The sequence below is a fragment of the Hemiscyllium ocellatum genome, chromosome 8 (assembly GCF_020745735.1).
Source record: "Hemiscyllium ocellatum isolate sHemOce1 chromosome 8, sHemOce1.pat.X.cur, whole genome shotgun sequence".
In the NCBI taxonomy this organism is placed as follows: Eukaryota; Metazoa; Chordata; class Chondrichthyes; order Orectolobiformes; family Hemiscylliidae; genus Hemiscyllium; species Hemiscyllium ocellatum.
The window spans coordinates 29,174,354-29,235,301 of record NC_083408.1 but is presented as its reverse complement, the minus strand read 5'-3'; the positions used below and the strand labels follow the sequence as shown (position 1 = coordinate 29,235,301).

The following is a 60,948-nucleotide window of genomic DNA, read 5'->3' as shown; positions in this document are numbered from 1 at the left end:
CTTCCGCCCTTTGCATACGCACTTCTTTTTGGGTGTCCAACTTTAAGTAAATCCAGCTTGAGTTTCCAAAGGATAATCCTTCTTATAGAGGTTTATAAAATCATAAGGGGCGCGGATAAAATGAATAGCCAAGGTCTTTTCCCCAGGGTAGGGGAGTTCAAAACTAGAGGGTTTATGTTTTCGCTGAAGAGGCGAAAGATTTAAAAGGGACCCGAGGAGCAACGTTTTCACCCAGAGAGTGGTTTGTATGTGGAATGAACTGCCAGAGGAAGTGGATGCAGCTACACTTACAAGATTTAAAAGACATTTGAACAGGTCCATGAATAGGAAAATTTTTCGAGGAATATCAGGCGAGTTTAGTTCGGGGAAACTTGGTAGGCATGGAGAAATTGGAGAGATGGGTCAGTTTTCACGCTGTATGACTCTGCCTTAGAGTTCTCCAGCAAAGATTTTCCTTCCATCACCAACACATTCTTCACAAACTGTAGTTTCAGTGGATAGTTCACTGGAATATTGATTGGAACCTCCTTAATTCAAATAGTTTAGATGCAGCAGTTTTTGTCTGATGTGTCCAGAAGGAATTCCTGATGCAATATACAGATAGGTCAACTAGAGGGGAGGCCATATTGGATTTGGTGCTTGGCAACAAACCATGCCTGATGTCAGATCTCTTGGTGAGAGAGCATTTTGGTGTTAATGATCATAACTTCCTGTCATTTGCTACACTCGTGGAGAGGGATAGGAGCAGACATTATGACAAAGTATCTAATCGGGGGATAAGGAACTACAATGCTATTAGGCAGGAACTGGGAACCTAACTATTCTCAGGGAAACGCACGACAGAAGTGTGGAGGTTGTTTAGGAAGCATTTGCTGATAGTGCTGGACAGGTTTGTCCCACTGAGGCAAGGAAGAGGTGATAGGCTGAAAGAATCTTGGATGACATGGAATGTGGAACATCTAGTCAAGAGGGAAAGGAAGCTTACTTCAGGTTGAGGAGGCAAGGATCAGACAGGGCTTTGGAGGGTTACAAGGTAGCCAGGAATGAACTGAAGAATAGATTTAGGAGAGCTGGAAGGGGGCATGAGAAAGCTTTAGTGAGTAGAATTAAGGAAAACCCTAAGGCATTCTACACTTGTGTGAGGAACAAGAGTGAGGATAGGGCCAATCAGGGACAGTGGAGAGAACTTGCACCTAGAGTCAGAGGAAGTAGGGGAGGTCCTTAATAAATGCTTTGCTTCAGTTTCTCTACTGATAGGGACCTTGAACAGGTTGATGTCAGGAAGGAGGATGTGCTTAAAACTTTGAAAAAAACATAAGGATAGGTAACTCCCCTAGGCCAGACAAGATGCACCCAAGGTTACTGCAACAAGTGAAGGAAGAGATTGCTGCACCTTGCGTCCTCAATGTCCAATGGAGTTGTGTCAGATGATTGAATGGTGGCAAATGTTATTCCCTTGTTCCAGAAAGGGAATAGGGATAATCCTGGGGATTACAGACCAATCAGTGCTACGTCAGTGGTGGGCAAAGTATTAGAGAGGATTCCAAGAGACAGGACTTATGCTTACTTGGAAATCCATAGTTTGATTAGAGATAATCAGCATGGCTTTGTGAGGGGTAGGTCATGCCTCACAACCCTTATTGAATTCTTTTGAGAATGTGACAAATCACATTGATGAAGGTAGAGCAGTGGATGTGCTATACAGCAAGGCATTTGGTAAGGTTCCCTATGGTGGACTCATTGAGAAAGTAGAGTCTAGATTAGAGTGGTGCTGGAAAAGCACCGCAGGTCAGGCAGCATCCGAGGAGCAGGAAAATTGATGTTTCAGGCAAAAACCCTTCATCAGGAATAGTTATTCCTGAAGGGCTTTTGCCCAAAACATCAATTTTCCTGCTCCTTGGATGCTGCCTGACCTGCTGTGCTTTTCCAGCACCACTCTAATCTAGACTCTGGTTTCCAGCATCTGCAGTCCTTGTTTTTACCTCATTCAGAAAATGTCACTGGGATATTTGGCCGCAGGGATACAGAATTGGCTAGCCCATAGATGACAGAGGGTTGTGGTAGACGGAAGGTATTCAGCCTGGAGCTTGGTGACCAGCAGTGTTCTGCAGGAATCAGTTCTGGGACCTCTGCTGTTTGTGAGTTTTATAAATAACACGGATGAGGAAGTGGGAGGGTGGGTTAGTAAGTTTGTCGACAACACGAAGGTAGGCACAGTTGTGGATAGTGTTGTAGGTTGCAACGGGGCATTAACAGGATGCAGAGATGGGCTGAGAAGTGGCAGATGGAGTTCCACCTGGAAAAGTGTGAAGCCATTTGCAAGTTGAATTTGAATGCAGATACAGGGTTAAAGGCAGTGTGGAGGAGCAGAGGGATCTTGGGGTCCATGTCCATAGATTGCTCAAATTTGCCACCCAGGTTTATAGGGTTGTTAAGAAGGCATATGGTGTGTTGGCTTTCATTAGCAGGAGTATTGAGTTTCAGTGCTGCAAGATTATGCTGCAGCGCTATAGAGTCCTGGTTAGACCACACATGGAATGTTGTGTTCAGTTCTAGTCACCTCATTATAGGTTAGCTGTGTAAGCTTTCGAGAGAGTGTAGAGATTTAACAGGATGCTGCCTGGACTGGAGGGCATGTCTTATGAAGAAAAGTTGAGGGCGCTGGTCTTTTCTCATTGGAGTGAAGAAGGATGAGAGGTGACTTGATAGACATGTACAAGATGTTGAGAGCCATAGCTAGAGTGGATAGCCAAAGGCTTTCTCCCTTGATAGAAATGTCTATCATAAAGGAGTATAATTTTAAAGTAATTGGAAGATGGTTTAGGGGCAATGTCAGAGGCAGGTTCTTTACACAGAGTGGTGCGTGTGTGGAATGGACTGCCAGCAGTGGTACAGCCAGATGGCATTTAAGCGACTCTTTAGTAGGCGCATGGAAGATAGTACAATGAAGGGTATGTATAGTAGTCTAATCTTAGAGCAGGATAAAAGGCCGGCACTGCATGGAGGGCCAAAGGGCCTGTACTGTTCTGTACTGTACTATATTCAATGTTTTATGTGGCTCAGATTGATTCCAGCAGCGGAGGGGTCACTCTGTCGATCTCTGTAACCTACAGTCAGAGCCAAACCGTGGCCGTGGAACTAACTGTCTTGGGGCAGAAAACTGTAGAGAACCCAGTATAACTCACAACACACCAAATGAAAAGACTGTGCATATAGCTGTAGCGCAACTGCTAAATAGTTGAACTCTGGTCGTCTCGAAAACAATCGCTTACATTCCAATAATTCTTCAAGGAACAAAAATCCTAATATCTATATGTCAGCCTGATGACACATGTGCTCAGACTGACAGCGCTTTTGGAGGTCTCCAGTACTTCTCGCTTTTCATCATTGGTGACGGCTGCTGGAGCTGAGTTTGTTTCAGTAGCCGCATTGTGGCTGAATTAATGGAAATATGTGCGTTATTCAGACGGGATTACTGGCCTGTGAGTTGATAGGAGCGGCTTCCGCTCGGGCCTCTTGCTGTGAATTTACACCATGTGAGGAATTGCTGATCTCAATCAGTCCCGCGGATCGTGTGTGTAACCATAGCTGAGCTGTCAATGGTTTGGTTAATGATCACTGCACACAGTGGGGATTCCCAGACAAGACCCCGCAGGGTGAATCTCTGGGAGTAGAAAGCGCAGGCAGGGATGCATTTGCGGTTGACTGCCCCTACAAAGCAGAAGAGTTGCTCTCCTAAGGCGGCTGCCTCATAATTCTTATTTAAAAGCCGCGTTCTTTTGGAAATAGCTTTGGAAATCCGTGCGCAGGCTCTGTTTTGCTGCAGCGCCTTCTTTGAAACGTAAAGTGCAACAGAGCGAGCTCAAAACCATCAGCACCTTCCTTTGGAACCAGGAAGAATGAGGCTACAAGTAGTCATTCTGTTCATTTTGACTCGACAAGGTCAAAACTCACGCGATACCAGGGTTCATATGTAAACTCTAGCTTTCGGAGCGCTGCCCCTTCATCGGGTTAGTGAGGTGCTGGGGTGGACAAAGTTTAAAAAAAAGGCACACAACACCAGGTTATAGTCCAACAGGTTCATTTGGAACCACTAGCTTTCAGACCGCTGCTCCCTCATCAAGGTAACGAGTGGGGCAGGATCATAAGACACAGAATTTACTGCAGATCACAGTGTCATGTAATTAAAACCATATATTGAACAAACCTAGATTGTCTTTCATCTTTTAGAATGGGTTGCACGTTTCAGTTCATTAATATGTAAATCCCAGAACTTCTTTTAAGTCACATTCTCCAAATAACTCATGGTTTTATATAAATAAGTGACGTCTCATTTTGTAAAAAAAAATGACCCATGTACACACACTCTCAGAGTGTGTATACTCACGCACTCACTCTACCAAGCAGGCAGACATGCAAGCACACACTTTCTCACGCAAAGTCACACTCACACGCACACACACTTACACAACTCTCTCCCTCCATCACATACACAGACACACAAAGACACATGTACATATAAGTCTATGGGGTGAATTTGCATTTGCAGAATTGTATTTGCAGATACATTCTATTTTGCTCAAAAAGCACACAACCTGCAGGCAGTCAATCCATATCACATTTTATAAATTCCTACTTTGGAAGTAGAACCAGTCTGACTCAAGATTGGGATACAGACAGACTCTAACCTCACACCTTTAATGCATTGTTTGAGCTAAGATGTCTCCTTTCTTTAATAAAACTTTAAGTTATTTCAAGAATGTGACTTAAAAGAAATTCTGGGATTTACATATTAATGAACCGAAACTTGTAACCCTCCCTTAAAAATGAAAGACTAAACAGCAATCTAGGTTTGTTCGATACATCATTTTAATTGCATGTCACTGTGATCTATTGCTACAAATTCTGTGTCTTATGATCCTGCCTCATTAGTTACCTGATGAGAGAGCAGCGTGCTGAAAGCTAGTACTGTACTTCCAAATAAACCTGTTGGACAACAACCTGGTGTTATGTCATTTTTAACTTTATCCTTCATCAGGTTTTAGTGAGAGAGGAAGACCTAAGACACAGAATTTATAAGGGATTTTGTTAAAAATCACAGAACACCAGGTTATAGTCCAATGGTTTTTAGATCAGACTGGTGCTGGAAAAGCGCAGCAGGTCAGGCAGCATCCGAGGAGCAGGAAAATTGATGTTTCAGGCAAAAGCCCTTCATCAGGAATAGAGCAGGAAGCCTCCAGAGTTGAGAGATAAATGGAGGAGGGGGGGAAGGAGGGGTGCTGAGGAGAAGGCAGCCAAGAGTACAATAGGTGAATGGAGGTGGGGATGGAGGTGATAGATCAGAGCGGAGGGAGGAGCAGATAGGAGAAAGAGGTGGGAAAGGAGATTGGCAGGTAGGACAGGTCATGAGGACAGCGCTGAGTTGGAAGGTTGGAACTGGGGTAAGGTAGGGGGAGGGGAAATGAGGAAACTGGTGAAGTCCACATTGATGTCCTGGGGTTGAAGTGTTCCAAGGTGGAAGATGAGGCTTTCTTCCTCCAGGCATTGGGTGGTGAGGGAGAGGCAATGGAGGAGGCCCAGGACCTGCATGTCCTCGGTTGAGTGGGAGGAGGAGTTGAAATGTTGGATCACGGGGCGGTGGGGTTGATTGGTGCAGGTGTCCCAGAGATGTTCCCTAAAGTACTCTGCTAGGAGGCGTCCAGACTCCCCAAAGTAGAGGAGACCGCATCGGGAGCAACGGATACAATAAATGGCATTGTTGGATGTGCATGTGAAACTTTGATGGATGTGGAAGTCTCCTCTGGGGCCTTGGATGGAGGTGAGGGAGGAGATATGGGTGCAGGCTTTGCAATTCCTGCGGTGGCATGGGAGGGTGCCAGCACGGGAGGATGGTTTGTTGGGGGGCATGGACCTGACCAGATAGTCACGGAGGGAATAGTCTTTGCGGAAAGCAGAAAGGGGTGGGGAGGGAAATATATCTCTGGTGGTGGGGTCTGTTTGGAGGTGGCGGAAATGTCGGCGGATGATGCAGTTAATGCGAAGGTTGGTCGGGTGGAAGGTGAGGACTGGGGGGTTCTGTCCATGTTACAGTTGGAGGGGTGGGGTTTGAGGGCGGAGGTGCTGGATGTGGATGAGATGTTTTGGAGGGCATCTTTAACCACGTGGGAAGGAAAATTGCAATCTCTAAAGAAGGAGGCCACCTGGTGTGTTCTGTGGTGGAACTGGTCATCCTGGGAGCAGATACGGTGGTGGCAGAGGAATTGGGAATACGGGATGGCATTTTTGCAGTATCAGAGTGGTGCTGGAAAAGCACAGCAGTTCAGGCAGGTCCAACAGGTTTATTTGGAAGCACTAGCTTTCAGAGCGCTGCTCCTTCATCAGGTGGTTGTGGAGTATAAGATCGTAAGACACAGAATTTATAGCAAAAGTTTACAGTGCGATGTAACTGAAAATATATTTTGAAAAAGACCTGGATTGTTTGTTAAGTCTCTCGTCTTTTAGAATGACCATGTTGGTTTCAGTTCTTTCATATGTTTATGCGTGTGTGTGTGTGTGTGTGTGTGTGTGTCTGTGTGTGTGTCTGTGTATAGTGCAATAGGGTCACCTGTAATGTGACATAAATTCAAGGTCCCGGTTGAGGCCATCCCTATGGGTATCAAACTTGGCTATCAGCCTCTACTCAGCCACTTTGCATTGTTGCCTGTCCCAAAGTCCATCTTGGAGGACGGTCACCCGAAGGTCTGAGGTCGAATGTGCCAGACCACTGACGTGTTCTCTGACTGGGAGGGAACATGCCGCCTGTTAATTGTTGTGCAGTGTCCATTGATCCATTGTTGTAGCCTCTGCTTGGTCTCACCAATGTACCAGCCTCAGGGCATCCTTGCCTGCAGCATATGAGATAGACAGCATTGGCTGAGTTGCATAAGTATCTGCCATGTACATGGTGGGAGGTGTCCCCAAGTGTAATGGTGGTATCCGTGTCAACACTCTGACTTCGCCAAGACCTTACCCACACCTTCACTTCTCGCCTTTAAACAACCACCAAATATTAAACAGGTCATTGTCTGTAGCAAACTGCCTGGCTTTCAGGACAACACCACACAACCTTGTCACGGTAGACGCTGCAAGACATGTCAGAGTGTCAGAGTGTCGACCTATTCCACCCCGCCCCCACCCCCCATTCCCCCACACACATACCACCCACGCACACACATACATATAAGTTTATGGGTGAATTTGTACTTGCAGAATTACATTTTATTTTGCTCAAAAACTGCATGAATCCATGTAAGATTCTGTAAATCTATTTTTTAGATTAGAATCAGTCAGGCCATTGTGGCATAGACAGTCTCACCACAGGGAAGCTCACATCTTAAATGCATTATCTGGGCCGACATGACACCAATTGTTAGAGTTCACCTGAGAATGTAACTTTTTAACAAGTTCTGTGATTAACATATGAAAGAACTGAAACCAACATGTTCATTCTAAAAGATGAGAGACTTAACAAACAATCCAGGTCTTTTTCAATATGTGATTCCAGTTACAACACACTTTAACCTTTGCTATAAATTCTGTCTTACAATCTTATACTCCACAACCACCTGATGAAGGAGCAGTGCTTGGACTATAACCTGGTGGTTCTGTGATTTTTAACTTTGTACACCCCAGTCCAACACCAGCATCTCCACATCATAATGAATTCTGCACTCAACATGCGACATGCAGCTCAGAAGAACATCAAATCGATGGGTGAAAGGAGAATCACCTTAAACCCGGGTTCAATTCCCGCCTCAGGTGACTGACTGTGTGGAGTTTGCACGTTCTCCCCGTGTCTGCGTGGGTTTCCTCCGGGTGCTCCGGTTTCCTCCCACATTCCAAAGATGTGCGGAGTCAGGTAAATTGGCCATGCTAAATTGTCCACAGTGTTAGGTTGGGGGTAAATGTAGCAGTATGGGTGGGTTACGCTTCGTCGGGTCGGTGTGGATTTGTTGGGCCGAAGGGCCTGTTTCCACACTGTAAGTAATCTAATCTAATCTAATTTAATGCAGAAGAAAATGATTATTTTGAGCTTCCTATTGCTGTATAAACTAGGTTGCAAACATATCTGCATGTAATACTACTCTTTTCTAACGTCAGTAAAACCAATTTGTGGGAAAAAAAGTAAAACCTTAATCTGATCATCGGATTACTTTAATGAGTAGCGTGAGTACTGTTTATATTTGCCTCTTCTTGCATTTTCGGATATTAATCTCTGAACATACCACCGGTTCCCTTGCTATTTTCAAGCCCTTTCACTTCATTTGCCAGTGAGAAGTGAGGGCGAGAAAGTAAGATAAATATCACTTCATGTGAAATCATCCTGCTGAATTAGAGAAATTGTGAACCGGGTTAATGCAGTGGTTATTGTAAGTGAATATGTACTGGCTGATATCAATTAACTTTCCACCAAAACATTGCTGCAGAAAAAAAGAAATTTCAGGGAAAGCTCAGCATGTCTGGCAGCATCTATGGAGAGAAATCAGAGTCAATATTTTGGATGCAGTGACCCTTCCTCAGAACCTTCCGTCCCACTGTCCGCAGTTCTTTCTGTTTTATTGTTGCTGAAAACCAAGGCGATCCATAATGTAATGGTACTTCAGCGTCCACATCAATCTGAAGGGAACATAATGGAATTAAAAAGGTCATTTAGCCCATATTTATTCACTCATACCGATAGTCTGTACATTAACTCAGTTTGCTTGTGTTTACATCATGCCCTTTGATCCCCAAGCATCTAAAAACTGTCCATTTCACTCGAGAGAATCTGAATTCACCCATCGCCTACATTAATATGAGGAGTCCCAGATATCCACCATTATTTAAGTGAAGCTTCAACAAAGCCAAGGTATGCACGCCTCTGTTCTTAATAAAGCCTGAAGCGTCTAGCAACTCCTCAAAATATCTCCCGCTCTACATCCCGAGAGTCACTTCATCCCATTCAATAAGGCAAGGGCCTCTGTCACAGTAACAGGTACACGCATCAATAAGACACAATGAATGGGAGAGGACGACGAGCTGAGAAGCTCTATAAAAGAGGGTGCAGAGAAGGTTAGTGAGGATGCTGCCTGGTATGGAAGGTGCTAGCTATGAAGAGAAGTTGAGTGGGTTAGGATTGTTTTCATTAGAAAAAAGGAGATTGAGGGGGTCCTGTTTGAGGTCTACAAACTCATAAAGGGTATAAACAGGGTAGATAGAGATAAGCTTTTTCCCAAGGTGAGGGATTCAATAAGGAGAGGTCACACTTTCAAGGTGAGAGGTGAAAAGTTTAAGGGGATACACATGGCAAGTTCTTTACACAGAAGGTGGTAAGTGCCAGAAACGTGTTGCCAGCAGAGGTAGTAGAGACAGGCACGGTAGATTCATTTATATACGTCTGGACAGATGCAGGAGTAGATGGGCAGCAGATGTTTAGGAATTGGGCGACAGGTTTAGACAGAGAATTTGATTGGCTCAGGCTTGGAGGGGTGAAGGGCCTGTCCTGGGCTGTAAACTTTCTTTGTTCTTTCTTTGTTCTAAAAGCCTAAGCTCTCTTATAATATATATTAACATCAAAATATAGATATTAACAAGGCTGGTTAAAACAATTGGTCAGATATGAGCTTTATCGAGGTTTATCAGGGGACAGAGATGAAGAAATCTTCACAGGCAAGTTCATGACCCTCATCCCCGATGATACTCCCTCCAGTAGTCGTCAGTAAGACTGGAAGATGCGCAAAGTACCAGAGTCAAATAAACTCAAATGATGTTTGTCTCATGTCTCCACAGAGGCTGTTCGACCTGCTGAAAATTTCAAGCATTTGCTTGGTATTTTTTCAGATCTCCAACATCTCCTCAGTGTTCTGCTTTTATCTTGGGACAGTCAAGTCTGAAGGTGATAAGACAGGGCTGGTGATTCAGCTTGGGTGGACTGAGGCAGTGATGAAGATCAATACCACTGTGGAAATGGAAGATGGTGTTCTCTGCACATTTTGTAGACATTGACTCGGTGTGAAATAGAACAGCTCGGCTGCTAACAGTGGGTTTCAACTTGAAACTGTGTCCAAGAAGAATGTAGAAGTGGCTACAGGACTATAAGCCTTGTGTCAGAGACTGAAGACGGTCTATTCAGGCTATCATTATGATCAACAGCATTGCCACAGGGATCAGTATTGGTTCATTGGTGTTTATCGTTATGCGTAAACATTATAAATGAGTGTGTGTGTGTGTGTGTGTGTGTGTGTGCGCTCGCGTGTGCTGGGGACAGTGACGATAAATAATTTTGCAGATGACACAAAGTTTGGTGAGGTGGTTAAGAGTGAAGAAGAAGGTTTAGGTGACAGGACGATATAGACAAATGAGCAGATCAGTGGCAGATGGAATGTCACCCTGAAAAATGTGAGATGATGCACTTTGGTGGAAGTGGGCTATCAGAGAAAGTGGTTGAGGCAGGTGCAATAGCAATATTTTTAAAAAGTCATTTGGATCAGTATATGGATGGGAAGGGTTTAGAGAACTATGCAGGCAATTGGAACCAGCTGAGTGGGCATCATGGTCAGCATGGACCAGTTTACATGGAAAGGGCCTGCATCCATTCTCTATGACACTTTAAGTGATGAGCCAAAGGGAATTCAATGAGTGTCAAGACACTAAGAAGCTCAGAGGAACGGAGTGATCTTGGGATGCTTGCCCACAGATTTATGAAGGCAGCAGGACAGGTAAACAGGGCAGTTAAGAAGGCGTATGAGACACTTGGCTTTAGCAGTCATGATATAGATTTTAAGAGCAGCAGATTCTGTTGGAGCTGCACATGACATTAGTTAATCCATAGATAGAGTACTTTATGCAGTTCTGGTCACCACACTATAGAAAGGATGCCATTGCACAGGAGAGAGGTGCAGGGATTCACCAAAATATTGCATAGGCTGGAAGACTTTAGCTATGCAGTGAGGCTAGGTAGTCTCAGATTGTTTTCTTCACAGCAGAGAAGGCCAAGGGGGTGTTGACTGAGGTGTATACAATTATCCAATTACGAAGAACATGGGCAAAGTAGATATGAATCATGAGTTGAAAAATCAATTACAAGGGGGTGCATAATTTCAAATTGAAGGGTAGGATGTTTCAAGGGGTTATGAGGAATTTTTCACCCAGAGGGTGGTGGAAATCTGGAGTGCACTGCCTGGGAAGGTAATTGAGGCTGCAAACCACACAATTTTTAAAACAAAGTACATGGGTAAGCATTGAAATGTTATAACATTCAAAGTTATGGGCCAAGTTTTAGAAATTGGGACTAATATAGATTAGGTCAGTGCAGACTTGGTGGGCTGAAGAGATGGATCATGTGGTGCATGGTTCCTTGCTGCTGTCCAAGTTATTGATTGACCAAAACATGCTTTAAATCATGAATTGAAGGTTTGGCATGAATTTACCAGGGAAGATTCCCTACTTTAAAATCTATAAATAATTTGCGAGCAACAATCAATTGGCACAATATCTTTACTTTGCAATCAGTTGCTTGCATTTTGCTTTGAGTTGCAGTTCCAAGATCTATTATAAGCTAGATTTACGATAAATTCTGTGTCCTATGATCCTGCCCCACTAGCCAACTAATGAAGGAGCAGGTCTCTGAAAGCTTGTACTTCAAAATAAACCTATTGGACTCTAACCTGTTGCTGTGTCATGTTTAACCCAGTTTCGAGATTGACGGACTTCTTACAAATCTGTTTCCAATAGCTAACTAACACACCATGAATGCACATCATGCTGGCATATTGAAACCCAGACAAGTACCCATTCTTTGCCTTGTGTCTGCTCCTTTTTTACCAACTCTTGTATATGGGGTGGGGGCTTCATTTCTACAATGTAGCTCTGTGTCACTGGTGGCTTCTGCATGCCATTGTCATTCATTGGAAATAAATAATTCACTCCACAACCAGCTTGAAGGTACATTAAAGATCCTTCACGCCTCCACCTAAGGAAATAAACAATCACCAAGCTGTTTCATTCAGCATCGACATTGTGCTGAACTGATTTTTTCTCATTTTTCAATGTTGAAACTAATTTCACTGCCACAGAAAATTGCATGTTTTAATTCAGTGTAAGATGTAGTAGATGAAACATTTCCCTTGCCTTTCCTGATCTGATCACTTTTACAATGGACAATTGATCTTACAATGTGGTTCATTTGTCAGTGATGGAAGATAAATGTATTCATGCCCACGACCCTATTCTTTGCAAAAAGAAAGCACATGCACTGTGCGTGTTTCAACTAAACCGAATAGATGATAGCCATTCACTGGTTCACATCTCAAGGCAATGCTTTGACTAATCATTGGAAACTTCCTTGGGTTAAAATTAAAGCAAAACCTGGCAGTTGATTCTCAGTCATCATTGGCAGATTCATTATCAGTGGCAGCTCCTCTACCAATCAGAATCAACTTGCCAACAAGTCATTTGTCTCATAGTGTGTAAATGTTGGTTGTCCCTGACACTGGCATGTTTACCAATTGCCCTGATGAGTGCAACAGAAATAGTTTCGACAAACTGTATCATTTTTCAGCAATGTTCATATCTTTCTAATCTGTTGGAACACGTGACCAGATGCACCTTTTGCAGCCCTCCTCAGCTTGCAAGGGACAAGCATCCTTGCATGGTGAGCCTCCTGTAATGATTTATTGTGCTACTTTGTGCTAACTGAAACATCTTTATGTTGCTTACAGTAGCCTGACAAACACTACCTAAAATTGCATCAGGCATTATTATCTTACGTAAGTACATTAATATCCATCTACCCTAAATGAGCAAGGTGCTTTGCCATCAACTATTCTCGCCAAAACTGGTGGTCAATGTGCCATAGAGTAACAATGGGGTTGCCAAACTAACACCGAGTAGAATGGTCAATAAAGTCAATAAAGCATTTGCTTCACTTTAGTGACTGCATCACAATTGCAACTGCTCAGAAGAAACTTATAAAATTAAATCTTGCTTTAACATTTGGAACTAGTTTAATTTGTTTTGAGTTTCAGTTATAGGAAGACAGATTGGATGGATTAGGGTCATTTTCCTTGGAGCAAAGGAGACTGACGTGGGACATGATTGAAATGTATCAAATTATGAGAGTGCAGATTGAGTAGATAGGAAGAAACATTTCCCCTTGATGGAGGGATCAATGACTGGGGCATAGATTTAAGGCAGAAGGATTAGAGGAGATGTGAGGAAAAATGTTTTCTCTCAGAAGGTGGTGGGAATCCGGTTTTTATTATCTGTAAGTGTGTTACAGACAGGAACCCTCATAACATTGAAGTGGTATTTATATGTGCATGTAATTCCTTACATTCCATCCCACCAATCTCCAAATCCAACACATTATCTTCCACCATTTTCAACACCTGAAGTCTGACCTCACCACCAAAAATATATTTCGTTCCCCACCTCTATCTGCTTTCTGTCGGGACTGTTCCCTCCGTGACTCCCTTGTTAGGTCCACGCATCAACACTTGACACCTTGTGGCCGCTGAAGGTGCAAAACTTGCCACTACACCTCCCTCCCACATTCATCCAAAGCCCCAAAGAATCTTTCCCAGTCCAGCAGAGATTTACCTGCATTCCCTCTAATCTGATTTACTGCATTCTTTGCTCCCGATGTGGTCTTCTCTACATCGGAGCAACCAAGCAAACTGTAGGGATCAGGTTTTTTTTAGATTAGATTACTTACAGTGTGGAAACAGGCCCTTCGGCCCAACAAGTCCACACCGACCCGCCGAAGCGCAACCCACCCATACCCCTACATATACCCCTTACCTAACACTACGGGCAATTTAGCATGGCCAATTCACCTGACCCGCACATCTTTGGACTGTGGGAGGAAACCGGAGCACCCGGAGGAAACCCACGCAGACACGGGGAGAACGTGCAAACTCCACACAGTCAGTCGCCTGAGTCGGGATCATGATCCCGAGTGGGTTCATGATCCACAAGCCCCAATCAACCTCATCTCCTGGTTGCCAGCCATTTCAACTCCCCTTCTCACTCCCCCAATGACATGTCCATCTTTGGCCTCCTCCACCATCAAAATAAGGCCACACATAAACTGAAGGAAGAACACCTCATCTGCCGCCTCAGCAGCTTACAACCTCATGGCCTCAACATAGAATTCACCAGCTTCCAAATCTCCCCAAACCCACCTCATCTGAGATCTGCCCTCCCTCTCCACCCACCCCTTGGCCTGAACTAACCTGTCAATCATCCTCCCCACTGACCTATTCCATTCACCTTCTACCTGCATCCATCTATCGTTATCCCACCTATCTTTCCCCAGCTCCACCCCTTCCCTCTACTTATTTCTCAGCTCCCTTCTCCCTCCCCAGTCCTGACAAAGCATTCTACCTGAAATGTTGATCCTCCCAACCCTCTGATACTGCTTGACCTGCTGTGTTTTTTTCCACATTTTAACAACACGAGGCGACAAGTCAAGGACTGGAAAATGGCATTGGAATTGGTAGGTGTTTTTATTTACTGGCACAGATGCAATGGGCCCAATGGCCTTTTCCTGTGCTGTAGATCAGGCCCAATAGCAGCAGAGATGTGGAGAAACAGATTGGGAAACAGATTTTGGAAAGGTGCAGAAGCCACAGGGTCGTAGTCATGGGTGACTTCAACTTCCCAAATATTGATTGGAAGCTCTTTAGATCAAGTAGATTGGATGGGGCGGTGTTTGTGCAGTGTGTCCAGGAAGCTTTTCTAACTCAGTATGTAGATTGTCCAACCAGAGGGGAGGCCATATTGGATTTGGTACTCTGTAATGAACCGGGACAAGTGATGGGCTTGTTAGTGGGTGAACATTTTGGTGATGGTGACCACAATTCTGTGACTTTCACCTTGGTTATGGAGAGAGATAGGTGCGCACAACAGGGTAGATTTTACAATTGGGGGAAGGGAAATTACGATGCTGTAAGACAGGATTTGAGGAGCATAAGTTGGGAGCATAGGCTGTCAGGGAAGGATGTGGTGGAAATGTGGAACTTTTTCAAGGAACAGATACGACATGTCCTTGATATGTATGTACCTATCAGGCAGGAAAGAAATGGTCGTGTGAGGGAGCCTTAGTTGACGAGGGAGGTTGAATGTCTAGTAAAGAGGAAGAAGGAGGCTTACATAAGGTTGAGGAAACAGGGTTCAGACAGAGCAGTGGAGGGATACAGGATAGCCAGAAGGGACCTGAAGAAAGGGATTAGGAGAGCTAAGAGAGGGCATGAAAAATCCTTGGCGGATAGGATCAAGGATAACCCCAAGGCATTTTATGCGTATGTGAGAAACATGAGAATGACGAGAACGAGGGTAGGTCCGATCAAGGACAGTAGTGGGAGATTGCGTATTGAGTCGGAAGAGATAGGAGAGGTCTTGAACGAGTACTTTTCTTCAGTATTTACGAATGAGAGGGACCATATTGTTGAAGAGGAGAGTATGAAACGGATTGGTAAGCTAGAAGAGATACTTGTTAGGAAGGAAGATGTGTTGGACATTTTGAACAACTTGAGGATAGACAAGTCCCCCGGGCCAGACGGGATATATCCTAGGATTATGTGGGAAGCAAGAGAGGAAATTGCAGTACCGTTGGCAATGATCTTTTCGTCTTCACTGTCAATGGGGGTGGCACCAGAGGGCTGGAGAGTAGCGAATGTTGTGCCCCTGTTCCAAAAAGGGAATAGGGATAACCCCGGGAATTACAGGTCAGTTAGTCTTACTTCTGTGGTAGGCAAAGTAATGGAAAGGGTACTGAGGGATAGGATTTATGAGTATCTGGAAAGACACTGCTTGATTAGGGACAGCCAGCACGGATTTGTGAAGGGTAGGTCTTGCCTTACAAGTCTTATTGAATTCTTTGAGGAGGTGACCAAGCATGTGGATGAGGGTAAAGCAGTGGATGTAGTGTACATGGATTTTAGTAAGGCATTTGATAAGGTTCCCCATGGTAGGCTTATGCGGAAAGTCAGGAGGCATGGGATAGTGGGAAATTTGGCCAATTGGATAGAAAACTGGCTAACCGGTCGAAGTCAGAGAGTGGTGGTAGATGGTAAATATTCAGCCTGGAGCCCAATTACAAGTGGAGTTCCGCAGGGATCAGTTCGGGTCCTCTGCTGTTTGTAATTTTTATTAATGACTTGGATGAGGGAGTCGAAGGGTGGGTCAGTAAATTTGCAGATGATACGAAGATTGGTGGAGTTGTGGACAGTGAGGAGGGCTGTTGTCGGCTGCAAAGGGACTTAGATATGATGCAGAGCTGGGCTGAGGAGTGGCAGATGGAGTTCAACCCTGCCAAGTGTGAGGTTGTCCATTTTGGAAGAACAAATGAGAATGCGGAATACAGGGTTAACGGTAGGGTTCTTAGTCAGGTGGAGGAACAGAGGGATCTTGGGGTCTATGTACATAGATCTTTGAAAGTTGCCACTCAGGTGGATAGAGCTTGTAAGAAGGCCTATGGTGTATTAGCGTTCATTAGCAGAGGGATTGAATTCAAGAGTCGTGAAGTGATGTTGCAGCTGTACAGGACTTTGGTTAGGCCACATTTGGAGCACTGTGTGCAGTTCTGGTCGGCTCACTTTAGGAAAGATGTGGAAGCTTTGGAGAGGGTGCAGAGAAGATTTACCAGGATGTTGCCTGGAATGGAGAATAGGTCGTACGAGGATAGGTTGAGAGTTCTCGGCCTTTTCTCGTTGGAACGGCGAAGGATGAGGGGTGACTTGATAGAGGTTTATAAGATGATCAGAGGAATAGATAGAGTAGACAGTCAGAAACTTTTTCCCCGGGTACAACAGAGTGTTACAAGGGGACATAAATTTAAGGTGAAGGGTGGAAGGTATAGGGGAGATGTCAGGGGTGGGTTCTTTAGAGAGTGGTGGGGCATGGAATGCGCTGCCCGTGGGAGTGGTAGAGTCAGAATCATTGGCGACCTTTAAGCGGCAATTGGATAGGTACGTGGATGGGTGCTTAATCTAGGATAGATGTTCGGCACAACATTGTGGGCCGAAGGGCCTGTTCTGTGCTGTATTGTTCTATGTCCTATGTTCTATCTCTATGTCTCTATGGCTGAGGCAGTTGTGTTGTATCCTGCGCTTGTTTGTTGGTCCCCTTTAGTTCACAAATCATCTTTCTCCTCCTGTCAGTCAATTCCTCTCTGTTTGAATGGGTTCCTCGTCTGAACTGTGAAATTTCAAATATTTCCCCAAACTCTTAAGTAATGCTCTCTCCTGCTGTTAGGCAAATACCTGCCAGCTGGAATACTTTGAATTCTTGTGTCCATCACCATACCTTTACTGACTGCATAAGGGTTATCTTTGGCTGAAAAATAGCCCTTTTATTTCTGTGATAATAGGTCATGTGTTCAAGATCCAGTGCAGGACAAACAGCATTTTGTAAAGGCTGATCCAACAGCCTGGCATTGTGCCTAAGGGAGCAGATGTTAAGCAGAGAAGACAGCACTCTCAGGTGAATGCAAAATTGCGCTTGTTAATGAGAGGAATGGTAAGTTTCTTGGTACTTGGCCAAATTATTTTATAGGAGAAAGTGAGGACTGCAGATACTGAAGATCAGAGCTTAAAAATGTGTTGCTGGAAAAGCGAAGCAGGTCCGGCAGCATCAAACGAACAGGAGAATCGACATTTCGGGCACAAGCCCTTCCTCAGGAATGAGGAGGGTGTGCCAAGCAGGCTAAGATAAAAGGTAGGGAGGAGGGACTTGGGGGAGGGGCATTGGGAATACGATAGGTGGAAGGAGGTTAAGGTGAGGGTGATAGGCCGGAGAGGGGGTGGGGGCGGAGAGGTCAGGAAGAAGATTGCAGGTCAAGAAGGCGGTGCTGAGTCTGAGGGTTGGGACTGAGAAAAGATGGGGTAGGGGAAATAAGAAAGCTGGAGAAATCTGCATTCATCCCTTGTGGTTGGAGGGTTCCTAGGCGGAAGATGAGGCGCTCTTCCTGCAGACCTGGCGATGGAGGAGGCCAAGGACCTGCATGTCCTTGGTGGAGTGAGAGGGGGAGTTAAAGTGTTCAGCCACGGGGAAGTTGGGTTTGTTGGTGCAGGTGCCCCAGAGGTGTTCTCTGAAACATTCCGCAAGTAGGCAGCCTGTCTCCCCAATATATAGGAGGCCACATCTTATATGTGTTGAGGTTGTACAGGACATTGGTGAGGCTTCTTCTGGAATACTGTGTCCCATTCCAATTGCCCAGTGAGAGGAAGGATATTATCAAGTTTCAGAGGGATCAGAAGAGATTTACCAGGATCTTGCTGAGTATGGAATGATTGAGTTATAAAGAAAGGCTGAATAGGATGGGACCTTTTTCACTGGAGGGTAGGAGGTTGAGAGGTGACCTGACAGAAGTTGTAAAATAATTAGAGGTATGGATAGAGTTGATGGCAGTTGTCTTTTCCCGAAGATGGGGAATTTCAAGACATTTTTAAGGTGAGAGGAGAGAGATTTAAAAAAGACATAAGGGGCAATTTTTTTACACAGATAGTGGTTCGCATCTGGAATGAACTTCCTGAGGGAGTGATGGATGCAAATACAATTGCAACATTTAAAAGTCATTTGGATAGACGCATGAATAGGAAAGGTTTGGAGGGTTATGAACCAGGAGCAGGCAGATGGGATTAGTTTCATTTGGGATTATGATCATCATGGACTGGTTAGATGAAAGTATCTGTTTCCGTGTTGTATGACTCTATGATTCTATAACAAAAAAAATTCAACAGATTGTCTCATTGTTGTGTTTATGAGATATTACTGTTCACAATTCATCATGACACTGACATTCAATGTTTGCTATCTGTTGAAAAGGATGCTGTGACCTCTAGTGGTTAGTTAGCATTGCTATTGAAATACAATTAATTTCCTTCACTTTACTTTTATAGAAAGGTTTTGATACCTGTCATTGTTGCACAGGCTTGGTATCCAAGACAATTTGTCTTTAATATGCTCTTGAATGTGCTTCTTTTTGTTATAATTCAATTATTTTACCTTCACCTATTTACTCATTCTGCTTCATGTCTAATTGCAAATCCTTCCTCGAGATGTCCCAAGTTTGAATTCTTTCTACAATATATTCAAATCTTGGAATAGATGTTAAAATGCTGCATCCCCGTGGTGATTACAGCCAGAAGCAACATCAACAACAGTTGCTAGCATCTGAAATGTTGTTGCCAATGGAGATGGGAAGGCTGGATTTTCTAGAGGCCTGATGCAAGTCTTTGAACCAGAAAAGAAGCCCAACCAATGCTTCAAAATGCAGTCATAGTCATAGAGCTGTACATCACAGAAACAGGCCCTGTGATCCAACTCGTCCATGCTGATGAGATATCCTAAATGAATCTCGTCCCATTTTCCAGCATTTGGTACATATCCCTCTAAACCCTTCCTATTCATATACCCATCCAGATGTCTTTTAAATGTTGCATTTGACCAGCCTCCACCATTTCCTCTGGCAGCTTATTTCATGCTCGCACCACCCTCTGCATGAAAATATTGGCCCTTAGGTCTGTTTTAAATCTTATCCCTCTCCCCTTAAACCTGTACCCTCTAGTTTTAGTTTCCCCAACCCTGGGGTAAAGACCTTGCCTATTCACCCTACCCATGACCCTCATTATTTTATAAACCTCTAAAAGGTCACCCGTCAGCCTCTGACACTCCGGGAAAATAACCTCAGCCCATTCAGTGTCTCCCTTTAGCACAAATCCTCCAGTATTGGCAACATCCTTGTAAATCTTTTCTGAACCCTTTCAAGTTTCACAAAATCCTTCCTATAGCAGGGAGACCAGAATTTCATGCAGTATTCCAAAAGTGGCCTGACCAATGTCCTGTGGAGCTGCAACGTGACCTCCCAACTCCTATACTCAATGCACTGATCAATAAGAGCAAGCAGACAAAACACCTTTTTCAGGATCCTGTCGACCTATCAAGGAACTATGAACCTGCATTCAAAGGTCTCTTTGTTCAGCAACACTCCCCAGACCTTAGAAGAACCTGATTTGCCTTTCCAAAATGAAGCACTCACATTTATCTAAATTAAACTCCATTTGCCACTCCCTGGCCGATTGGATGACCTGATCAAAGTCACATTGTATTCTGAGATAACGTCCTTTGCTGTTCACTACATCTCCAATTTTGGTATCATCTGCAAACTTACTAATTATAACTCCTACATTCACATGCAAATCGTTTATATGAATGACAAAAAGAAATGGACCCAGCACCGATCCTTGTGACACACTACTGGTCACAGGCCTCCAGTCTGAAAAGCAATCCCCCTCCACCACGTTTTGTCTTCTACCGTCAAGCCAGTTCTGTACCCAGATGGCTAGTTCCCTCTCCATTCCATGTAACTAACTTTGCTAACCAGTCTACCGTGAGGAAGTTGGTTGAAAGCCTAACAGAAGTCCATGTAGATGGCATACACTGCTCTGCCCTCATCAATCCTAATTGTTACTTCTTCAAAAAACTCCAGGAAAATAACCTCAGATAGTGAGACACGATTTCCCAAGCACAAAGCCATGTTGACTATCCCTAATCAGCCCTTGCCTTCCCAAATACATGTAAGTCCTGTCCTTCAGGACGTCCTCCAACAATAGACCAGTGAGCCTGACTAATGTCAGAAATTACTGATGTCAGGGTCACTGGTCTATTGTTCTCTGTTGTTTCCTGACCACCTTTCTTAAATAGTTGCACCAGATAAGCCAACCTCCAGTCTTCTGGCACCTCACCTTAGGTTATCGATGACACAAATATCGCAGCAAGAGACCCAGTAATCATTTCCCATGCTTCCCACGGTATTCTAGGGAACACCTATCAGGTTCCACGGATTTATCAATCTTTATGTGTTTTAAGACATCCAGCACCTCCTACCCTGTAATATGGACATTTTTCGAGATGTCACTATCTATTTCCACACATGCTGTATCTTCCAATCCTCCTCTACAGCAAACACCGATGTGAAATGCTTGTATAATATCTCCTGCAGTTCTGTGCACACATGGCTTTGCTGATTTTTAAGGGGCTTCATTCTCTCTCTTGTTACTCTTTTGTCCTTAATGCATGTGTAAAATTCCTTTGGATTTTCCTTTAACCTATTTGCTTTAGCTAGCTCATGTCTTCTTTTTACCCTCCTAATTCCTCTTTGAAGTGTACTCCTTTATATTCTTCTAAGGATTAACTCGATCTCTGCTGTCTACACCTGACATATGCTTCCTTCTTTTTCTTCATCAAACCCTCAATTTCTGTAGTCATCAAGCATTCCCTAGATCTACCAACCTTGCCTTTCACCTGAACAGGAGCATCCTGTCTCTGGACTCTAGGTATCTCATTTTTGAAGGCTTCCCATTTTCCAACCGTCCCTTTTCCTGCGAACATCCGCTCCCAATCAACTATTGAAAGTACTTGCCTAATACCATCAAAATTGGCCTTCCTCCAATTTAGAACTTAAACGTTAAAAGATCCAGTCTATCCTTTTCCATCACTGTTTTAAAATTAGTAGAATTATGGTTGCTGACCCCAGAGTGTTCCCCCACTGACATCTCGGTCACCTGCCCTGCCCTATTTCCCACTAGTAGGTCAAGTTTTGCACCTTGTCTAGTAGATACATCTACATATCGAATTACAGAATTTTCTTGTACACACTTAACAAATCCCTCTCCATTCAAGCACTTAGCACTATGGCAGTCCCTGTCTATGTTTACAAAATTAAAATTCCCTACCATAATCATCCTATTATTCTTATGGATAATTGAGATCTCCTTACAAAGTTATTTTCCAATTTCCTGCTGAATATAGGGAGAGTCTATATTCTTACTTCTACGATCTACTCAAATGACCTCCCTGGACGTATTCGCAGGAATATCCTCCCTAAGTACAGCCCTAATTTTATTATAATCAAAAACAATGCTAATCTCTTGCCTCCCTTTCTGTTCTTCCTATAGCATTAATATCCTGGAATGGAGAGACAGTAGAAAAAGATGCATCTTCGCAAACTGTGGTGGGGTTTGACGGAGAGGGCACGGTAATGAGGTAATTGTCAACGCAAGGAGGTTCCGGAAATATTGTATTGACGTCAAGTGTAGTTGTTAACTTGAGAACACTATATCTTGTACTTTTCTTCACCACATAGTAAGTCTGAGGTTGTAGCAACATTAAGTACAAGTGCAGCACAAAAGACGGTTTCATGGACTGGTCAATCGTTACAATTCGCGCTGGGCAGAAAATGTGCTCTAGCCGTTCGATTATCAAGGACACATAAAATCCTCTGTCTCTCAATCGCTGTATTGTCAAACATATCTCCCATAATTATGGATTCACGTCTGTAATTGGCGTTTGCAGAGAAGAAAATACACGTCATGCAAATTCCTAGGAATTCTGAGCTTGATACATCTTCCTTGTTCAGTAACTACAATAAAACGTTATCGTCAGTGCAAAACACCAGCTCACGTCAATCCCTTCAAATTCATCATGGCACTGCTCTATGAGTTAATTGTTGACACATTTGAGGTAACTTCGCTCCCAAGAATCGCCTTTTTTGTTTTGTTTGGAACTTAATATTTTTAAAATGTCAGTCATAGATCAAACTAAAAGTAGATACCTTTTGAAATATGGGAGTGGTCCAATGTGAAATTCATTGATAGAAATTACATTAAACAGAGACCCTTGAAGAGCATGTGGTGGGAGGGGGGGGTGCTCTCCCTGGAATTTATAACAACCCAAAAGGTGTATACAGAATGCAAGACGGTCAATACTTTTATCAATATTACAGATCTACGATGAAAAAATTGCATAGTTGGAAAGTGGACGTTTTTATATAAAAAAATGGATTAAGTCCAAGTACTTTAGATAAAGGGAATGAGCAAATTGACTGGCCTTCCATTGTATGTATTGGAACGCAACTGTGTCTGGAAGTTAAAGAGAAATAATTCAATAGAGCAGTATACGAGGTGTCAAGGGATTAAACGTTTCCTATCGTCTAAAACCAGCTAAGTGGCCAGCAAAGTTCTGCTGTTCCCATCCAATATCTTTCTATCCTTTCTGTATAGATGTCGAAGTTTCAACACGTGTTACTATAGTTGCACAGGTAACTGAATTACACATATACCTTTCTACATCGGTGATAATTTGAAGTCGTCGTTGTTTTATAGAAACCCCTAGCAAAGCTTGGAACAGTTCTGAGCAGAGGCAATTTAATTCCATAATGCTAGGAAAAATCCGGTACTATTGCAACAGGTTGGTTTCCTGTTTGCCTATTTTCCATACAGGTCAGTGTTGGGACAGTTCCGACATTCAAAGGAGGTGCCAGTTAAAATCTGTGCAGGGTCAAGAAGTGACAATCGGGGGGAATTGGTCTGTTATCTTAGACTAAAAGTGACCATCACAGGGATTGGGGAAGGACAGGCAGGCGTTCTAAATTGCATGTTTCAAGGCCTACACAGCACAGGGAGGACAAATGCCAGCAATATTCGTAGGTGTTAAATAATGTCAATGCGCAGATGAAAGCAGAGTTCATTTCTAATTGCTTCGGCGAATATGATGAGTCGGCGGATTGATCATCCAAAGGAACGAAAGCGAAAAGTTTGGAAGCACAGAAAATTTACAACGCAGGAAGACCCTATTGTTCATGTCGGCTCCTGGGCTGTAGGTGGCAGCATTTCATGGGTTTACAATGCAATGATGTTTGAGGCATTTGCCAACTCTTTAAGGCAGTTGCTTTACTCGTGTCTTCTGAGCGAAAACGAAGCTCAAAACTCCTGTCTACATCTATTGACTACGGACAGCCTATCAATGGAGATAAGTTCCTTTCAATGCAATTCATAAATTGGCAAAACTCAAGTAAATCTCCTCTGAGCCTCCCAAATTTCAAAGACAATCACCCCAGATATTTCCACTTTGCCTATCCATGTCTGGTAGCAGCCTTGTAAATTACCCTCTTGCCTTCTGCAGTGTGACCAGTTCTTCCTGCGGATTTGACATAGTAATCTTTCTGTATCCAATAAAACCTCCAGCCCTTTCCGCTTAATGGAGAGCGCTGGCAACTAAACGTTGCAATTTAACAGCAAGAGGCTTGGAAATGATGCAGTATGGGTGTAACAAAAAAAAGTGATTCAAATTACAGAGCTAACTTGGCTCGGTAGTGGCATCCTGGACTTCATCCTGAACAGGGCGGAATCACAGTTCTGCTGCCGCATCTGACTGAGTATTGCAAGGGAAGAAGTTGCTCTCATACTGCGGGACGCTGGGGGTCGGTTTAGCTCAGCTGGTTGGACAGTTGGTTTGTGAAGCAGTGTGATGCAAACAGCGTTCAATTTCCCATCAATACTTGAGGTTACCATGAAGGAGTCTGCTTCTCAAACTCTCCCCTTGCCTGAGGTATGGTGGTTTAAATCACCACCAACTGTCTCTCTCAAATAAGAGAGCAACCCTATGTTCTGGTAAGACAATGGCGACACAGTGCAGGGCATACACAGGAGCACTCAACCTTAAGCTTTTAACATTACGCTACTACAAGTAGCAGATTAATGGAGGAATCCTGGCTATCAGACCCTGCCCACTCACACCCCCAAACCCTGACCCCAGCCCTAGCCCAACCCAAACATGCCAGCTGGGTATCTGTCTGATTGTTGCTTCGAAGGGCATGCTGTTCACAAAGTTAGTAGTTGAGTATGCCTACATGTGTGGTTGCATGTCATTGGCTGTGAGGAAGTATGAGCCGCCCCAAGATCTCTAGCGCTGATGTATAAATGCAAGTTCACAAGTTTACAGGAAGCTTCCCAGAGCTGAAGACTTGGAGCCGGAACTAAAAATCCATCACAATCAGAGCAATTTCAGCTTAGAAGATGGCGACAAAGAGCCAGGGAGAGTCCAATGACCATGCCACGAAGGAGGGGGACACTGATAACAGTATGGTGATTTTGGAGAATGCATATCAGTTCTGCGGATTCAATCTGAAGATTAATCGATTCATCAACGCGAATCTTGGCTATTCTGCCTATGTTTGGGATGCAGTAAGTAGAAGCGATCATTCCGTTAAATTTAGCGTACTTGTTTGTTTAGCTTTCACCTCAGTAGACTTTTTTTCGCCTCGGTTCTTCGATTTCATTCACGGATGGCGTCGGGTACATAAGCGATTTGCATAACTTGCTGAATGGGTCTATTTTAATCCGGACGTTCCATCATTTCAGGGCATTTTTCTTTGCCAGTACTTTGAGAAAGAGAATATCAATTTTATTGGGAAGAAGGTGATTGAGCTGGGATCGGGCACCGGAATCGTGGGAATTTTAACAACTCTACTTGGTAAGTTGAAGAGCTACAAGTACAATATCACCTTGGTAATGTTAGTAAGTAGCACGAGCAATAATTGCCAGGGGTCCCGTTGTCGTGGAAGTGCGTGTGGTCAGTCTGGGATGCATGGGGTATATTGACTAATAGTCCCACGACTCCCCCAAGCCGAGCTGATAGAAGTACATCTAAAGGATTCAGTCCATTCAACGAGTTAGAAATATTTCCACAGTTTATCAACAGTGAATCAACCCCACGCCCACATTGGCTCTCGGATAAATTATGCTTCCATTTAACATTGTCTTCCTTATTTTCAAATCCCTTTATGGACTACCCTCTGGGCTCCTCTGTAATCACCCCATTGCTACAAAATTTCAGACTACTCTACATCTGGCCTCTCCAACTTTCCCAACCTCAATGTGAATCACTCTAATGCTAGTGGCCGCCTAAACTCTGGACGTTCCTTATTAGACACGAGTGTCTCTGGAAAGCCCACTTCTTCAAGCAAACATTTAATCATCGATACTCCATGACCACGTCATACGGCTCCAGTCCTGAATGGAAATTATCTCATTATCGAGGGGGAATAACATACTATTCTCTTCTTACCGCCTGTCCAATATTTATCATTTAACCGGTGTCATTAAAACAGGTCACCTGTTTATTTTACTATCAGTGTTGTAATAGATTTATGTGTGCAAATTGGACGTGAACCAGTTATTATTTGACACTGACTCAGCTTGAGAGTATGGAATTAGCATTTCTACTGGATAAGCGGTTTTGAGAAGATTTGTAGCTCTGGTCGATGATAAGTATATAAGTTAGCTCCTGAGCTCGAAGATGTGTTTTCAGACGTTTCGTCACCATACTGGGTAACTTCATCAGTGAGAGCTTCTGGTGACACGCTGGTGGTATGTCCTGCCTCTCTGCTTACAGGACTTGGTTTCTTAAGGTGAATATGTCAATTCCGGCTCTTTTTTTTCGAGGGAAGATACATAGGGTCTAAATGTGTATATTAATGGAGTTCTGGTTAGAATGCCATGCCTCTAAGAATTCTCGTGCGTGTCTTTATTTCACCTGTTCCAGGATGTGTGTGTTGTCCCAGTCAAAGTGGTGTCCTTCTTTGTCTGTATGTATAGAAACGAGTGATAGAGGTTCGTGTCTTTTGGTGGCCAGTTGGTGTTCATGTTTCCTGCTAATTTGTCCGATGTAGTTTTCTTTTTCAGTATTTGCATGTGTCTTGTCAATCGATTTACATCTTTCAGTGTCTGAAAGATTCTCCATCGATTTCGACCCTATCTACCTTTCCTTGAAAAAACCCGGAACCCCCCTTAAGAAACCAAGACCTAACAATAGAGAGGCGGGACATAACACCAGAACTTCACCAGAGACTCTCGCTGATGATGTTACTCAGTATGGTGACGAAACGTCTGAAAACAAGCCTTCAAGCTGACCGAGCTAACTTACAGACTTATTTCGACTGGATGTTTGGAAATCCTAACCCCATCCTTTCTGTCTACCCAACTCTCTTTGCGCTTGAAAATTGCTCCTACAACCCTTCCTCATCAGCCATCCTTTGTTCGTCTGTAACACATGTCCCACAACGCAGCCCGATGTCAGATTTTGACTGGTGATACGCCTGCGACCTTTGTCAATGGCATTATATAAATGCAAGTTTTTGGTGCGATGATATCTGAAAGATCGATATTTCCGGCTGAGATTACACAATTATGCAAACAAGAAAGTAACCAAGCCTGCGAAACCAAATATTCGGCAGAATACAACAATGAAGCCATACGCAGTGATGAGTTGGTAGCATTTAGTGCAGGTATCCACATAAAACAGTATGACAAATATAACAGAGGGTGAAACGTGATCTGCTTTTGAATTTGTGATTTCAATGCTAGGCTTCTGATAATTGCACATGGAATGCAAACCGCAATAATAACTTGCATTTACATAGCCTCATTAACTAAGGAGAAGTCACCGGCATTTCAGCGGAGCAGAACACATCAAACCTTTCAAGAGCTAGAAATACAAATGGGCAACTAAGAAATTTCTCAGATATAGATTTGAAAAGGCATTTTAAATTCTAAGACCGAGAATGTGAAATATTTAGGGAGAGATACTGAAAGATTAGCGCGTTGACGCCCACTACGTGAAAAGTTTCCAGCCACATCTTGTCTTTTCAGTACATACCATGGTTGGTCCAATCCAACCAACTAGTGTCAACCGCGAATTTAAGATGTACTTTTCTCCAATAACCTGTTTACCCCTGCTAATTAAGTCAGGAACTACCGCTCCCAAGGCTCATTGCTGCCTTGGTTTAAACTTGGGCAAAATGTACTGAATTATAAAGTTAAGGTGAGTGCGACTGCTCTTAATATCAAGTCAACTTTCACGAAATGCGATTAGAAGGAGGTTTGCCAAAATTGGTGTCAGTATGAATCAGAATGAAGACCCTCCAATGGTCAGATGCAAGCCTAGCACGGAGTAAGGTGGGAGTTGTTGTTGGAAGTCAATCATCTCAACCTAACAGAGCAAGCACTTCGACCCAACAATGTTCTGCAGCTTTATCAATGAAAGTTCTTTTAACATAGCATTAGATGTGACGACATTAACTGATGATTATACAGTGCTTCGTGTCATCATTGGCCAGAAACTTAATTGAACCAGTCACTGGAATACTATGGCGACAAAAAAAGACAAGGATGTGGGTGAGCCAGACTCCTCAGAGCTAGTCCACCAACCAGAAGTTAATTGCGTTTGATTGATCCATTTACATTTTCCATGAGTATAGTTCCACCAACACGCTAAGGAAACTCAACACCATCTAAGTCAAACCAACCAGCTCTAATGTTGCCTCATCCACAACTGTGAGCATCCACAGCCTCCAGCCGAACGGCTGCTGTGCAAAGCACGTGACGGAAAATGACCAATTACCTCTTCGACAGCACTTGCCAGGACTTGGTCTTTGCTAGCCGGAAGGACAAAGGCTGCAGAAGGATGAGATCGCCACCACTCAGCACTCCTGCAAGGCAAGTGTTACCTTGACTTTTAGGAGAAGGTGAGGACTGGAGGTGCTGGAGATCAGAGCTGAAAATGTGTTGCTGGAAAAGCGCAGCAGGTCAGGCAGCATCCAAGGAGCAGGAGACTCGACGTTTCGGACATGAGCCTTTCTTCAGGAATGGCTCATGCCCGAAACGTCGATTCTTATCTTTACTTTTAAACCATCTCGCCATTCCTTCAAGACTGGCTGCCTCAAATCCAGGAAAGCTTGCTGCCTAGGACACCATAAGCACCTTCATCGCGTGGACTGCCACCACTACCCTCTCAAACGCAATTAGGAGTGACATTGCCAACAACACTCTCGTCCTGTGAGGAAATTCATTTTAAAACATGGGTTCATCAATTGTACACGAACATGGAGACCCAAAAGACTCCGCAACGCAAATAGAAATCGCTGGGGGTGGGGGAAAACACTCACCACGTCTGGCAGCATCCGTGCAGAGGAATCAACGAATGTAGAATATTTCACAAAAAAAATTGAAGATGTTGTGATGTAAGTATTGCAAAGAGCCTAATAAGCTGAAGGGTTTTGTTTTATGTGAGGCTAGGCATCATTGTCAGGACTGTAAATTCACATTAAACCAAGCGTTCCCTACTGTCGCGCAGATAAGCAATCGAGCTACTGTGCTGGGGTTTTGGTGATTTCAAAGGATATGGCTTAGGCCAAGCCCCATTCCAGAGCACCCCCGGCAGAGCATCTGAACCTGGCTCTGCATGAACAGGTCTTCATTGGAGTCGTTTTTTGTACTCCAATGTGCCCTGTAGTTGAATGCATTTCGAAATGAACCCTGATTGATTTCATTACTTTCTTTCTGTCCCACTCAGGTGGAGATGTCACTATAACAGATAAATCGATTGTCATGAAGCAAATCGATAACAACATCGCCATCAACGTCCCAGCTGCATGTAGACACCGTATCAAGGCCCGTCCCCTGACTTGGGGGGAAGACCACACTAACTTCCCCACTGGCTATGACTTCATCCTGGGCTCGGATATTACGTACAGCTCCGTGGCCCACCCGGCTCTACTAGAAACACTGTGTTATCTCTCCCGGAAAGGAACCACAATATACCTCTGTTCCGAAATCCGAACCAAGAATGGCAGCCTCTCTTTCCAGAACGAATTCCTACCTCAGTATTTTAACTGCCAGGTCCTTGCCACGTCAGACAGCAAAGATTTAATTCTGCACAAATTTACCAGAATCGGTGGTTCAAGCCCCGGAGATGGGGTCGTAACTGTAAACAAATGATTTCTCGATGGCTGGTGGTTGAACGCGCCTCTACAAGGCTGACATTACACGTCACTCCATCACCATCTAGTCGCCTTAAAATCAAGAAATATTCACTACGCTATTTTGCAATCATGTTCTGTCTCTATTCTGCCTTCCTATGAAATGAAATAAATGTCCCCACTATTGAGTGCCTTCAGATATAGTGACTGCAGCTCATTTCCCTGTGTGGGAAGAGGGGACAGCGCTGGCAATGTACTGTATTATGGGCAACTCAATCGGAAATGAAATTGACAATATGCCGCCCTTTCCGATTCCAATGACAATCTTTATACAGGGATTGCAAAAGGATAATTATCCCGTAAGCCAATGGCTGCAGCCAAACGTTCATTGCTACTTCAAGGGGCTCCAACTGCCTTCCCCTTCCCACGTCCCCCACCCCCACTCCTCACCAAATGACAGACCTATAAGGCCCACATCATCACCATGTCATGGGACACCTTGCCATTAGCTTGTTCCTTATCGATACTGTATGTATCGCTAAAACGATGGGAAAACATTCCAGCATTGATCTGACAGTAATGTCCCTGCATTGCACGGGAGGCCGTCAGTCCAGAACTCACTGCATTCTCTCGGAAGCAACGCATTACTTCCGTACGCTACGATTGCTCCCGACAGTTAACTGATAACCCTCGTGATCGAAAGGAATACCATCTTGTTAGAAATATTCATCGCGACGTAATGCTGTCAATTACTTTGAAGCCTTCCAGCTCCTTACAAGGCAGCTCATTTTTTAAGAAGTTGAAAATGTGTTGCTGGTTAAAGCACAGCAGGTTAGGCAGCATCCAAGGAATAGGAAATGCGATGTTTCGGGCATAAGCCCTTCATCAGGAATGAGGAGAGGGTGCCAGGCAAGCTAAGATAAAAGGTAGGGAGGAGGGACTTGGGGGAGGGGCGATGGAGATGTGATAGATGACCTGGGGGGTGCAGTGAGAGAGAGACTCACTGAAATCCTTGTAGAGGGAGGAAGAGAGCTTCTTCAAGGAAGATTTTAACCTACTGCTGCAGACCTCATTTTTTACCCGAAGATTTTAACCTACTGCGAATCCTCTTGCAAGGATGCCTTCCTTGAAGAAGCTCTCTTCCTCCCTCTACAAGGATTTCAGTGAGTCTCTCTCTCACTGCACCCCCCAGGTCATCTATCACATCTCAATCGCCCCTTCCCCCAAGTCCCTCCTCCCTACCTTTTATCTTAGCCTGCCTGGCACCCTCTCTTCATTCCTGATGAAGGGCTTATGCCCGAAACGTCGAATTTCCTATTCCTTGGATGCTGCCTGACCTGCTGTGCTTTAACCAGCAACACATTTTCAGCTGTGATCTCCAGCATCTGCAGACCTCATTTTTTACCCGAAGATTTTAAGAAGTTGACATGAATGCACCCATCTCCGTTTATATAGCAGCCTTCTGTTCGAAAGATCGGGAACCAATAAAGGAGTTTGCCCACTCGAAGGACTAGCACTCGTTCCATATATCTAGAAGTATATCATGTTGATACTGTATATACGACGATTTTATGTTCCAAGTGCACTTGACGCTATGATACTACGTGTCAAAAACATTGGTTAGCATTCCCTCTCACCATCAAATCATCTCATGAACTCACGGTATCGTTCGTTAAAATATCCTTGTTGCTAGATCGTATAATTTACTTGCACCATGCATTCATTAGAACATAGAACAGTACAACACAGTACAGGCCCTTCAGCTCTCGATGCTGTGCTGACTTTTCATCCGACTCTAAGATCAAACTAATCTTTATACCCTTTATTTTAGTATTATCCATGCGCCTATCCAAGAGTCGCTTAAATGTCCCTAACATATCGACTCTACTCGCATCGCTGGCAATACACTCCACTCGACCACCTCTCTGACCAAAGAACCAACCTCTGACATGTCCCCTAAACCTTACTTCAATTACCTTAAAATTATGCCCCATTGTGTTAGCAATTTCTGCCCTGGGAAAAAGTCTCTGACTTCACCCTACGCCATCATCATCTTAAACACCTCTATCAAGTCGCCTGTCAATCTTCTTCACTCCAATGAGAAAGGCCCTAACTCCCTCTACCTACCTCAATAAAACATGCCTTCCAGTCCAGGCAGCATTCTGATAAATCTCCTTTGCACCCTCTCTAAAGCTTTCACATCCTTCCTATGATGAAGCGACCAGAACTGAACGCAATATTCCAAGTGTGGTCTAACCAGGGCTCTATAGAGCTGCAGTATAATCTCATGGCTCTTAAACGCAATTCCCCGCTAATGAAAGCCAACACACTGTATGCCTTCTTAACAATGCTATTTGCAGCTGTGATCTCCAGCATCTGCAGACCTCATTTTTTATCAACTTGGATGGCAACTTTGAGGGAGTTATGAGCATGGACCCCAAGATCCCTCTGTTCCCCCACACTACCAAGAATCCTGCCTTTAACCCTGTATTCTGCATTCAAATTTGATTTTCCAAAATGAATCACTTCACACTTTTCCAGGTTGAACGCCTGCTGCCACTGATCAACCCAGTTCTGCATCCTGCCAATGTCCCGTTGCAACCTACAGGAGCCCTCCAGGCTATTCGCCACTCCGTCAACCTTCTGTGTCATTAGCAAACTTACTAACCTACCGTTCCACTTCCTCATCCAGGTCATTTATAAAAATCAGAAAGAGCGAAGGTCCCAGAACAGGTAGCTGCAGAGCACCACTAGTCACCAAACTCCAGGCTCAATATTTTCCATCTACCACCACCCTCTGTCTTCTAGCTAATTCCCTATCCAGACAGATAGGTTTCCCTGCAACCCCTGCGTCCTGATTTTCTGGATGAGCTTTTTGAATGGGCCTTTCTGGGGAACCTCATTAAACGCCTTGTTAAAATCCATACATACCACATCCACTACTCTACCTTCATCAATTTGTTTTGCCACATTCTCAAATAACTCAATAAGGCTTGTGAGGCATGATCTGCCCCTCACAAAGCCATGCTGACTATCTCTAATCAAGGTTTGATTTTCCAAGTAATCATAAATCCTGTCTCTCAGAATCCTCTCCAATACTTTGCACAGATATGGGACTGACTGGTCTGTAATTCCCAGGGTTAAATTGTGTTGCTGGAAAAGCGCAGCAGATCAGGCAGCATCCAAGGAGCAGGAGAATCGACATTTCGGGCATGAGCCCTTCTTCAGGAATGAGGAAAGTGTGTCCAGCAGGTTAAGATAAAAGGTAGGGAGGAGGGAATTGGAGAAGGGGCGTTGTAAATGTGATAGGTGGAAGGAGGTCAAGGCGAGGGTGATAGGCCGGAGCGGGGTGGGAGCTGAGAGGTCAGGAAGAAGATTGAATGGTTAGGAGGGCGGTGCTGAGTTCAAGGGATTTGACTGAGACAAGGTGGGGGGATGGGAAATGAGGAAACTGGAGAAATTTGAGTTCACCTGTCTATGGACATCTCCTTCCTCAGCACCTGTCTACGGAACGGACATGGACTCAGATTTCTCCAGTTTCCTAATTTCCCCTCCCTCCATCTTGTCTCAGTCAAATCCCTCGAACTCAGCACCGCCTTCCTAACCTGCAATTTTCTTCCTGACCTCTCCGCCCCACCCCCAACCGCTCCAGCCTATCACCCTCACCTTGACCTCCTTCCACTTATCGCATTTCCAACACCCCTCCCCCAAGTCCCTCCTCCCTACCTTTTATCTTAGCTTGCTGGACACACTTTCCTAATTCCTGAAGAAGGGCTCTTGCATGAAATGTCGATTCTCCTGCTCCTTGGATGCTGCCTGACCTGCTGCACTCTTCCAGCAACACATTTTCAGCTCTGATCTCCAGCATCTGCAGTCCTCACCTTCTCCTCGAAGAATTCCCAGGGTTATCCCTATTTCCCTTTCTTGAACAAGAGAATAATATTTGCCATCCTCCAATCATCTGGCACTACACCAGTAGACAGTGAGGGCACAAAGATCATGGCCAAAGTGCAGCAATCTCTTCCCTTGCTTCCTGTAGTAACCTTGAGTGTATCTAGTCTGGCTCAAGGGACTTACTATCCTTATTTTGTTCAAAATTATCAGCACCTCCTCCTTCTTTACATAAACCTGTTCAAGCATATCAGTCTGTTTCACGTTGTCCTCATAAACGTCAAGATCCTCTCCAGAATGTTCACAGAAGCAAAGTATTCATTCAGGACAACTCCTACATCCTCTGACTCCAGGCACAAGTTCCCTCCACAACCCTTGATTGGTCCTACCCTCACTCTGATCCATCCTCTTGTTCCTCACATAAGTGTAGAATGCCTTAGGATTTTCTTTAATCCTATCCACTAAAGATTTTTCATGTCCCCTTCTAGCTCTTCTAAGTCCATTTTTCAGTTCATTCCTGACTAACTTGTAACTCTGTAAAGCCCTGCCTGGTCTTGCTACCTCAACCTTTAAGTAAACCTCCTTCTCCCTCTTGACTAGATGTCCCTTGTCACCCAAGATTCTATCACCCCACATCTCTTCCTTGCCTCGGTGGGACAAATGTACCCAACACAATCAACAAGTACTCCCTAAACAACCTCTGCATTTCTGTCGTGCATTTCCCTGAGAACATCTGTTCCCAATTTAGCCCCCCAGTTCCTGCCTAATATCATTGTAATTCCTCCTCTCAGAATTAATTATCTTCCCATACGTCTGCTCCTATCCCTCTCCATGACTATAGTAAACAGGAAGTTGTGATTACTATCACTGAAATGATCTGCCACTGATAGATCTGACACGTGATTTGGGTCGTTGCCAAGCACCAAATCCAATATCGCCTCCTCTGCAGTCAGCCCATCTACATGTTGAGTCAGGAATCTTTCCTGGACACGCCTGACAAACTCTGTTCCATCCAAGCTACATGAACTAAGGAGACTCAAATCAATATCAGATAAGTTAAAGTCATCCATGACAACAAACCTGTTATTTCTGCACCTTTGGAGAATCTGCTTCCCAATCTGCTCCTCTGTGTCTATGTTGCTATGGGGGGGGGGGGGGGGGGGTTGTAGAACACTCCCAATAAAGTGACTGCTCCTTTTCTGTTTCTGACTTCTACCCATACTGACTCTGTAGACCACCCTCCTCAAAGAACTCCCTTTTTGCAGCCGTGGTACTATCCCTCATTAGCAACGCTACTCCCCCACCTCTTTTACCCCAATCCTACCCCCAATTCCTTTTGAAACATCTAAACCCTGGAACGTCCAACAATCACTCCTGCCCCTGTGATCTCTCCAAGTCTCCGTAATGGCCACAACATCATAGTTCCAAGTACTGCTTCATGCATTAAGTTCACCACCCTTGTTCCTGATACTTCTTGCGTTAAAATAGACACATTTCAACCCATCATAGTGACTGCAATTTTGCCCCATCAACTGTCTATCCCTCCTCACAGATTCTCTGCACGCTGTATCTAGCTGTTCACTAGTTACAACATCCCAGGTCTGTAGCTCCGGTTCCCCTGCCCCCTACCCTGCCAAACTAGTTTAAGCAAACCTCCTGCCCAGAATATTGGGACCCCTCCAGTTCAGGTGCAACCCATCCTTCTTGGTACAGGTCCCACTTTCCCCAAAAGGATATCCCAATGATCCACTTATCTGAAACCCTCCCTCCTACACCAGCCTTGCAGCTACATCTTCAGCTCGTTCTCTGTTCTTCGCCCGTAACACTAGCCCATGGCACTGTTAGCAATCCTGGGATTACTCCCCTGCTGGTCCTGCCTTTTTAGCTTTCAAACTCAGTCCCTATATTTTCTTTTCAGATCCTCGCCCCTTTTCCTGGCTTTGTCATCAGTATCGATGTGTATCAGCCTTCTGGCTGCTCTCCCACCCCCACCCCCACCCTCACCCCCCTTTAGGAATTCTGTAGATTCATTGCAAGTATGAAATTAGCCAAATTGTCAACTGTTCTGGATCTCTATGCTTTGTTTGAATTAAAATCTTCGACTTGATAGGGATCTAATGCTTGACCCATATTTTAAACAACATGCTTTAACAATTTGAGATGAATGTCTTTGATTTAGACGTCGGCTATTTTGTATTAATAGCACATTTATTATATGAAAACATAAAATTTATTGTATGAAAATCCTAAAGAAGATCTCATCGTCAAAATCTATTACTCAGACTCTCTGCCTGGGATCCAAATGTATATGGTGCATTGACCACATCACGTGATCATGTTGTCGAGTGGACAGTCCAACCCCATTGCCCAGAAGAAAGTCTTCGCCGCTCGGTCAATTTTCAAGCGTTTGCAAATTACTTCGTAGAACTCGGGTGACCACTTCTCACGCTCTCCATCTCATTGCCTATTATTTACAGTTGACAATACAATGACCACAGGAGACTGCGCCTCTCTTTTAACACCTTTATATTCATATGCCAGCACACACTCTCCGCTCTTCTCAATTCCCTGTTTGCACTGTAGTGTATATAACACACTGTGCACACTCCAGCAACATAGCGCTGACCGCCCTGCCCCTCACACTGTTCGATATACATATCCGTGTGATATTCCATTGTCCACTGCTCACCACTGTCCACACCTCACTGATCAGACCGTGTTTTCCTCCCCCATGTGTATTGCTGCCGATATTCCTCCAACCGCTTGCACCGCTCGCACCTTTTTATCCCATATCCACTAAACACCATCATGCTCACTTACTTTCCCCCCTAGCCCACAACCCGCTCTCCACCCTGCACTGTCAATACCGCCCCACCCACACCCTGAGCTCGCCTCCCCGTTTCCACACAGCTCACCACCGTGCCCAATGGCCACGCATTACTGTCGCAGGTTACGCTGTCATTGTCCCACCGTACAAATCTTGCCATCATAACACTTTACAATGCGTACACAGCTCTCCATACGTTCAAAGTCCCCTGTCTCCACCCCAGTACACACAATATAATGTTCACATATCACTGTCCTTAAGCGCTTTCCAAACGGCCCACATTCTATGCGTTGACAGGCCACCTACCCCCACCCCCACCCCCGACGCTATTGTTCATTGGCTGCACCCTGCTCCCTAGGTCCCAATTTTCATAATTAACGACTCACGCCATAACATGCATCCGTCTGCACAACACTGTCCACGTCCTTCCTTCTGTGGTCTATTCTTCACTCTTGGTTCTACACAGGGAATGATGCAGATTACATTATATCCATTGAACTGCCCACATGCATTCTCCTCATCCCCACTATATACGCTGTAATGTCTACACCCTTTCGTCCACGCCATAATGTCCACGGCTTTCTACCCACACGTAGTGTGCTGGATAACTAATTAAACAAACCATTCTGTTCAAATCAAAGGGTCTACATCGTAACAGAACTGAGATGTTTTGTGTTTCCAATGAATGATTTTATTTAACTGCCAAGGAATCCTTTTGAAACGCCGTGAAGACCCGTTCCAAAGAGTTGATAGCCACGAATTGTGATCTGCGTGGTTCAGAAGCGTTGCTGGAGCTGAATTCAACCCCTGTAGCTGGTCCTTCTGATCTGTGTGGCCAACTGTGAGCCTCTTCCCACTCACCCCCACCTTAACCCCTTACCCCCGAACTCGGTGATAGAGAGTGTCTGAAGAGAGACAATACCAATATTGTCTCAAGTCTTAAGCTGTTTTCTGTCTCTTTGATTCTCTTATCGTTGCTCCTAACGGTCAGCTGGATAGAAACATGTAGACTGGAACAGCTCCCATGCGTCCAAACTGGAACACACAAAGATAAACAGAGAAGCAGGGGTTTCTCTCATCTCAAGCTCGTATAAATGTGGTGTTCATTTGTGAATAGTGGGTTTGTGGTAAGCACACAGCAGGAATATCAGCAATCCCTTTTTGCCTGCCATATTCCAATATTACATCCGCTGTTCAAAAAAAAATTCAGCGTCCCCGTCCATCGTGGACTCTCTGTCCTCATGCCAGAAACACCAACCATGCTCCCAGTTCTTGCTCCAAGTTGCAGTAAGGAGGTACTCCTGATCCTGACACCAGACTGAGAAAGCAGTATCTATTATCCCCATCACATTTCTCTGCGCAGGTTATTTGAATGGCCCTCTTTTGCCCCATTCACGTGGCCATTTTGCTTACCTAACCTTGGGTCTGTGCACTCACCCGCACACAGCAAGAACCATGCACTCACTGGATTTGGGCAAAGGCCAAGACTCCTTCATGTTTACATCTCAAGCTCATGACCTACCTGACTGGCAGTCACGCGGACTTCTTCTTGATTAAATAAACCTAACCTGAAGCGTGCAATTAAAAACGAAAATGCTGGAAAATCTCAGCAGGTCTGGGCAGCATCTGTAAGGAGAGAAAAGAGCTGACGTTTCGAGTCTAACTGACCTTTTGTCAAAGCTGGAGCGTGCAATCACCTTCTGGATTAAGAGCTCTCCATCTTCCTGATAGTCCACAATGTCAGACCTCAGCTCTATGCTGAATTATTCTCAGTACGCAGACATTAACTCCAGAGGGGGGGGTGTCCAGTATTGGAGTGGTGTGCACAAATTCTCATTACATGCTCCAGTTGTCAAGCCCCCTGCATTCTCACGCATGCGCCTCCTTGCTTTGTTTGAGAAATAAAGTTGCATATGATTGATTGATTACCTTACAGAGTTTTGTTTTCTTTTGAAAGGAAATTCGCTTCATCCAGTTTATATTATAGCAAGGCAACATTCAAGATGTACTTGTATTATGACCATTGCAGTTTTTGGATGTTTCAAAAGCAAAACCTCTCTCTATCTCGAAACTGAATTCCCAGTCTCACCAAGTTGAAATTACTCGAGTAGAAAGTACTCACACGCTAATTACCAGACAATATCAATCATCACAAACAATCCCACCATGTACTGATCCCTTTTTTTATGGTGTCTCCGTACAGTCATCGGCTCCAAGATTAGACTTCCAGAAATGTAAGGAGGTTTTATGGATGACTTGAGAAAAGAGCGCTAGTCTGATCAATGTTTCCTGTTGAATTTAACCTCCCAGTCCTGAACATTGGCATCAAAGCCACACCACCTCCACAGCCAGAACACTGCTTAGGCATTCCGGATGAAGGAATTGCCCGAAACATCGATTTTACTGCTGCCTGAACTGCTGTGTTTTTCCAGGACCACTCTAATCTAGACGCTGCTTAGTTTCACCATGCCTCAGTTAATCGTATCTATACTGCTGTTGTCTTTTGTCCTCACTATACCTACAGATGTCTGACCGGCCTCCCATCTTCAAATATCGGAACGTGTCCTAAACCCTGCTGCCCATTTGTTAACTCTGAGCAAGGCTCACTTAACGTGTCACCCCTGTGCCTGATGTACTGCTTTCCAGCTGAGTATTGCGACAGTAAATAAAATGATACTTAAATTACATGAACCATGTACGTGTTGTCAAATTTCCCATTTCCTATCTCTGGAACCTCCTTCATCTTTAAATCCATTATAAAGACAAGTTAGATATATCGATTAGTTATATACAGATAACTTATCAAGGCGCTTCCATTTCTGACCACTGGTGTATCCCAACTTTCATTTCTAAATAAACACCGAAAGAAAACTGCGGATGCTGTAAATCAGAAAGAAAGCTCAGCAGATCTGGCAGGATCTGTGCAGAGACATCAAAGTTAACGTTTCGGGTCCGGTGACCCTTCCTCAGAACTGACGGTAGCTAGGAAAGTATCGGTTTTCATGCTGAAGATAAGGTGTGGGAGGGGCAAGCAGGAAACGATACGTGGGGATAGAGACGAAAGAGAGAGAAGAATACTTGGACAAACGAGTCGATAATGATCTGGCTGAGAGGGTGAATAGCTGTTAATGGAGACTGGTAGTGGCTAACAATAGGTAGTGTGCAATGGCAGACTACGTAATAACAAGGCTTGGTGTGTGGGGTTGAGGGTTAGGACAGGGGTAAAAATTATTGAACTCCATATTGAGTCCGGAGGGTTGTAGCTGGAGGATGAGACAGAGGTGTTCATGAAGGATGAGACAGAGGTGTTGGTCAGGAAGGAGGGTGGTGTGTTTAAAGTGGCAAGCAGCTGGACGCTCGCGAGTTTATTTTTGCAGGCTGTTCTGTGACACGATCACCCAGTCAATACTTTGTTTCCCCAATGTAGGGGAGACCATATCGTGAGCAGCGAAAGCAGTAGACTAGATTCTGGGAAAAGCAGCTAAAGTGCTGCTTCACCTTGAAGGCACGTTTGGGCCCTTGGATAGTGTGGTGGGAGGAAGTAAATGGGTAGGAGTTGCACCTTCGGTGGATGTAGGGAAAAGTGCCATGGGGCTGTGGGGGTGTATTGGGAGTGAAGGAAGAATGGGCCACAGTGTCCTAGAGGGAACAGTCGCTGCGGAAGGACAAGGGAAGGGAGGGGAATGTGTGTCTGATGGCAGCATCTCATTGGAGGTGACAAAAATGACAGTCGATGATCTTCCGGATGCTGACAGAGTCATAGAGTCATGGAGATGTACAGCATGGAAACATGCCCTTCAGTCCAACCCGTCCGTGCCGACCAGATATCCCAACCCAATCTAGTCCCACCTGCCAGCACCTGGCCCATATCCCTCCAAACCCTTCCTATTCACATACCCATCCAAATGCCTCTCAAATGTTGCAATTGTACCAGACTCCACCACTTCCTCTATCAGCTCATTCCATACAAGTACCACCCTCTGCGTGAAAAAGTTGCCCCTTAGGTCTCTTTTATATCTTTCCCCTTTCACCCTAAACCTATGCCCTCTAGTTCTGGACTCCCCGATCCCAGGGAAAAGACTTTGTCTATTTATCCTATACATGCCCCTCATAATTTGTAAACCTCTATAACGTCACCCCTCAGCCTCCGACGCTCCAGGGAAAACAGCCCCAGTCTGTTCAGCCTCTCCTTGTAGCTCAGATTCTTCAACCTTGGCAACATCCTTGTAAATCTTTTCTGAACCCTTTCAAGTTTCACAACATCTTTCCAATAGGAAGGAGACCAGAATTGTACGGAATATTTCAACAGTGGCCTGACCAATGTCCTGTACAGCCGCAACATGACCTCCCAACTCCTATACTCAATACTATGATCAATACAGGAAAGCATGCCAAACGCCTTCTTCACTATCATATCTACCTGTAACTCCACTTTCAAGGAGCTATGAACTTGCACTCTAAGGCCTCTTTGTTCAGTAACACTCCCTAGGACCTTACCATTAAGTATATAAGTCCTGCTAAGATTTGCTTTCCCAAAATGCAGTAACTCGCATTTATCTGAATTAAACTCCATCTGCCACTTCTCAGCCCATTGGCCCATCTGGTCCAGATCCTGTTGTAATCTGAGGTAACCCTCTTCGCTGTCCACTGCACCACCAATTTTTGTGTCATCAGCAAACTGACTAACTGTACCTCTTATGCTCGCATCCAAATCATTATGTAAATGTCAAAAAGTAGAGGGCCCAGCACTGATACGTGTTGCACTCCACTGGTCACAGTCCTCCAGTCTGAAAGACAACCCTCCACCACCACACTCTGTCTTCTACCTCTGAGCCAGTTCTGTATCCAAATGGCTAGTTCTCCCTGTAGTCCATGAGATCTAACCTTGCTAATCAGTCTCTCATGGGAAACCTTGATGAATGCCTTACTGAAGTCCATATAGATCACATCTACTGCTCTGCCCTCATCAATCTTCTTTGTTACTTCTTCAAAAAACTCAATCAAGTTTGTGAGACATGATTTCCCACGCACAAAGCTATGTTGACTATCCCGAATCAGTCCTTGCCATTCCAAATACATGTACATCCTGTCCCTCAGGATTCCCCCCAACAACTTGCCCACCACCGAGGTCAGGCTCACTGGTCTATAGTTCCCAGGCTAGTCTTTACCACCCTTCTTAAACAGTGGCACCACGTTTGCCAACCTCCAGTCTTCTGGCACCTCGCTTGTGACTATTGATGATACAAATATCTCAGCAAGAGGCCCAGTCATCACTTCTCTAGATTCCCACAGAGTTCTCAGGTACACTTGATCAGGTCCAGGGGATTTATCCACCTTTAACCATTTCAAGACATCCAGCATTTCCTCCTCTGTAATATGGATATTTTGCAAGATGTCACCATCTATTTCCCTACAGTCTATATCTTCCATATCCTTTTCTACAGTAAATACTGATGCAAAATATTCATTTAGTATCTCCCTCATTTTCTGTGGCTCCACACAAAGGCTGGCTCCACACAAACGCCGCCTTGCTGATCTTTGAGGGGCCCTATTCTCTTCGAGGAAAAAGTGAGGTCTGCAGATGCTGGAGATCAGAGCTGAAAATGTGTTGCTGGAAAAGCGCAGCAGGTCAGGCAGCATCTAAGGAACAGGAAATTCGACGTTTCGGGCATAAGCCTGAGGGCTTATGCCCGAAACGTCGAATTTGCTGTTCCTTAGATGCTGCCTGACATGCTGCGCTTTTCCAGCGACACATTTTCGGGCCCTATTCTCTCCCGAGTTACCCTTTTGTCCTTAATATATTTGTAAAAGCCCTTTGGATTCTCCGTAATTCTATTTGCCAAAGCTATCTCATGTCCCTGTTTTGCCCTCCTGATTTCCCTCTTAAGTATACTCCTATTTTCTTTATACTCTTCTAAGGATTCACTCGATCTATCCTGTCTCTACCTGATGGGATGATAAGTAAGGACAAGGGGAACCCTATGGCTGTTGTGGCCTAATGGAGATTCATAAAATCATGAGGGGCATGGATAAGGTAAAAAGACAAGGTCGCATTGGATAGGCATATGGAGGAAAGTGGGCTAGTGTAGGTTAAGTGGGCTTGGATCGGCGCAACATCGAGGGCCGAAGGGCCTGTACTGCGCTGTATTTTTCTATGTTCTATGTTCTATGTCTTTTCCCTGGGGAGTCCAGAACTAGAGGCATAGGTTTAAGGTGAGAGGGGAAAAGTTTTAAAATTTAAGGGGCAACATTTTCACGAGAGGATGGAATGAGCTGCCAGAGGAAGTAGTGGAGGGTGGTACAAATGCAGCATTTAAAAGGCATATCAATGGGTATATGAAGAGAAAGAGTTGAGAGGGATATGGGCCAAGGACTGGCAAATGGGAGTAGAATAGTTGAGGATATATGGTCAGCATGGATGAGTTAGACCGAAGGGTCTGTTTCTGTGCTGGACATATCTATGACTTTATGACCCCAGAAAAAGACTTTGTCTATTGATCCTATCCATGCCCCTCATAATTTTGTAAACCTCTATGAGGTCACCCCCCAGCCTCCAATGCTCCAGGGAAAACAACCCCAGCTTGTTCAGTCTCTCCCCATAGCTCAAATTCTCTGACCCTGGCAACACTTTTGTAAAGCTTTTCTGAACCCTTTCAAGTTTCACAACAACCTTCCGATAAGAGAGAGACCAGAATTGCACACAATATTCCAAAAGTGGCCTATAACCAATGTCCTGTACAACCACAACATGACCTGCCAATTGCTATACTCAGTGCTCTGACCAATAAAGGAAAGCATTCAAAACGCTTTCTTCACTGTCCTATCTACCTGCAACTCCACTTTCAAGGAACTATGAAGCTGCACTCCAAGGTCTCTTCAGCAACACTCCTCAGGACCTTACTATTAAGTGTATAAGTTCTGTTCTGATTTGCCTTTCCAAAATGCAGCAGCTCTCATTCATCTAAATCAAACTGCCACACTTCAGCCCATTGACCCATCTGATTAATATTGCATGGTACTCTGAAGCAGCACTTTACCTGCACTTCTCACAATCTAGTCGACTGTAATTGCTGCCCTCTCTCCAGTGGGGAACTGATGTGTAAACTGGGTGACTGCTTCACAGAAGATCTACGTTCTGAGTCACGCATTGTCAGCCACACACCACCCTATTCCATGGCCAGCATCACTTTCTCAGGCTTGCTGCGGTGCTCCAGTGAAACTCAGCCCAAGCTGGAAGAACAACACCTCATTTTCCATTTGGTGACTCTGCAGCCCTCTGGACTTAATATTAAGCTCAATAATTTACAGGCCTGCACTCCCCCATGTCCTAAGCCTTATAACATAGAACAGTACAGAACAGTACAATCCTTTGGCCCTTGATATAGTGCTGGCATTTTATCCTACTCTCAGATCAAACTAACCTACATAACCTTCATTGTGCTAATTTCCATCTACCTATCCAAGAGTCACTTAAATGTCCCTGACTCTACTACCACTGCTGGCCATGCATTCCATGCAACCACCATTCTCTGAGTAAAAAAACTCTGATATCTCCCCTAAACCTTCCTACAATTACCTAAAAATTATGCCCCTTTTTGTGGTAGCAATTTCTGCCCTGGGCTATCCACTCTATCACTACGTCTCAACAACTTGTACACCTCTATCAAGTCACCTCTCATCTTCCTTCACTTCAATGAGAAAAGTCCTGGCTCTGTCAACCTTTCTTCATAAGACATGCCCTCCAGTCCAGTCAGAATGCTGGTAGGTCTCCTCTTCACTATCTCTAAACCTTCCATAATTTTCCTATAATGAAGTGAGCAGAACTGAACACAATATTCCAACTGCGGTTGAACCAGGACTTTATGGAGCTGCAGCATAACCTCGCTGCTCTTAAACTCAATCCCCTAATGGCCTAATGAAAGCCAACACAACATTCGCCCTCTAAACAACCCTATCAACCTGGATGGCAACTTTGAGGGATCTATGGACATGGACCCCAAGATCCCTCCGTTCCTCCACACTGCCTAAAATCCTGCCTTTAACCCTGTATTCTGCATTCAAATGCAACCTTCTAAAGTGAATGGTTTCACACTTTTCCAGGTTGAACTTCATCTGCTACTTATCAGCCTAGTTCTGCATCCTGTCAATGTCTGGTTGCAAGCTATAACGATCCTCGACACTATTCACAACTCCACCAACCTTTGTGTCATTGGCAAATTTACCAAACCACCCTTCCACATCCTCATCCAAGTCACTCATAAAAATCATAAAGAGCAGAGATCCCAGAACCAATCCCTATGGAACACAACTGGTCACCGAGCTCCAGACTGAATACTTTCCATTGACGACCACCCTCTGTCTTCTCTGGGTCAGCCAATTCTGTATCCAGACAGGTTTCCCTGTATCCCATGTCTCCCATGCCGTGTTATCACATAGTCCACCATTACATACTACCTGTTGTTAGCGACTAACAGTCTCCATTAATAGTTAATCACCCTTCCAGCCAGATCGCTATCGACTCTTTTGTCTGTCCGACTAATCTTTTCTCTTTGGGCTCTATCGTTTACTGCTGGCATCAATCCCCCACCCCCATCCTCCTGCTGCCCCCGCTCCCACACCCTACCTTCTTCATAGAGACCGACAGTTCCCTAGCTACCATCAGTTCTGAGGAAGGGTCAACGGATTTGAAATGTTAACTTTGACTTCTCTTGCTGTCAGATCTGTTTAATTTCTCCGCCGATAGTGGCGATAGCTCCAGCTGTGGAGACCTCAGCCTCTGGAATCCCTCTCCGCCTAACGCCCTATGTAATCTAAAGCAATGATGTCCCAGAAAGAAATCCTCCCATTTTGAGTAAAGTTTTAGTCATCTGACCTAACATCTCTGTAGGTGATGCAATTTTGAACTTTGCTCCATATTTCTCGGTGAAATGGCTTACGGCATTCCACCGCTTTAAGCGCGTTGTATAGGAACACCTTTCAATTTTGGATACCACTTTTGTAAATAACTTTCCAATCTTCTCCAATGCCTTTCATAGCGCGGAGCTCCGTAAATCAGAGCAAGCTGTTGTGGTGATTAACAGCCTACATGTTAACACAAGCTGCTTCTATTCGGATTAGTAGCAGCAAAAAATTGCTGATCCCAACCGCTCACTGGAAGGTGTACTTAATAGTTGCTAAACTAGGAATTCTTAATGATCATTGGAACAGCGAACAACGCAAACACATGATCAGGATCTCTGAACAAATTGCATTTTAAAGCGCCTTTAAACTTTCAACTCACCTCTACGCTCTTTGCAGGGAAGAGTATCAAATAGAATTATATGTCGAGCAAGGTCAGGGGGTGTTACGGCATAATCAAGAGCTTGGACAAGGAGACAGACAGTAAATAGCACTTTCAGGAGGGCTAAGAGGGAGATAGCTAAGTTAAGAGAGGCAATTGGAGTACTTAAGACCAATTCAACTGAGGCACAAGCACCAATGATCAAATCAATTAAAGATGATTAAAGTCGATGTGCCCAGGAAGCCAAACATGAAGGATTTCAGGTAGTGCGGAGACAGCTTTGGCAAATAGAGTTAAGAAGAAACCAAAGGGTTTTTACAAATACTTTAAGGACAAAAGGATAACCAGGGAGAGAATAGGGCCTCTCAAAGATCAGCAAGGCGGCCTTTGTGTGGAGCTTTGTGTGGGGGAGATACTAAACGAGTATTTTGCATCAGTATTTACTGTGGAAAAGGATGTGGAAGATATAGAATGTAGTGAAATACATGGTGACACTTTGCAAAAGTCCATATTACAGAGGAGGAGGAGGTGGATAAATCCCCAGGACCTGATCAGGTGTACCCTAGAACTCTGTGGGAAGCTAGAGAAGTGATTGCTGGGCCTCTTGCTGAGATACTTGTATCATCAATAGTCACAAGCCAGCTGCCGGAAGACTGGAGGTTGGCAAACGTGGCACCACTGCTTAAGAAGGGTGATAAGGACAAGCCAGAGAACTACAGACCAGTGAGCCTGATGTTGGTGGTGGACAAGTTTTTGGAGGAAATCCTGAGGGACATGATGTACATGTATTTGGAAAGGTAAGGACTGAATAGGGATAGTCAATATGGCTTTGTGCGTGGGAAATCATGTCACACAAATTTGATTGAGTTTTTTGAAGAAGTAACAAAGAGGATTGATGAGGGCAGAGTGATAGATGTGATCTATATGGACTTCAGTGAGGTATTCGACAAGGTTCACCATGGGAGACTGATTAGCAAGGTTAGTTTTCACAGAATAAAGAGAGAACTAGTCATTTGGATACAGAACTGGCTCAAAGGTAGAAGGCAGATGGCAGTGGTGGAGGGTGGTTTTTCAGACTGGAGGCCTGCGACCAGTGGAGTGGTTCAGATATCTGGTCGGCATGGATGGGCTGGACTGAAGGGTCTGTTTCCATGCTGTACATCTCTATGACTCTATAACTGAGCACCCAGTACCGAAGAAAGGAAAAGCAGATTGCAGCACTGAAGTGCACGTGATCCGGTACTGGTGACTCAGTACTGAGCTGCATCTTTCAAAATTGATGTCTCAATTTATAATGCTAAGTATCCAGCATGTGGTGTCAACTGCTTTCTGAACTTGCCCTGTCAGCTTTAATGCAGGGTGCACATATACCCACAGCTCCTTGTTTGCTCGCCCAGTTCAGAATGGCACTTAGTCATAGAGATGTGCAACATGGAAACAGACCCTTCAGTCCAACCTGTCCATGCTGACCAAATATCCCAACATTCCAATCCAATCTAGTCCCACCTGCCAGCACCCAGCTCATATCCCTCCAAACCCTTCCTATTCATTTACCCATCCAAATGCCTTTCAAATGCTGTAATTGTACCAGTCTCCACCACATCCTCTGGCAACTCATTCCATACACGTACAACCCTCTGTGTGAAAACGTTACCCCTTAGGTCTCTTTTATATCTTTCCCCTCTCACCTGAAACCTATGCCCTCTCGTTTGGACTCCCCGATGCCTATTCATCCTATCCATGTCCCTCATACTTGTTATTTCCCACCCAGTTTCCCTAGTCTTCCCAAAATGTGTCACCTTCCCCTTTTCTTTAGTGAAGAGGTTGTCTATGCCGTCTTCAAATCTACTACCACTCGTCATAGTTCTCAATACTCCCATGGTTTCTTTTTTCAATCATCTGCAAAATTTGTAATAGCGCCTTGGAGCGGCCAATCTAAGTCAGTGTTATATACAGACTTGACTCTAATCAAGGAATGTATTGTTCCTGTTCCCAAACTCTCCGAATAACAATGCGTGTGTCCCTCCAGTACCGAAGCTCAATGTTCACCACTTCTGCACATTGCCTTTTGTGACTCAACCATGCGGCGCATATCGCAGAGTAAACGGAAACTCGCACTATAACGCTAGCGTTTATTCTCTCAGGACACTGTGTTCTGCACGTCCCTTCACCCGCACCACTTCCATTCTAGTATTCTATATTTTAATTCCCTTCATGGCCATCCCTGGTTCCAATCTCCAGACCGTCCAATCACACGTTTTACCTTCTCAGTCGAACGCCGAGCGTCCCAGAATAAAAGCGATCTGTTCTCCCCGCTTCAGACAAGGAAATTAATAAATGGGCTCCAAAAATAAAGTACAAATTGTTGCGTTCGTTGGCCTTCAAGCTTCAGTCGCTCCCAACTGCGCTGTGCTTGAGCTTTCTTTTTTGATCGAAAGACACGTGGCTTCATCGTCCGTTTCCCCATTCTTCTTCCTGGGCCCTTTCCCGTCACCTGGCATGAAAAGGAAGCCATCGGCACTGCTTCCTGGTTAAGGGCTGACTGTATCTGACCATCAGAGCTGCAATAAACATTGAGGAACATTGCAGGAGAGCTGCGTGCATTAATCCCAACATGCTGTGAGCTGGTCTTTATAATGGATAGTTGCGACCGTGCATTTCTCTCCCATCTCTTCCTAACAACTGCACTCTCTTCATGTTTCATATGACGTCCCTTTCTTGCGTTTTTATTTGTGGAGTGTTAAGGTAATCGTTAACAACAAAGAATCCAGGTGAACCTGCACAAAGAGACTACAAAGTTAAAAATCACACAACACCAGGTTATAGTCCCACAGGTTTAATTGGAAGCACTAGATGAAGGAGCGTCGCTCCGAAAGCTAGTGTGCTTACAATTAAACCTGTTGGACTATAACCTGGTGTTGTGTGATTTTTAACTTTGTCCACCCCAGTCCAACACCGGCATCTCCAAAAGATTCAACAGACTGATCAATATAAGTAAAAACGGGCTCCAAAAATATTTCCTACTCCTTGGCTTTTCCAGCATCACTCTAATCTAGACTCCAAATAAAATCTGCTGACTGACCAGGGCCACTTTTGATTGTGAAACGTCGCTGAGCCATCCCAATGCTCTTCCCTCCATCGACACCGGTGACTCATGCGGCCCGAGGAAGCTTGTCTGCAACAATTGTCCGGACAGCGGGACTGACGGCATTTCATTGGCTGTGAAGACTTCTGGGGAACGACAGTGGGGCTATATAAATGCAAACTCATCCGCCACCAGAAATCTCCACTCCTGCTGCCGGACAGAATCCCGACGCCGTTCCCGAAGGGGCAGAAGAATTCCAGAGGATTTTTTTGGGGGAAAAAAAAGAACATGACTTACGCCTGGAGAGTGGACGACGGGGCGAGAGACCAAGCTGGCGCGTCAATTTCCATCGTATATGAGAATAAATACGAGTTCTGCGGATACATCCTCCGAATCTCTCGCTTCATCAATGCGAACCTCGGCTTTTCTGCTTATGTCTGGGAAGCAGTAAGTCAATGGGAAGATTAAAATGCAGGCAGAGCCGCCTGTGTGTCACGTCTTCAGTGTCAGCAGCTGTTACAATGTTGCTGGGGCAGTTTGCGGAGGCTTTCAGCTGCTCTTCCTTGTCTGAAATAACCGCCCGGGTTTGAGGGATACACCAGCAACCTGTCCCATTTTTGTCCACACCAGGGTCGTGTCCGGGACTGGAGAGTTTGAATAATAAGCAGTCTGCATAGGCTGGAACTCTTTCTTTTTACCCCTGGAGCGTTGGATGCTGAGGGGGTGACCTGACCGAGGTTTATAAAATCATGAGGGGGGGGGGGGCATGGATAAGGTGGTGGGCCAAGTCCTTTTCCCCAGGCTACGGGAATCTAGAGGGCATAAGTTTAAAACGAGAGGAGGGGAATTTGAAAGGGGCCTGAGAGGGCAACTTTTTTTTCTGGCGGAAATGGAAAGAGTTTCTAGAGGAACTCATAGAGGCGAGTACAATAGCAATGTTTAAATGGCATTTAGACAGGCGCATGTATCCGTAAAGGTGCAGGGATATGGGGAAAATGCAGGGAACTGAGACTAGTTTAGTTTAGGAAACTAGGTTGGCATGGACCAGTTGGGCCGAAGGGTCTGGAACCGTACTGTACGACGATAGTTTAATTGGGCCATACGTTTCCACATCCTATCCAGGCTGCGCAGTGTGTGTGTCTGTGGCAGGAACCTCGGGTTCACTCAGGAGCTGTGTGAAACTAGGTAAATAATCTGCCCTTGTTCCTATCGAAGGGGTGTGTTTTCCACGTTGGTCTTGCAATTCCCCGCCCCAAACCCCACTCCCCTCCCATGAAGTGGACCCTATCCTACTGGCAGGGTTCACATCAGGGCAAGATTCATTGGTTGATATTTAAACAAGGATTCCAAGCTGCAAGGAACACCCGGGGCTGGCGCCTTTCACTTTTTTGACGCTTGGTGCCACAATCCCATTTGTGACTTTGGGGCTTTGGGAGTGGTGGCAGGGATGGTGATGCAGGGGGAGAAGGGACAGGGGCCGGAGCGGGTGGAGATCCACCCTTGCTCCCGGAAGGTGCTGACTCAGCAACACTGGGCCACGCGTCCATTTGAGGTTTGACCCCCGTGAGCCTTCCTTCCCCTCCTCGGTTAGCGGTGTGGTGAGTAGGGGTGGAAGGGAGGCTGGTGTTGTTTAAGTGACGACCAACAGCTGGCTCTGCGGTCCGTGCGTTTGGCTTCTAAGGCACGTGTTCCCCATTTTCAGGGTGTTGCCTTGTGCCAGTACTTTCAGAAGGAGAAGATCAGTTTCACTGGCAAGAAGGTGATTGAGCTGGGATCGGGGACCGGAATCGTAGGGATTTTAGCGACTTTACTCGGTAAGTGGCAGAAATGTTCTGAACCGCACGACTGTTAATATCAAACTCAAGATTAGAGTGGTGCTGGAAAAGCACAGCAGGCCAGGCAGCATCCGAGGAGCAGGAGAATCGGGCAAAAGCCTTGTTAATATCAGAGGCTAATCGGGATGACAATGACACTGTTGTATCTGCTGGGCAGTGTGACCATTCTAACACTCATATGAGTGTTCTAACACCATTCAAACACTGAGATATGATACCGGTTAAATTCCCTTGCCATTGGTAAACATGTATTGAGATGACTGCTTTGCCTCTGCTCAAAATCTTAGAATTTAAAGTCAGATTTTCAGCCCTGAAACCTTTCCTGTATGACATGCCCATAGGGAATTCCCCCAGCTGGAAATGATCTGCTGACTCTGCACAAAGCAATGCGGAAGCGGTGTCTAACCGAACGTTAATCCCACCACCCAAATCACAGCACCAGCGTGACCACGTATCGCTTCAAGCAGACCCGTTCACTGCCTGCCGGTGTGAAGATTTCTGGTAGCAGGGGCGTTTGCATATACCTCGCCTTGCTGCAGTCCTCCCTAAGGATCTCCACAGACACTCCTGCGGGTTTTGTCCCACTTTTGCGGACAGGTTTCCTGCACTTGTCGCTAATTTATCGTGAACTCACTCGTGTTGGCTGAGGGAAGAGCGTTGTTGGTGGTTCAGGGATGTTTGACCGCAGATAGCAGCCTGGACGATTCGACATTCACCTGAAGTGGTGGTGCTGGTCGTATCTATGCATCATGTTAGATCTTCATGTCACATGAGCCGGCTAATTTCTTGTCGGGAGTTATTCGCCTGTTTCATGTGAATGAAGTTGTGAGATGCTGCACCTGTCTGTCTTTAAGACTGTCAACGCAAGAGACATGCTTCCGCTTAGGCCTATGAATAGATAGCGTCACTCAGGCTTGGAAGTAAATGTGGCTTTCACTGGTAAAACATTTGCATACACTTCAGGTAAATTGAGGTAAATATTAACGTAAATGCATAAAAGACTGCAGGCGCTGCAATAACGATAAGAGACGCCGAAAATTTCCAGCAGGTCAAACAGCAAACTTGCACAGGGAACCATTTCAACTTTCAAAGCCCATTGAGGACCAGCTGAAGATATTGGGCCGACGACATTGCTGTAAGGAGCTTCCCCAGTGATGTCCTTGAACTGAGATAATTGAACTCTAATAACTCCAACTTTGAGGCAGGTGTGACTTCATGCAATAGAAGGTTCCCCACCTCCCTCCCCGCCCCCCCCCCCCCCCCCCATTCCAGTTGACTCAGTTTTTGGTTGGGTTCTTTAATGCCACCGCAATGCTGCCTTGATGTCAAAGGCAGTCACCATCACTGTTCCTCTGGAGTTCAGTTCTGTCGCCCTTGTTTGGACCAATGCTGCAATGATGGCAGGAGTTGAGTGTCCTTGGCAGAACCAGAACTTGCAGAACTTGTTTGTCAACGACCTGCTGATTCCTCTGTAATTCTAGTTTAATGACTCCTTCTATCACTTTGTTGATGAGCAAGCATAGACTGACATAGAGAGATCTGCAAACACGTGGGGCTTTAGTAGGAGTACATAACGGTTGTTGTCTTCAGGGGGGATAGGATGCAAAATGAGAGTTTGCCCTGTAAATACAGGCTATCAGCACCAGGTAAAATAACAAGGCATAAAACTGCCTGGCACTGCAGGTGGGCATTATTTAGTGATAATTCCTTTTAGAGTCGCCTTTTGCTTCCGTATCACAACGTAGAAGCAGTAATCGATGGCAAACCATTTCAGGGAATCTATTTTTTTTCTTTTCAGGTGGAGATGTAACCATGACAGATAAACCAAACATCCTGAAACAAATTGAAAACAATGTCTCTATCAATATTCCCGCTGCCTGCCAACATCGGGTGAAAGTTCGTGCCTTGACGTGGGGTGAAGACCAAACTAAATTTCCGACTGCCTACGACATCATACTCGGTTCGGATATTGTTTACAGCTCAGTTTCCTACCCGGCATTGTTAGAAACAATTCGCTATCTCGCTAGGCAAGGGGCCACGATTTACCTCGCTACTGAAATACGAAAGAGTAATGATTCTACCTACTTCCACGAAAAACTCTTGCCTCGATATTTTAACTGCCAGGTGGTTGAAAGTTTACAGACGAAAAGCGTCATTGTGTGCAAACTGAGCAAACTTAGTACACCTCCTGAGGATTGATTCCCAAAGACTGAGAACTACTGGGTGCTGAACATACTGCCCAGTTTGAAAGAAACCCCGTCAGTGTTCTCCAGTCTTTATTGATCCACCACTTAACTTTTAATGCTTGCTTATAAATATTTTTGTAACAATTCTTGACTAATTTAGTAATGTGCATTATACTGTACCATATATGGTAAATAAAAAAAGTTGTACTATTTCAATTCCACCGTAAAACTATATGCAACTTTTAAATCCCCATTAAGAAACAAGTGGATGTTCAAATGCATGTAATGATAACTATAAATAGAATCCAGCGCTTCACAGGAGGCTCCCAAGCACTGATTATGTCACCTAGACAGGGGACCCGAAACGTCTGCAACACAAATTCCCAGCTCAGCGATCAGAACCACAACAATCCAGTATTATTTCTTCCTAGCATGGAAGTTATTTGTCTCAATCTTCAAAGAAAATTCATCTAGAACCCAGCCTTTTTATTAATGTTGATATGTGTCATTGTGGACATGCTTCTTAGCAGTGATACAAATGATGCATAAATTCATCTTTATTAGTGTAATTGACATGACAATTTCTTCATTAAAGCACCACTTCCTTTCCATCCACCTACCACGTCCTTTTGAAAAGTCTGCAGAAATAGTCAATACTCAGTTTGAGATTATGCCCAAACCATTGTGTCCCTTTCTGCCATGCATCCTGACTTCCCAGGTAGCAAATCTTTTCAGATAGATCAACCATATGCATTTGTATTTGGGAAATCCTGTCTCACAAACTTGATTGGGTTTTTTAAAGGAGTAACAAAGAGGATTGATGAGTGAAGAGGGGTAGATGTGATCGATATGGATGTCAGTCATGTGTTGGACAAGGTTCCCTATGGGAGACTGGTTAGCAAAGTTAGATTGCATGGAATACAGGGATAATTAGCCATTTGGATAGAGTACTGGCTCAAAGGTAAAAGACAGAGGGTGGTGGTGGAGGGTTCTTTTTCAGACTGGAGGCCTGTGACCAGTGGAGTGCCACCTGTGGGTCCACTACTTTTCGTAATTTATATAAATGATTTGGATGTGAACCTAAGAGGTATAGTTAGTAAGTTTGAAGATGACATCAAAATTAAAGGTGTAGTGGAACCAAGAAGGTTACCTCAGATTACAACGTTATCTTGATCAGATGAGCCAATGGACTGTGGAGTGGCAGATGGGGTTTAATCTAGATAAATGCGAGGTGTTGCATTTTGGAAAAGCTTAACAGGACTTATACACTTAATGGTAAGGGTCTGGGGAGTGTTGTTGAACAAAGAGACCTTGGAGTGCAGGTTCATAGCTCCTTGAAAGTGGAGTCGCAGGTAAGTAGGATAGTGAAGAAGGTGTTTGGTATGTTTTCCTTCATTGGTCAGAGTATTGAGTACAGGAGTTGGGAGTTCACTTTCAGCTGTACAGGACATTGGTTATGCCACTTTTGGAATAGTGCATGCAATTTTGCCTTCCTTCCTATTGGAAGGACATTGTGAACCTTGAAAGAGTTCAGAAAAAAATTACAAGGATGTTGCCAGGGTTGGAGGATTTGAGCTATAGGGAGAGGCTGACTAGGCTGGGGCTGTTTTCCCTGGAATGTCGGAGGCTGAGGGGTGACCTTATAGAGGTTTATAAAATCATGAGGGGCATGGATAGGGTAAATACGCAAGGTCTTTTCCCTGGGGTGGGTGAGTCCAGAACTTAGAGGGCATAGGTTTAGGGTGAGAGGAGAAATACATAAAAGAGACCTAAGGGGCAACATTTTTACACATAGGGTGGTACGCCTATGAAATGAGCTGCCAGAGGAAGTGGTGGAGGCTAGTACAATTGCAACATTTAAAAGAGATCTGGATGGGTATATGAATAGGAGGGTTTGGAGGGATATGGGCTGGGTGCTGGCAGGTGGGACTAGATTGGGTTGGGATATCTAGTCGGCATGGACAAATTGGACTGAAGGATCTGTTTCCGTGCTGTACATCTCTATGTCTCTTTGTCTCTGTTTGCTTTTTAGATGGTCAGAGGAATTGTGTCAGCGACTCTTGTCCCGGATGTGATGTAAAGTAGTAATAACCATATTAGTAGTACATAGCTTTTTTCAAATCAATTTATAGCATGGTAAATGCTGGGGTTATTTAAGGCAGCCTTTTTCTGACAGAGCACTATAACAGAAATGCTCAGCATTGGTAGAAAACCATTGAGTTCCATGCAGAAGAACTCTCCAGTGTCATCAAAAGTGCCATCTAAGAATTTGCTGTGTTTGCACATGTGACAGTTCAATTAATTCAATGCCTCATGAGTCAAAAAAGGCACACTGTACAACCTCCAGCAGATTGCCTGGGATTACAGAGAGATTCTGTTTCCTGCTGATGGCTGACAAAGGCCAGAATGCACCAACAAAGCAGCATCAATGATGGTGGCTGTGGAATTAAAAGGCTACAGACTCCATCTGAGAGACTCGACTCAATGACATAAAGGATTAATTCACCATCCTGCAGGGCTGAATGTGTGTTTCGTGCTATCAAAATGCAGGTGGGAAAGTAGAGTGGTTAAGGCCCCAGATGGAAGTTGAAGGGCAAAATGCTTCTCTCTCTCGCTTACATAGGTCTCAGGCTGCACAAGTCGTCAGAATCTGCATTTATTCCTCTTGCAGGATCCATGGGAAAATGAGGAATTAGTAGCCACTGACAACTCATGAGACAGGGGACAGCCTGGATTGTGTGAGTCTCCTCATCATCATGGAAAGCCTCAGTTTCAGCCACATTATGCCTGATGGACAAAGGAGCTTACAAGATATCCATGACTGAGAATGGTGTGCTTGAGGTTTCTCTGCTGATGAAGACAGAGCTGGCAACCCAGGAGCTGGGACAGGGGTAGGCCAGCTGGGGTGCATTTCTGATGCAGAGTCAGATGGCTGGACATGGAAGGTGCAGAGAAATTTCACCCATGCTGGCATTTCTGGCTGCCATGGTAGCCTGCTATACATCGAAAATCATCACCGTGGGAATTTTGTATTAATCTTCATTTGAAAGGTAGACTGCCTCAGAGGATCATAAGCACACTCCATATGTTTCAGCCAACATTGCCTCATCAGAGTCAAAAAGTGTGGTGCTGGAAAAGCACAGCTGGTCAGGCAGCATCCAAGGAACAGTAGAGTTAATGCTTTGAGCATAAGCTCATCAGCAGGAATGTCAATCTATCTTATGCTCAAAAAGCTGACTCTCCTGCTCCTCGGATGCTGCCTGACCACCTGTGCTTTTCCAGCACCACACTTTTTAATTCTGATTTACAGCATCTGCAGTCCTCACTATCTCCTCATTGGACCACCTCAGTTCATTATGGCACTCTTGTCCTACACCAGCACGCTACACCAGCACTGTTACACTTACTGCATTGAGAGCTCAATCATGTGCTTGCTAGAGATAAAAAAAATCTGTGGGTATCTCACAGTAGATGAGAGAGTCAGTGGCAGGTGAGTATATGGGCAGTCAGAGAACTGCTAGTGGGCTAGTGTGTTGTAAACCAACTTCATAGAATCATAGAATCCCTGTTGTGTGGAAAGAGGCCATTCAGTCCATTGAGTCTTCACCAGCCCTACAAAGAGCATCCTTACCAAACTGCAGACAGGAAGGGCAGAATGCACAAACTCCACACAGACAGTCACCAAAAGCTGCAATCAAAACCAGGTCCCTTGGTGCTGTGAGGCAGCAGTGCTAACCACTGGTCTCCTTCCTTTCGGAAAGATGATGTGAAACTTGAAAGGGTTCAGAAAAGATTCACAAGGATGTTGCCAGTGTTGGAGGATTTGAGCTATAGGGAGCTGGGGCTGTTTTTCCCTGGAGCATTAGAGGCTATGAGGAGTGACCTTATACAGGTTTATAGAATCATGAGGGACATGGAAAGGGTAACTAAACAAAGTCATTTCCCTGGGGTGAGGGAGTCCAGAACGAGAGGGCATAGGTTTAGGGGAAAAATTTGCAAGAGATATGGGGGGCAATTGTTTTCACGCAGAGGATGGTATGTGTATGGAATGAGCTGCCAGAGGAACTGGTGGAGGCTAGTATAATTGCAATATTTAAAAGGCATCTCGCTGGGTATTTAAATAGGAAGAGTTTAGAAGGATGTGGGGTGGGTGCTGGCAGGTGGAACTAGATTGGTTTGGGATATCTGGTTGGCATGGATGAGTTGGATTGAAGAGTCTGTTTCCATGCTGTACACCTCTACGTCTCTATGACTATGAGTTCGTCCTGATGTAGAAACCTGCCAAACAGAAGAGGAACTGCTCAAGCAGCCATGAACAGAAGACATCCATTGAATGATATGTCTCAGGGAATGGATTGCATCACTTAGTAATGATGGAGAGAGTGTGATTGTCATGAAGGTGCTAGCCCCAAAGATCACACAGTGGCCACCTGGTGTCATCATAGCCCTGTGGAACACCGCTGGTCCCTCAATTGACAGTAACAGTGGACCAGCAGGAGCAATGCACTCCAATGAGTGAGAAGCACAGCGATCCACGATGCACAGAAAGGCTGTTGGAGCTGCAACTGGCACATTTGAGCTTTCTCAAGGCAACCTAAGTATGATCAGGAACTCCCAGCCCCTTTGCCTATACACCCTCTAGCGGCAGTGGGTCATACAGAAATCTCCAACAGTGATGCAACAGTCTTGACAGACCCAGTCCTTCCAGGCCTAGAGCTGGCAGACACCTACCACAGTAACCAAAGTGGGATGAACAGCATTCTGCTCCCAAAACATCTGAAAACGATGGGGGATACAGCTTGCAACTGTAGCAAGAATCTGTGAGAAAGTTTGATTTCATTCAGGTGCAATGTAGCTAAAGGGATATCTTGCATTTCACAAAAATGAGTAATACAGTATATGAATTTCAGTGCCAGTATCATGCCAGGTTTGTATACCACATGCCTCCAGCATGCAAAAGTAAAACATGGTATCCAACGTTAAACGTCAATCTGCCATTAATAAAAAATTGCTAAATAGTATTGAAAGGTGTAAGAAGACATGTTAACAGCCAATTTCAGATTGTCAGGCCCACAGTGTAGTGAAGAAACTACACATATTAACACACAAGGCCCTGTTCCTTGCAGCCAGAAGGAGAATGCACATAAATTTCACCTCATTATTTAATGAGTGTTACCTACACAGCACAATTAGCAGGTAAGAGTAACTAGCAATTACCATTGTTACACCCCTGAGATTCTGTTTTAAATAGTCACACCTTGTGTTGTGAAATTCTCCTTGTACAACTTTGGTGTTTGTTCTGAACAAATGGGGCAAATTTTTCAAATGTTCCATTCTAAAAGAAGTCTGTGTGAATGTGGATACTGTATTATGCTGCAAAATTTCTCTTGAAGTCTCACAATTGGTAAAAAGTTGTTGTATCGAATGCTAGTTAATTTTATTGTATTTACCAAGCAGTAGGATTAAAATATGTGAATAATTTCCTGGAAAACAATCTCACAATAATAGGTGACTCCAGTACTCTGCTTCATATCAGGAAATGCCAGGATCAATAGAACCAACCTGCCTTGCTTATAATTTAAACAAAATCTGATAGTTAACTGTCACTATTCACTAACTGGTGAGCTCTCCATAGTAAATACCTCTACCAGTCAAAGTCCACTTGTCAACCAATCAGCACTCTTTTCTCACAATGTACAATCAATCTCTATTCTACCACTGATTATTCATATGGATGATATTAATTAAAATTGTGTCACATCAAATGTTCTTTTGCTTTAAGCACCTCATGATGTTTCACCTTCAGGGATTAATGATATTTAGCATTAAGTGGTTAAGAGGCACTAATAGCTTGGGATTCTTTGTGTTGACCAAGGAAGATTGCACAAGAAGCATAGTTTAAATGATAAGGTACTGACATACAATCCATAGAGAAACTTTCTTTAAAACAATGCAAGTGGTATTGGTGAGAAGGAGGTAAAATTACAATTGGAGATGCTGAAGAAGTATCCACAAAATGGATAAAAGTGAAGGAAGAGCTGTAGAAGCTTTTAAGTCCATGCATAACCTACCAACAGTTCAACATGAGCTAACCTTAAACTTCATCACATGTTTAATCAGACTTTTGAAGAATGTGTGTGCTTACGTATGGTCTAAATCATCTGTGTTGAAGGTATCAAGATCATTGGACTGGGGTTCATGAGGTCAGGGTCATGGAAACTGAGATAAAGCTCCCAGGGCGGAAAATGTGTTGCTGGAAAAGCGCATCAGGTCAGGCAGCATCCAAGGAACAGGAGATTCGACGTTTCGGGCATAAGCCCTTCTTCAGAAAAGCTCCCAGGGCCAGCCATCAACCAGGAGTCTCCCAAAGGACAGGAAGCAGTGATACTCATTTGAATATCATTCTAAAGTAGTTTAAGTCAATTGATTCATTCAATACTTTGCATACATCTCAAGTAGATTAAACTAACAAATTTGCTTTATGTCAAAACACGGACATCTTTTTGTATTCATTTTGATCAGATTGTAAAGAACCCATTAGGCACTTTCAGTTTTAACAATCCAAATACTCATGTGAAAACATTTTTCCTTGCAGTGCCAGTTACTTTTAATCTGTACCCTCTGGTTCTCAATCCTTACATTAATGGGAACAGTTCATAGGCATGTTTCTGTTCAAATGTCCTTTAATTTTGGATACCTCTCCACTTATACTCCTCTGTTCCAAGGAGAACAATAGAAGTTCCAGGGAGTGATTCTACTGAATCTGTTCTGTCCTCTGTCACTTTTAAAAGGTTATTTTATCCTGGGTGTTTTTTGAAGAGAGGTTGTAAAGGCAGAGGCATTGAAGAGTCTAGGGTGCTAGGTTTTTTAAAAAAAGTTTAATAATGGAAGGAGTGTGGTCAATTCTCCTAGATCAGGTTATTTTAGTTTTTCTACCAGTAGCAGTCACAAGATCCTTTGAGTATCAGAAGAGTTGCAAGTTGCAGTAAAGGATTCCTAACTGACCTTCTCTGAAATCTCTTTGGATGTTTTTCCTTCTTCCTCTAAGAATCTATGTTTGAATTTATCTTTTTGCCAAGGGTATGTTATGGGATGCTACTATACTGAAACAGTTAATTAATTAAGTATTTGGTTATGTTTTCCAAAAGTAAATTACTCTAACTTCCACTTTCCGTTGTTCATGTTTTAACTGTAGTGTTTAAATAAATTGTGTCTTGCACCTGGAACACCCATTTCACATCTACCTTTAAAATAAGTAAAAGTTAAGCTACCTTCTCAAGATATTTTGAGAGATCCAGCCTAGGCCATAGCACCCACTCCCTCATGCCCTGAGATGAACACTACCCATCTTGATGACTTTATAGTATCAACGCAAAGATAAGTAGGAAAGTATGCAATAAAAAAAATAAGGAGTTTGCTGTCAGATGTAGTGAGTTCAAATCATTTGGCAAAAATCTACACAATGGAACATAATGCAGGAAACTGTGAAGTGATATTGAAAAAGAAGAGTATAACTTAAAGTGGAAAATTACCTCAGAATTTTAAGGAAAAGAGGAATTTGAATGTTCCAATGTATAGTTCACAAAATGTTAATATTCAAGTACATCATATAATCAAGAAGACTAGATGGCTGCGATACTTCGTCAAAAAAAGGCAACTGTACTGTTTGGAGTAACTGAGCAAGACATACTTACTTAATAGTATAAGTTAATAAGATACATGTTCACAGTAATCAGATAGTTATATGACTTAGCACAACTCTCACTAACTGAATGCAATTTCCCCAGGTGCTTTATGATTTGACCTCACAGCTCAAGGATTATTAGTGCAGAGCCTTGCATTGACATAAAGTAACAACATGTAATCCTTTCCTTTAATTAGATGCCTTAATTGATTCATTCTGTGGAAGGGACCCAAAATAGAACCCTTCAGAAACTTGTTCAACGCAAGTTTTTTGAAAGGTCAGTGCATGACATTGAGTCAATAGTAACAGTTCAATATGTCCCAACTGAAGAACACAATTTCATTTGAATGTGTGAGTTGAAGTTCTGTTGACTTATAGATTTACCTACATATCAAAAGTTGCATTTGTTTCAGGCTGTACTCCTTCATATTCAAATCACAACTATCTCTTCTGTTTAATTCATTGCTACTTCTCTTCCAGGTATGCCCACCTTGAATAAGTTTTGTTATTCTCCCTAAAAGGATTTCTGTTTTCACCTTTTTG

The 60,948-nt window shown here is 44.2% G+C and overlaps 2 protein-coding genes across 2 annotated transcripts; both read left to right on the top strand.

Moving 5' to 3' along the window:
- Nucleotides 1-24,875: 24,875 nt before the first annotated feature.
- Nucleotides 24,876-29,636, top strand: LOC132818049 (EEF1A lysine methyltransferase 3-like). Its single transcript, XM_060828658.1, has 3 exons — nucleotides 24,876-25,043; nucleotides 25,221-25,332; nucleotides 29,212-29,636. The coding sequence occupies exons 1-3, from the start codon at nucleotides 24,876-24,878 to the stop codon at nucleotides 29,634-29,636; spliced, it is 705 nt and encodes a 234-aa protein (XP_060684641.1).
- A 19,352-nt stretch (nucleotides 29,637-48,988) lies between these two features.
- On the top strand, nucleotides 48,989-52,734 carry LOC132818048 (EEF1A lysine methyltransferase 3-like). Its single transcript, XM_060828657.1, has 3 exons — nucleotides 48,989-49,147; nucleotides 50,403-50,514; nucleotides 52,334-52,734. The coding sequence occupies exons 1-3, from the start codon at nucleotides 48,989-48,991 to the stop codon at nucleotides 52,732-52,734; spliced, it is 672 nt and encodes a 223-aa protein (XP_060684640.1).
- The last annotated feature ends 8,214 nt before the right edge of the window (nucleotides 52,735-60,948 follow it).

Coding starts and splice junctions, on each gene's coding strand:
- LOC132818049 (XM_060828658.1), top strand. CDS start 24,876: ATGGCGACAAAGAGCCAGGGAGAGTCCAATGACCATGCCACGAAGGAG. Junction 25,044..25,220: donor CTGCCTATGTTTGGGATGCA/GTAAGTAGAAGC, acceptor CCATCATTTCAG/GGCATTTTTCTTTGCCAGTA. Junction 25,333..29,211: donor AATTTTAACAACTCTACTTG/GTAAGTTGAAGA, acceptor TGTCCCACTCAG/GTGGAGATGTCACTATAACA.
- LOC132818048 (XM_060828657.1), top strand. CDS start 48,989: ATGACTTACGCCTGGAGAGTGGACGACGGGGCGAGAGACCAAGCTGGC. Junction 49,148..50,402: donor CTGCTTATGTCTGGGAAGCA/GTAAGTCAATGG, acceptor CCCCATTTTCAG/GGTGTTGCCTTGTGCCAGTA. Junction 50,515..52,333: donor GATTTTAGCGACTTTACTCG/GTAAGTGGCAGA, acceptor TTTTCTTTTCAG/GTGGAGATGTAACCATGACA.